The sequence below is a fragment of the Microtus pennsylvanicus genome, chromosome 12 (genome assembly GCF_037038515.1).
Source record: "Microtus pennsylvanicus isolate mMicPen1 chromosome 12, mMicPen1.hap1, whole genome shotgun sequence".
Classification (NCBI taxonomy): Eukaryota; Metazoa; Chordata; class Mammalia; order Rodentia; family Cricetidae; genus Microtus; species Microtus pennsylvanicus.
In genome coordinates, this window is record NC_134590.1 from 64,827,654 (window position 1) to 64,899,742 (window position 72,089).

At 46.2% G+C, this 72,089-nt stretch overlaps 1 long non-coding RNA gene across 1 annotated transcript; it reads right to left on the minus strand.

The window, feature by feature from the left end:
* Window positions 1-31,290: 31,290 nt before the first annotated feature.
* On the minus strand, window positions 31,291-40,432 carry LOC142832631 (uncharacterized). The gene is made up of 4 exons (XR_012907246.1): window positions 40,329-40,432; window positions 38,942-39,122; window positions 33,625-33,801; window positions 31,291-32,384 (listed from the first exon to the last, which is right to left on the minus strand). It is a non-coding gene; the product is annotated as an uncharacterized LOC142832631 (long non-coding RNA).
* Window positions 40,433-72,089: the final 31,657 nt, after the last annotated feature.

A 72,089-nucleotide genomic window follows, 5' to 3' on the forward strand; every position in this document is an offset into this window, starting at 1 on the left:
GATGGTGGAACAGAGAGCTAACTTGCATTGGGCCTGTGATCTGCACAGTCTTGAAGCCAGTCCTGCCTGGACAGAGGTAAGGAAAAGTTTTTAGGCCAGGCAGTGGCGGCACACACCTTTAATCCCAGCACTAGGTAGGTAGTTCTCTGTGTGTTTGAGGCCAGCCTGGTCTACAGAGTGAGTTCTAGGACAGCCAGGGCAACACAGAAAGACCTGTCTCAAAAAAAAAAAAACAAACAAAACAAAAAGAAAGAAGGAAGGAAGGGAGGGAGGAAGGAAGGAAGGAAGGAAGGAAGGAAGGAAGGAAGGAAGGAAGGAAGGAAGAGAAACTGCTGTTCAGGCTTCCAGGAGCCGTGGAGAGTTTTTGACCTAGGTCCGCTTAGATCTGATTTGCGTGAGCCTTACTTGTCAGCACTAAGTCACATGGAATGGTCTGTGCCTCTCCGCACGGGTGTCCTGCTTCAATTCTCTTTCATTGACTTCCTGTTCAAGAGCCTTTAGCCGCTCCTACTCTGTAGCAGACTCAACCCAAACTCTCCAACCAGACAGACCCTCAGGATCTTCAAAATCTTCGTTCACGATGTAAATTGATGTCAGCACAGGCCACCGACTGAAGCCCAGAGAGATGATGAACTAACCTAAGAACAGCTAACATACAGAATGCACCCTGGCCGTGGAACTCCTCTCTACTGAGGTTGGCCCACCCAGCCCTGGAGGAAGAGGCGTTTCACTGTGTGCAGGGTGTCTCCCAACCTACCTTTGAGTCATCCACAGTAGGTCAATGTGTGCCTGTGATGGTATGTTCTTCCTGGGGCACGGATCTGCCAGGTGTATCACAATATAGACTCACTGAATATCCTCTGGCTCCTCCTCCCTCTAGGCATCCACCAGCCCCAGAGCGCGCACTGACTCCTCCACAAATTATTTCACATAGTAACCCCTATTTTTGTAGTCTCAGCCTAGGTCTAGATTCACACTGTGGCAATTCTTGTGGGAGAGGAGTGGGGGATTCTGCCTTAATTTCAGCCAGATAGTTGAAATAACAGCCCTAGTTGTTGCCACGGACCAGGAAGGACTCCTGAAGCAGATAAGCCATACCTCCTTTGTGGACATGGAGACTCATAATTGTCTGGAACTTCAGTTCAAATCTAGGGGACCTGATGCCCTTGTCTGACCTTGGTGGGTACCATGCATTCATGTGGTACACATGCATGCAGGCAAACACTTATACACAAAAAATAAATAAAAATAAAGATCTTTCCGTAGTATCTGCTTGCAGTTCCTGAAGATTAGCATAGGCACCCCAATTCCATCAACGGTGGTTATTACCAGAGCAGGTCTGGTGGTGGTTCTCTCCTCCCTTGGACTCTCATCCCCACCAAAGCCAATGGTGGAAGGGTCTCCATGAAGCCAGTGGTCTCTCTCCAAACAGGTCTGGAACAGGGCCTGACATCAAAGAAGTGGAACAACACTCATTTGTGGAGCAAATGAGGTGCTTGGATTCTCAAAGACCTTTCTCTGGAGGCTGCTGCTGCCATCGGAGAGGTGGGGGGGAGCTGTCATGGGGTCAGCACATTTGCGATCAGAGAGCAATCAGTCACAAGCTGACTGATACAAAGAGGGTTCAAGAAGGGATTAGGGAGCCTAAGAAGTGGGGTGTCTTAGCTACTGTTGTATTGCTGTGAAGAGACAGGATGACCAAGGCAACTCTTACAAAAGAGAGAATCTAACTGGGGGCTGCCTTACAGTTTCAGAGGTTTATCCATTATCATCACAGTGGGGAGCAAGGCAAGCATGGTGCTGGAGAGATAGCTGAAAGCAACATCCTGATCTGAAGACAAGAGCGGAAGAGAGAGAAAGAGAGGGGGGAGGGAGGCGGGAGGGAGGGAGAGAGGGGACTGATCTTGACATGGGCTTTACACACTATAAACAGAGACTTTCTTGTCCTGCAGCCACTTTTAAAATAATCACTAATAGCTTAATATTAATTACAAACGGTTTGACTTATTGCTAACTAGCTTTAACAACTTAAATTAACCCATTTCTATTAATCTGTTTTTTTGTTTGTTTGGTTGGTTTGGTTTGGTTTTGTTTTTCGAGACAGGGTTACTCTGTAGCTTTGGAGCCTGTCCTGGAACTAGCTCTATAGACCAGACTAGCCTCAAACTCACAGAGATCCGCCTGCCTCTGCCTCCCAAAGTGCGCCATTATCACCCAGCTAATCTGTTTTTTTTTCCCATGTGGCTCCGTGGTGTTACCTGTTCTCTATTACATCTTTTTGTTGCTCCTGCGACTTGCTGGTATCTGCCCCTGACTCCACCCTTCTTCTACCTGTATCTATCTGGTATCTACCTGGTTCTATCTTGCCTTGCTATCAACCAAAGCAACTTCTTTATTAATCAATGGTAGTGAAATATATTCATAGCAAACAGAAGGGCTATCCCACAGCAAGAAACCTCAAAGCCCACCATAGTGACACACTTTCTCCAACAAGGCCACAGCCACCAACTCTTCTAATCCTTCTCAAGTAGTGCTACTCCCTGATGGCTAAGCATTCAAATACATGAGCCTGTGGGGCCATTGTTATTCAAACCACTGCAGAGTGCCTCTCAAAAGTTTTAAGAAAATATTGAGAGAAGTCTTGAGTAATCCCCAGGGTAACTTTTGGGAAGCCCTTCTGTGTTACTGAAGGAGACTTAAATGCACAGCAGACCCCTAAAAGGGTTTTGGCCCCTTTAAGTGTGAGTGTGCCTAAGACTGCAGAGGATGATGGAAGGAACTGGGCTGAAGTGTGTGTGTGTGTGTGTGTGTGTGTGTGTGTGTGTGTGTGTGTGTGTTCATCCTGTCCTACTATGAAGGACACTCTACTTTGGGGTGTTAAGGAAGATTCTGAATTGGAGACATAGCTCTATGGCCAAGTGGGTGCCTAGATACCACAGGCAAAGCTATAGGTAGAACCTATATTCCATCCCAGGGCCAACTATAACACACAAACAAACAAACAATCAAAAACCACTTTTTGTTTTGTTTTGCTTTGGTGAAACAGGGTCTCATTGTGTATCTTTGGCTTTCCTGGATTCCCTCTGTAGACCGTGCTGTCTTTGAGCTCACAGGGATCCGCCTGACTCTCTGCTTCTCCAGCGCTGGGATTAAAGGCCTGCGCCACCACACCTAGCTCACTTTTGTTTATAAATATCAGAAACGTCCCTGTGTTACCCTGGGCAAAAGCGGGTCTTCCTGGAAGGCCACCGTTAGAAGTGGCATAACAATTGCAAAAATTCCAGCTGAGCATGGTGGCATATGCCTGCAATCCCAGCACCTGTGGGGTGAAGAGTTCATAGGGATTTGAGACCCAACTGGACAAGAGGGACTAGGAGACAGACAGATCCCTGACAGGCAGACAGAGAGGAAGGGGGTTACAGACAGTTAACAGGAAGTCCCGGTTCTTCCTCATCTTCCTGACCTGAGACAATGGTCTGGTGGGATATTTCTCTGGCCAGCAGGGCCCCCACTTCCCGCTGTCCCTCCCAGGGTGACTAAATAGACTCAGGACTGTCCTTAAAAATGTCCTGAGGCTGAGAGCCTGCCAGCTCCCTTTTCTTTAAGCTGAACAATCCAAAATTAGGGAAGGGGCTCTTTCCCCGGCCGCCGAAAACACTTAAAACCCCTAGGGAAAAGATGGGTTGTGAATTCTGAGTCCCTTCTTCGCTCTACAGGGAATCTTTGTGTGTCTTGTTCTCTGTGTGCATAGCTACACTTCTTAGACGTGAATAAAGCTCCTACCCATTGCTGCCTGCTGTGTCTGAGAATTTTCCTGTGTCTTAGTTCTTTAACCAAAGAAGAAAATAAATGGCACAGCTACGGGAGACCTGTCTCAAAACAAAAACACCAACCTAAAACCCAGCTAAGCAAAAATGGTAATCGGGGTTGAAGAGACAGCTCAGCAGTTAGACACACTTTGTGCTCGCTTTCTTTCTTTCTTTCTTTCTTTCTTTCTTTCTTTCTTTCTTTCTTTCTTTCTTTCTTTTTTCTTGATATTTATTGAGCTCTACATTTTTCTCTGCTCCCCTCTCTACCTCTTCCCTCCCTGTTTCAACCCTCCCCCAAGGTCCCCATGCTCCCAATTTACTCAGGAGATCCTGTCTTTTTCTGCTTTCTACTTCCCATGTAGATTAGATCTGTGTAAGTCTCTCTTAGTATCCGCATTGTTATCTAAATTCTTTGGGATTGTGGTTTGTAGGCTGGCTTTCTTTGCTTATTGTTTAAAAACCACCTATGAGTGAGTACATGTGATAACTGTCTTTCTGTGTCTGGGTTACCTCATTCAAAATAATGCTTTCTAGCTCCATCCATTTGCCTACAAAATTCAAGCTGTTGTTATTTTTTTCTGCTGTGTAGTACTCCATTGTGTAAATGTACCACATGTTCCTTATCCATTTTTCGATTGAGGGGCATTTAGGTTGTTTCCAGGTTTTGGCTATGACAAACAAAGCTGCTATGAACATAGTTGAGCACATGTCCTTATGGCACGATTGAGCATCCTTTGGATATATACCCCAAAGTGGTATTCCTGGGTCTTGAGGAAGGTTGTTTCCTGATTTTCTGAGAAATTGCCACACCGACATCCAAAGGGGTTGTACCAGCTTGCATTCCCACCAGCAATGCAGAAGTGTTCCCTTTTCCCCACAACCTCTCCAGCATAAGTTGTCATCAGTGTTTTTGATTTTGGCCATTCTTACAGGTGTAAGATGGAATCTCAGAGTTGTTTTGATTTGCATTTCTCTGATGACTAAGGATGTTGAACATTTCCTTAAGTGTCTTTCAGCCATTTTAGATTCCTCTGTTGAGAGTTCTCTGCTTAGGTCTGTACTCCATTTTTTATTGGATTATGTCACCTTGTGCTCTTACAAGGAACCTGGGTGGGGTTCCCAGCACCCACATGGCCGCTCACAACTGCCTGTAACTTGAGCTCCAGGAGATCTGATGCCCTCTTCTGGTCTCTGTGTGCATCTGCAGTCTTGTGGTACACATACATATTCACACACACACACACACAATTAAGTAAATAAAATATAAAAAAGGTAATAATTTCAAAATAAAAAAGAGAGCTCAAGTTAAGAGCCTGCTCTGCTCTTCCAGGGAACCCAACTTGCAACTTCGGTTGCCAGCTGTGAACCACCTGTAACTCCTGATGGGGGGGGGTGTTCTGCTGTCTCCGACCCTACGGTTCCCAGCACACACCTGCACTTTTCCATACACAGACACATAATTAAAAGTAAAGTATGTCAGCCAGGTGGTGGTGGCACACCTCTTTAATCCCAGCACTAGGGGAGTAGAGGCAGGTGGATCTCTGTTAGCTCGAGGCCAGCCTAGTTTACAGAATGAGTTCTAGGATAGCTGGGGCTACATATAGAAACCCTGTCTTAAAAACAAACAAAAACAAAAACCCAAAAAGGTAAGTCTTTAGGAAAAGAGAGAGAATGGTCTCTCAGATTTATTGTTTTAGTTCGCCCAAAATTGTTTTCTGGGGCCTTACTTGGTTGTGCAACTCATGGAGGTTCTGGATTCAATTCCCAACACACACACACACACACACACACACACACACACACACACACACACACACACGTGAGCACTGCTGGATGAAAAAGAAAGTTTTAGGACTAGTGCTTAGCTCAGTGGTGGGGTGCTAGGGAGTATTTCTGAGTCCCCGAGCTTCATCCCTTCCTCTGGGGTTGGCTTGGGTTCCCCGGTTTCCAGTCCTTCTCATCAGCCTATTACTCCGAGCTCTGCACTGAAGTAGATCCTTGCTGCAATGTGGGCTCTCAGCCTGTTGTGCTTGACTGGGGCAGGTGCTTCAGAGGACGCTGAGACAGATTACTGGGCACCAAGGCATAGAAGAGCTATCAATGCCCTGGAAGATGGGGGGATAACAGCATGTCAGAGACTCCAAGGAGAGTTCAGACCCCAGCACCAGAGATAGACAGTCAGAATCAGCCTATGTGTTTTGTGTACGGGGAAGGTTCACAGCAAGAGCCTGCAGCTGGGCTCTCCCATTCTTAGGCAGGAGGCAGGATGCGAATTCACTTCCTAAGTGATATGTGGCGGCACTTAGCTCTGGGCTCACAATGACATAGTATTCTAACATTTATCTTTTCTCCTCCTTCTCTCTCTCCTTTTGATGGTCTAACAATATAGTTCTGGCGGTCTTAGAACTCACTCTGTATACCAGACTGGCTTCTAACTCACAGTGGTCCACCTGCTTCTGCCTCCAGAGTGTTGGGATTAAAGATACTCTACCGCACCTGGCTCAAACATCGCCTCCTTACACAGACCTCATACTAGGCCTTAGTATTCAGGCATCTGTACTGGCCTGCCCTTGGGGTCCTGACAGGAGTGTTAGTATTCAGGCATCTGTACTGGCCTGCCCTTGGGGTCCTGACAGGGTACATCTTCAGCTGCAGCCACTAAGAGCACCTCTTGTGCACATTCAGTATGTTCCCTTTTAAAAGGTGGACCTTGCCCACTTCCCATATTGCCCACGCCTCTCCCTCTCTCTCTTCTGCTACTCTTGTCCCCAGGGAACAATCTCGGTCCCCCTACCCCTTCTCTGACCCTTTCTCTGACCGTTTTTCCTCCTCTTCCAATAAACCTCCCATGTGAGAGCCTTGTTACATGGCGTGACTTCGCGGCATTTTTAAATAAATTACAACATTGGTTCCCTGATCTGGAAAGGCTCTCCCTGCGCTTCCTCCTGCCCGGCATGATTGATTGGTGAGCCCCCTCTTCTCCACCTCTGGCCATTTCCACGGGTGAGGACTCGTCAAATCCTGGTACCAGGAAACCACGGCTCTTTCCTGCTCAGAGCCCTTGGCCCCTACTCTGTGTTTGATGAATCCCTGAGAAGCCTGTACCTTCTTCAAATTGGCCCTCTGAATTTCTGGAACTCTAGGAATTACAGACCCTTGGGTCTCACCTATCTGCCTCACTCATGGAAATTTTGACATCATCTATACCTCCAATGTTTGCACTCAGTGCCCGACATTAGGGCTTCTAAACTCGTCTGCCTTTGCAGTCAGATCTGGCCCAAATACCCCTTAGGTACTGCTTTCTCATCCGCTGTCTACCACCTGCAACAAACCTGCTTTCTCGTTCGCTGACGCTTTATAACAGTTAGGTCTCTGGCAGGATTATCGGCCTCTGACCATTCATTTTCCCTGGATGTGAGGCTCCCTTTCCTGAGCACAGTTCTTTCCTTGACTTCTGGCTTTTCTCCAAGTCCTGGTATCAGGTGACTGTGTCTCTGTCGGGCTCAGAGCCCTGGGCCCCTGTTCTTGTGTGATGACGAACTGAAACAGCTTGTGCCCACTCAGTCTGATCCTCCCTTGGACACCAGTGCGTTCAGCCCTTTGGATCTTTCTCTACCTCACTCGCTGTGCCCACTCAATCTTCCTCTGCCTTATCCCTGGGAGCTGTGTCATGCACCTCACTCCCAGTGGGATGTCTTTTGGAGACCCACTGAACATTCCTTTAAATCAAATCTGGCCTCAGTATTCCTTGGGCCAGACAGGAAAGAATTCTCCACTTTCTTTTTCATTGCTCCAAAACCTGCTTTCTACTGGGTGGGAGAGGCCATGGAAGTGTATGCTTTCCTTCCTGACCCCTCTCCTCACCTCGTTCTCCTGCCTTTAACAACCACACCCTACTTCATCATTTTTTTTATCTGTATCTTCAACGATACATTAAAAAAAATCTGTGGTTAAACAACTAATCAACTATTGTTATAGGACTACCAACTGTTAGCCACAGAGCTAGAGGTACAAGACCACACATGTTCAGGAGGTGAGAACCAACAGCACCCCAGAGGTAGCCACCTCCCCCAGATTCAGAAAAGAGACTCACAGAACAGATTCTAATGTGACACAGAGTTAGAAACACAGTTTATAGTGATTATGAAAAGCATTCACCGCAGCTAAGAAAGGACAATTGCATTAACAAGATTCTCAAGGATTCTTATGATTAAGAAACCAGTGCCGGGGGGGCGGGGGTAGGATGTTTCTCATTTTTCTCATGAACACATGCGCATATGCACACACACACACACACTCTATATATAGTCCAAGCTCTCCTCAAATTCACTATGGAGACCAGGCTGGGTTCAAGCTACAGATGTTCCTGCTTCTGCTTCCAGGGTGCTGTGACCTCAAGAGTTTAAAGCTAGCCTTGGGTCCACAGGGAGTTTGAGGTCAAAGATTCTTAGGCCTTGTGGGAAGGCTGTGGCTTTAGGCTCCAGCAGTTTTAGGGCCCACCTGGGGAAGGCAATAAAAGTCAGCCTTAGGCTACTCTCACCAATTACTGCTTAGATGTGAGCTGGGCAGAAACCCAGCCAACAGCTGCCTTTTCCTCCCCCAGGACTGGGCCTGGGAAACCCAGGCCTCTCTGACTTGCAGGGGCTATTGAGCCTGGTTGGAGGGAGAGCTTCCTGTGTGTTGATCAGTGGCCTCCCTGAGTTGACAGGGCCTCTGAATGGATGCTCCCTGAGCTGTGGGTAAACAGGTCCTAGAACTCAGCTCTTTGGCCCCAGGATAGGAATAGCTGGCATTTCTTGGCCCTGTAGGAGTTCCAAAGTGCTGTCTGCCTTTATCATGTTGATTATTATGATCTTGGGTAAAAAGCCAAGAAGAAGCAGTGACTGTAGTGGCTGGCCACCAGCTCTGAAACTCAACCCGGGGGACGCTAAGCTGAGCTTAGTGAGGTCACTACTTGTACCTCTGTTATGTTTGTTTTTCAGTTTATTATTAAGGTACTTTGTTATGACACACACAGAGGCAGAGAAGAGAGTCCGTGGGAGCACGCAGGCCTTGTGTGGAGGTCAGAATATAACTTTCAGCAGTCGGTTCTCTCCTCCTGCCGTGGCCTCTGGGGCTCAGCACAGGTCGTGGGGCTTGCTGAGCAAGAGCGAGTATATTTTGAATCATCTCACCTGCCCTTTCTTGGCTTTTAAAAATTGTCTCTTGGGGTATGGTGGCGTTCACTGTAGTCCCAGCACTTGGGAGGTAGCAGCGCGAGGAGCAGGAGCTGGGAAACCCTCAGCTACAGAGTGAGCTCATGACCAGATCAGACTGTACGAGACACAAAACAAAACAAAAAACATATCTCAAAAAGTTAAAAGTGAAATCAGTTTAGGTGATTGGTTCAGAGTAAGTATATCCTCTTGGGTTGTGATTTTAAGCACAGACAGATCTCTCTCTCTCTCTCTCTCTCTCTCTCTCTCTCTCTCTCTCTCTCTCTCTCTCTCTTTCTGAGATGGGATTTTGATAGAGACAAGGCTGGCTTCGAACTCTTGATCTTCTTACCATCAGAATCAGGCCTGTGTCTACCACCGATGGCTACTGTAGCAGCTTCCTTTCTCACACACATGTCTGGAATACTCTATGGAGTGCAGCAGCTTCCTTTCTCAGTGCTGAAACTCTGTTAGAGGAAGGCCCTGTCTACTTCTCTCGCTCACCACCACCAGAGGAGGAGAGATCTTTATCCGCCACCCCCAGGTTCCAGGTGTCACTCAGCACCTCAAGGCATACTGAGTAATTGCTGACAAGGCTCCAGAAGGAGCTAGTCTGGACAGGACTCTTCTTGTGTCTCCCAAACTTATGGAATGACATCACAGGTGAGGCTTGGCCAGTAGGAGGAAATCATGTTGGTGAGGACAGACAGACGCTTGAGGGCATGAACAAAGGCAGGATGCAAACAGACCACAGATACGTGCAGGCCAGAGTGGAGAAAGGCTAGGGCTGAGGGCACGGAACTAATGATGGTAACCCCGGTCAGTTTCATAAGCACAAGTCCCCCTTCAGCGCCAGCCACGCTGAATAGGAAGGTGTTGCATGCATTACATTTCCCTTGCTGTGAACAAACACTATCACCAAGGCTATTTAGAAATGACAAATTTATTTGGGGTTATGATTCCAGAAGGTTAGAGTCCATGATGGAGGAGCAGGAAACAGAGGGCTCACATCATGAACCACGGAGAGAGAGTGAAGGCTGAGATGCTTCCTCCAGTAAGGCCCCATCTCCTAGGCTTTCCCAAACAGTGCCACCAACTGGAGACCAAGTGTTCAAATGCCAGACCCTATGGGGGATGTCTTACTTAGGGTTCCTATTGCTGTGATGAAGCACCATGACCAAAGCAACTTGGGAGGAGAGGGTTTATTTGGCTTAGGATTCCACATCACAGTTCGCCATCAAAGGAAGTCAGGACAGGAAACTTGAAGCTGATGCAGAAGCCATGGTGGAGTGCGTCTCATTGGCTTGCTCCCCCTGACTTGGTCAAACTGCTTCCTTATAGAAACCAGGACCACCAGTTCAGGGATAGCATCCCACACAATGGTCCCTCCCTCATGGGTCACTAATTTAAAAGATGCCCTACAGGCTTACCTACAGCCTGATCTTATGGAGGCATTTTCTCTATTAAGGGTCCCTCCTTGCAGATGACTCTAGCTTGTGTCAAGCTGACATAAAGTTGGCCAACACAGGTATTCCCATTCAAACCACCACGTGTGTGCTCATCCCCCCCTTGCAGTCAGGACTGTGAGGCCCACTGAGACCATGGAGAGACACATGATAGTGCCATGGTCTTAATTCAGGGCTCACGCCACAGGGCTGCCTCACAGTGAATAAGTAGGTGACATTTGTGGGATAAAGGAAGAAGGAACGCTGTTTGGTAACATATTGTAAAAATCGTACATGATGAGCAATTTACATCTGTGCCCAGTGTTCAGAAACCCCTACCCCAAGACACCAATCACAAAGCGGTACTTAGCAAAAGAGAAACCCAGCTGACCTCCTTTGAACCACGTGATCCATGTTCACATGACCAGTAATAAACCTTACACAGACAGAGAAGCTCTTGATCTAATGCACTAAGAAGGGCATTCCATCGCTTCTCTGATGTTCTTCCCAGAAGTGCAAGACTTCGGTCTAAACACGAGGGGAAAAACACTATCAATCAAGAAATTTTCAGTCCCAGCATGAAAGAGAAAAAAAAATTGGAAGGTATGTGATTGGCCCCAACTGGTTGATGGTGTCTCTGGTTTCTGAAGTCATGAGATACAAAATATAGAGATGTTGGGCACCGGAGTCCCTGCCAAAGGAGAAAAAACCCTATCTGCAGGTAGAGTCACATGGCCACCAATGAGAGAGAAACTGGGAGAATCCCAGAGACAGTGGAGAGATGCCTGATTCCATTTTTCCCTTGGTGCTGGGAGTTGAACCTAGAACCTCACTAGTGCTAGGCCAACACTGCACGACTGAACTAATACAGTTTGGCCCTTCCATTTAAATTCCTCGATTTCTTTTTTTTATTAATTATTACCATCACTACTCTTTTTGAAATAGGGTCTCTGACTGGCCTTGAACCTGGCTTTCTCCTGCCTCCACCTACCAGGGGTTGGGATTACAGGAGTGGGCCCCCAAGTCTGGCTCTTTCACTTGCTGAAGTTTACTGTCCTTGCCACAGGGTTAGACTCCCTGTTAGCTAGCCCTGCGGCTGCACCGTGGCTGCCAGGCTCCAATGAATGCTACACCAAAACTTGCTTCCAACCACTTTCTTTTTCAAAATTAAGGTAGCAGAGGATTTTCTGTGGCTCTAACCCACAGACAGTGAATATAATGGTCTGTCTGTCTCCCTCATGGGAGGACTGCCAGATGACCATCTTAGATCATGTCCTCTCTGGCCCTGCCTACTGAGAAAACTGAGAGACAAAGTGGTGAGTTACTTACACAGGTAGTTTTTATAGGTATATCTGAGATTAATGTCTACTATTGTGTTTTATGTGGTGATGGTAACAGTAAAAAAAAAATCATTTTTTCCTTTCCCTTGGTGTCTCTCCCATGAGTTGGGAGTTACTGCCAGGCAAAGGCTTCTCTGGGGCACAGTGCCTGGCGTAGGTATGGCCGTGAGATGAGCAAGACGAGCTAACGGGCTTAGAGCTCTCCTGGCCTTCTGACTGTCATGTGGGGCAGATCTGGTTCAGAATGCTTCCAGCGTGTTCGTTCACCCAAATCTTTTGTGAGTTTTCAAAGCAGACCTAATTTACTTATTTGAAAAAGGTTCAAAAGAAAATGCCCTCCTTGCCTGCCCTCCCCCCACGCCACTTCTTTTCTTCCCCATTGCTGGGGACAGAAGCTAAGCGTCTGAGACACGCGGGACACAAGCATGCGCTCTACCCCAGAGCCGCACATCCCAGCCCACTGACCTCTCTGGCAGATTTCAGATTAACCTTCTCCTCTATCTCGGTCATCTGTTCAGGGCTGAGAGGAGAGGTGAAGCCTCCCCTCTCAGGAGTGTCAGAGACCAGTTCCTGCGGTGGGGAAAGAGACCCAGAATGTGAGCCAGACAACCCTGTGGTTTCTTCTCTGGTTGACTGTTAAATTCTCAAGCAACTCGATTCATTTCTCCAAGCCATGGTTTCCCTATCTGTGAAATAAGGATGACTATCCGCCTGTTTTCCTTGTGTGTGTGTGTGTGTGTGTGTGTGTGTGTGTGTGTGTGTGTGTGTGTGCATGTGTATACTGCTATACTGAACTTTTACACTAGTGCCTGGGATCCGAATTCAAGTCCTGAATTCAAGCTTTCATATCGACTGCTTTTCTCACTGAGCCACCTCCCCAGCCCCATTTGTTTTATTTATTTATTTATTTATTTATTTATTTATTTATTTATTCGATACAAGTTCTTCTGTAGCTAAGTTTTGCCTTGACCCCTGACCCTCCTATTACAGGCGTGTGCCACCATGCACTAGAGTTATTTGTTGGTGAGTCAGGATCTCAAATGCGTGGCCCAGGCTGTTGTAGGGCCCCAGATCCTCCTGCCTCAACTTCCTGAGTGCTATAGCCTCGCATTGACACTTCCTGCCAGCCCACACTCAGCTCAAGGTTGTTCCAAATAGCTGTAAAAGGCATTGGCAACAGCGTGGAAGCAGGAAGTTTGTAGAAGAGGTGCCAGGGATTACTCACGGAGCCTGTCCTGGTGTCTGAAGGGGCAGTACCAGTGCAGGGAGTCTTTTTTCCATCCCATCATCCAGCTCCCAAATAATGACAAGGAGACTTATTATTAATTATGAAAGCTCAGCCTTAGCTTAGGCTTGTTCCACTAACTCTTATAACTTAAATTAACTCATTTATTTTAATCTGCGTTCTGTCTCGTGGTTCCTTACCTCATCTCTCTATTCTACTGCCTATGCTGTTCCTCCTGTCTGGCTGGCCACTCTGCCTCTTTCTTCCCAGAGTTCTCTTTCTGCCTGGAAACCAGCCTATACCTCCCGCCTAGCTATTGGCTATTCAGTTTTTTACTACGCCAATCACAGCAGTACATTTTCGCATAGTGCACAAATAATCCACAACAAATGAGAATGAGGGGTTGTGGTGGAACACACTTTTAGTCCGAGCTCTTGGGAGGCAGAGGCAAGTGCAACTCTGTGGGTTTGAGGTCAGCATCTGCAGAGGTAGCTCCAGGTCAGCCAGGACTCCTGGAGGAGGGTTGGTGGTGGAAGAAAGTAGAAGCTTTCCCAGTTTGGCCTCTTATCCTTATCACTGATTCTCGATTTCCTCGGATGGAAACAGATCCTATGGTCTTTGGGGGTCACATGGTATCTCTGTGATTACTTCACAGTGGGCACTGAAGGACGTACAAAAATTGCAAAGAGGGAGACTCTTCAGATAGAGTGCCCTCCATATACAAGGGCTTGGAGTTAAAGTCACTGTGACATAGGTGAGAGGCATGGGTCTCATGTGTTTGATTTCATGGGAACAATAATGTTTCTTGTTGGGTGGGGTGATCATTTCCATAATCCCATCATTTGAGAAGTGGAGAAGGGAGGGTCAGAAGTTCAAGGTCATTTTTGGCTACTTAGTGAGTCTGAGGCTAGCCTGGGCTGTGTGAGACCTTGTCTAAAACAAAGAAAGCCAGATAGGACTAGGCATGTGACCTTGCTTACCTCGAGCAAGACCCTGGGTTCTGTCTCTTGTGCTGTAGTGTTAGCACTTGGAAGATAGAAACAGGAAGACTGAAAGTTCAAGGCCATCATCAGCTACAAAAGGAGACTTGAGATAAATGAGACCCTGACTTTAAGGAAAAGAAATGCCCCAGAGTGGTAGCCCACACCTTTAATCTCAGCACTGGGGAGGCAAAGGCAGGTGAGTCTAGTCTGCTCCATATTGTGGGTTCCAGGCCAGCAGGGAGTGTGAAACCCAGTCTCAATCAATCAATCAATCAATCAATGCATTCCCTTGCTTGGTGAGAACTGCACAAGACAATGCAGGTGCGTTCTCAGTACCTCCAAGGCATGGGAGGTGCACCATCCTGGTGCACACTAAAGTCACTAACAGCTCATATTCTTCTTGTGTTATTTTATTTTGGAGATAAAGTGGAGTCTCTAAGAAGAGATGCTATATCCCAGAGTCACATGGTCATCAGCAGTTGGGTAGGATTTGACCCACAGCATTTTCTTTGGTAGAGTGATAATTCAAGGTAAGTGCACTACTGCTGAGCTACACTGTCAGTCCTGAGCCACACCTTGTCACTGGAGCCCAAGGCTGAAGCCCTGTGCTGTAGACACCTCTCTGTGGAGCTTCTCTTCTGGCTGCCTCCCTGACTCAGCAGCTGTGGGTGGCCTTATTCCTGTGCGTGGGCAGCAGAGCCAGAGAACAGCCTCTCAATTCCTTGGAGACCAAATATGGCCAGTCCTAACTCTTCAGGGCAAGATCCCCAGGCTGGACCTGCTGCTGCCTGTTCACTGGGCTGCGGGGCCCTAATCACCTCTCAGCCTCCTGGCTGTGTTCCAGAAGACCCTGAGAGAGACTCCATTCGGATCACCTCGCCTAAGGATATTGTTCAACAAGTTGCTCAAATGAGCCTGAGACCAGTCTTTCCTCCACGCTGCGGTGATTCTCAACCCCAAGTCTTTCTGATGTTCACCATTTGCTTGGACAGCCTTTTCCTATTCATCCTCCACTTCCCTGCATGATCCTTCCTGACTACATTACCAGGAGGAGGTCACTCCCTCCCTCTCTCCCTCCCTCCCTCCCTCCCTCTCTTCCTCCCTCCCTCCCTCCAGCTTTCCCTTCCTTCTTCCCTCTCTTCCTCCTCTTCATTCATACACCCCTCCACTCATTCGTCAGTCCACTTGATTGATTGATCCACTATCCAGCCACCCATCCAGCCACCCACTCAGTGAGCCACTTACGCTAGGAACTTTATATATTCTTCCAGATTACAGAGCCCTGAGGATTGAAGACCAAAGGATGATTTTCCAACCAACACCCACACATTTAACAGCCTTAGTGTGTTCCTCACAAATTAACTAAGTTATTTAGTTTTTGTTTTCTTAAGTTTTGTGTGTGTGTGTGTGTGTGTGTATGAGAGAGAGAGAGCATGTGTGTATGTGAGTGTGTGTGTGTACACTCACATGCTCATGCCAGAGTGTGAGTGTGGAGGTTAGATGACAGCTTGTAGGAGCCATTTCTCTCCTTCCACTGTGCGGATCCTGAGGATTGAATGTACGTTGTTAGGCTTGGTGACAAGTGCCTTCATCTGCGGAACCCCCTTGGCCATCCTATCTTCGGGTTTGAAAGAGTCTCAGGTAGCCCAGGCTGGCCTTGAAATTGCTATGTAGTTGGAGCTAGCCTTGAGCTCCCAATCCTTCTTTTTTTTTTTCTTTTATTTTTTCTTTCTGAGTGCTGGGAATAATTGTGGCCAGGTTCTTCCACACCTTCTTCTCATAGATGTATGCGTTAAATCCAGTCTGATTTATGGGGAGAGTAAGAGGCTGGGCTTTGGGAGGTATTGGACGAAGAGGGCTCCACCTACTGAATGGGATTAGCGCATGAATAAAAGATGCCTCAGGTACAATTGCCACGCTCTGGAGGCTGCGCTAGGAGGATGGAGAGAGTCGAGTAAAACCCTATCACTCTCCAAAAATAAAATTTGAAAGAGGCCAAGGGAGCTTGATACTGCCTTCCCCATGCAAGGACATATAGAAATCACTGTCTGTGTGGACTGGGACCATGCCACATACTAAATCTGCTGGCCCCTTCATCTTGAACTGCTCAGTCTCCAAAACTGATTGGATTCCTTCTAAGTCTCTTAGTCTAAGGTGTTTTGTTACAATAGGCAGAACAGACCAAAAGAGTGCACTGAGTTCTGCCAGGTCTTTATCATGATGCCCATTTCAGATCCCTTTGCACAGCCGCAAATGTTACTCTTAAGGAGGGGGTGTCAAAGGGACACAGCCAGAGAACATTGAAGGTAACTTTTTTTTAAATTGTTTTGTTTTGTTTGCTTGCTTTCGACAGAGTCTCACTATGTAGCCGGAAATTTACTATGTAGCCTGGGCTGGTCTGGAACTCACACATCCACCTGCCTTTGCCTCCTGAGTTCTGGGATTAAAAGCACGTGCCACCACTCCCGACCTTAAAGCTGAATTCTTAACTGCTGCATGGAACTTCTCAAGTACCAGTGGGAGGGTTCATGATTTTGAGGACCAGGCTGCAGGCAGGAGCAGGGACCCAAACTCCTTCAGGATTTAGCTTGCAGGTGGTCCCGTTAACAGCCAGCCCTCTTCGTTTTCTGTTCTTCCGCTACTCTGGGATCCCGCTAGATCCTCTCCCTGCTTCCTTCCACCCGGCTCAGGTTTTGAGGGTGCCTGTCTTAGTTCAAAGCCCGTGAAGTTCTTAGTGTCCCTGTGGTGGTAGCAAGCGTGGGAGATTTTCTCCGTGGTTCATACCGGAATGTCACTGCAGCCCAAGGTTAAAAGCCGTAGTAGCGGGCAGCCCCCTTGTGCAGCCTGTCTGCTTGAAGGAACTGAGCATGCGCTCAGTGTTAGCCTGCGAGCTCCACTTCTGCAGCCTTTGGGAGTCACTTCGCCTCTGGCGCGCGGCCTTAGTCCCTGTGAAAAGCAGGGATGATGCTAAAGCCTGTTGGAGGAATTTCCGAGAATGCCTACAAAGCAGAACTTGTAAAACGCTTTACACTGTTCCTGGAACCCAGCGGGTACCCTGGCAACGAGGCGTTTATCACACCAAGTGCCTAAGTTCTCAGCAGCTCTGAACAGTTATCCCATGCCGAGCGCAGTGCCAGGCAGCATTTCTCTATCATGCCCGTGTGCCAGCGTTCTGTAACCTGGTGTTCCTGCACAGAGTCTGTGTTCATGGCCTCAGTTTTGGTACACTTTCTGGGGTCTCTAAGAGAGGGCAAGGGACTCATATGGGGTCCCACAGTTAAGGGTAGGTCAGACCACAGTGACCCTCTTGGCAACTCCACATGGGTCTTGATAAATCTCCATAGTTAAGATTAAGGCAGGACCTACCGGGTATGCTGGCACGTGCCTTAAATTCCAGCACTCAGGAGGCAGAGGCAGGAAGATATCTGAGTTAGAGACCAGCCTGGTCTACAGAGCAAGTTCCAGGACAGCTAGGATCACACAGTGAAACTTTATCTCGAAAAACAAAACAAAAAAGATTAAGGCAGGGCCTGATGTGCACAGGTCTAGTCCTATGGTTTGAAAGAGCTGAACGCCATCAGCAATCAATGATGGTGAGCTTGCCTGTCACGAACAGGGCCTTCGGTTCAATCCCTATCACCAATAAAAGGAAACTTTTTTGGGGACAGTGATACACACCAGCCAACCTTGCATTTGGGGAGTGGAGGCTGGAGGAACAGGAGTTCAAGGTCATCCTGACCACAGAGCAAAGTAGAGGTCAGCCTGAGCTACATGAGCTACAGATGCCACCCCTGTTCCAGATAAAACAAAGCAATCTACAAATAAAAAAATAATTGGGTCTGGAGGTCCCAGGCAGGTCATCAAATGACTCTGATGCCCCCCTTCTTGCTTTCCCCTGGGGCCGTCTTTTCCCTACCCAAACTTTAATGCATAGGGCTCCCTATTTTTTTTTTTTTGTATCAGTTGAGCTTTCTGCCAAAGAAAACTCATCAGTGCCCAAAAGCCAGCTAGCTGGGAGGAGGCTGCCTTGGAATGTCGGAGGGGGGTCACGGAGCTGCCTGAGAGCAGCCAGCAGAGAACTCTGCGAGAAATTGAACAGCTACCTTTTTTGGGGAAGTCAGAGCTCCATGTGTGGGAAAGGATCCAGAGCAGGCCAGTCTCGAGGCTCAGGCCTCAGTTTCCCAACATCTCCACCTCGTCAGCCTTCTCAGGGCAGGATCTTCGGTGGAGCTGGCTGCTGGGAACATAGAGGAAGAGAGCCCTCCATCTCTGCTGGCAGAAGGCAGCCACTTTTAAAGTTTATCCTATTCCTGAGGCAGGGGCCTGGGGCCTAGCAGCCATGATCAACATTCTTGAGGCTGGATGGATTTCAAAGTTCAAAAAATTTCTTTTGGGTTTTAAAAAGTTACGGTTGGGGGTGGGGAGACGTGGTGGCACAGGCCTGTAATTCCAGTGTTTGGGAATTTGAATTGTTTGGGATACATAGCAAGAGCCTGTTTCAAACAACAAAACAGGGCCGGCAAGATGACTCTGTGGGTGTTTGTCACCAAGCCTGTTGATCCACATTTGATCCCCAGGCCCACAGGCTGGAGCAGGACAACTGACTCCTCTGACTGACACACATGCACACACACAAAACAATAATGATAATAATAATATTGTTGTTGTTGTTTTGTTTGAGATTGGATCTCAAAACATTGGCCAGGCTAATTTTCCTGTTGGGTTCTGCCTCAGCCTCCAGAGTAGCTAGTCTGTGTGTGTCACCATGCTCTATGAGAGTATGGCTCCCAAATGGCCTCAGCTTATTCATGCCAGGCTTTGCTTCAGAGGACCTTCCTTGAGTGTGCAGGAAAGCCTTTGGGGGCTATTTTTTAAAGATGATGAGTGTGCAAGGACCTGGTCCGCCCCCGCCCGCCCTGTTGTGAGCATGAGAAGCTGAGGATTAGTGCAGGGAGTAGGGATGTAGTAGAAGGTGTGGGTGGGTAGGAAAACAGGGCTGGGCCAGTCTTCATTCAAGCTTTGTCCCCCCACACCAGGGTCCGAGTCTGGGAGAAAGGCAGGGCCTGGGGAGAAGAGGTTCCTGGGCCAGACCTCAGTGGCTCATCCGTCAGTTCGGCCAGGAAGGAGTTAAGTTGAATCTGGGCCCTGGCCAGACTTCTGCAACACAGGCCTAGCACAAGGCCTGCCTGTCTGGGGCCTGTTTACCAGCTGTGCTTGCATCACCAGCTCCAGCGTGCAATGCAAACATTCACATTGTTGGGTCATGAGAAACACACGACTGTGGTGACATCATGCCCAGCCAGGAGCTCTTACCATCCTCCCTCCTCAAGCTGAAGCTGCTCCATTAGTGGTTTTAACAGGAATTCTGCCTTCTTATAAAAACCGATTGGGGAAACTTAGCCAGTGGGGGCTATGGGGATTGGAGTGTGTTCGAGTGCGTGTGTGTTTTAAGGGCTAAAAATAGCCCATCTAGGACTCCTTTTGGGGTATTTGTGAGTATTAATGCAACATTGTTTATATTAAATCTGTGTCACACCGGACATTTCGTCTGAATTTGGCTTGGAGATGGGATGAGAGGAATCACTTGGGTCTGTTTATTCCCTCTGGGTTTTTTTTTTCCTTTGGGAGGAAAATACATAGTCCAAGTAAAAGGGCCCTGGTCCACAGTTTAGACAAACCTTTGCTTAGCTGGAGAGGAATGGGAGGCTCAGAGCGGGAAGGACCTCCCTGAGGGCACATGAATTCCCGTACCCCTCAGAGGTGTTTGCATCAAGACCCTCAGCCCCCACTTCAGCTGGAGGAGTTAGTTTTCAGGGTGTTAAAGAGAGAGAGGCTTCTGCTTACAATTTGGCTGTACAATTATTATTATTTTCTTTTTTAAGCACAGCAGATTAAGGAAAATACATATTTTTTTGAGGCATGGTTTCATGTTGCTCAGGCTGACCTTAAATTCCTTCTGTACCTGAGGATGACCTTGCACTTCTGATCTGCCTACATTCTCTCTCTTGAATCTTCTTGAGTGCGGGATTACAGGCGTGTGACATCATGTCTGCTTTATGCAAACTGAGAATCAAACCCAGGACTCCATGTATGCTAGGTAAGCAATCTACCAACTCAGCTACACTTTCTCCTCTATCAGTTTGTTTATTTATTTTTAATTATGTATATATTTGCAGTGCTGGGATGGGACCCAGGGACTCCCAAGCATGCAGTGTACAATTGAACTACCACAGCGGCAATGAATTGAGGTAGACCAGATGGCCGTGAAGCAGAGAAGAGCAAATAGGACTGAAAATGATCTCAGCCAGGCTGGACATGAAGTTGCCTTTTCTTCTCTGACCCTAGACTTGCTTAAGGCTTTGAGCTATCTGTCCCTCTCTTGGTCATCCGAGGCCTCCTTCTGTGACCCTTTCCTAAAAACCCACTCATGGTTTTCTAAAGTGCTCACGAAAGAACCGTATCCCACTCAGGGGTGCTGGATTTTGCCAATGAAAATAAGAACTGAGGGACTGGGGCGCCGGCTCAGTGGTGAAGAGCAAGCACTGCTCCCGCAGAGGACTTTCATCTGATGCCCAGCACCCATGTCGGCAGCTCACAGCTCCAAGAGATCCGATGAGGGCACCTGTACGCATGTGTGCATGCTCTCAGACATGCATATACACATAATTAAAAGTAGAAGAAATACTTTTAAAGAAATATTTTTAAAAATGCAGCATTGAATATGATGTCATAGCTCCTATGGCTCATGGAATATTAGGTGAACACCTGTCTGGCTACTACTTCTTCTTCCTGTTGATCACTTTCAGTGTGGGGCATTCTCACCCATCTCCCTGTTGGCCTTTCTCCTTTCTGTCTTGCTCCTGTGCCCCAGGTGTTGACTCACGACAGGCTTAAGCTAATCTGGACAAGTCTGTCTCCTTGGTCTTCCCATACTCCTCTCATCAAAGAGGATCAAATGACTTTAAAATAATTCCCTTAAAGTTCTTTGACGTCTCTTCTTTCAGACAGTGGCAGAAACTCATCTCCGGCTTTGTATGTAGGCTGGACTCAGTGACTCATTTCAAACAGGGACTTCCAAGGCTGGTTCATAAACGCCATTGTTGCTTCTGTCTCACTCTCTTACTCACTCCAGGGGAAGCCTGTCAACTGGTTGCTAGCTGCCATGTTGTAAGGACACTACGTGAGGCCCACAGAGGGAGGGACCAAGTCCTCCCACCAACAACCAGCCTTGACTTGTCTGGTGTGGGCCACCGTAGACATGGCTTTTGAGCAACTAAGTCATGGACCAACAATTGTGGAATATTTGTTTACACTGTAAAGATGTGTCTCCGCCTAAGGTGCCCTCTGATTGGTTTGATAAAGAGCTAAATGGCCAATAGCGAGAGATAGGTGGGACTTCTGGGCAGAGGGAAGAAACTCAAGATGAATCTAGGCTCTCAGGAGAAGCCAGGAGACACAGAACAAGACATTCAGAAATGGAGAAGGGGTAAAAAAAAGTCACGTGGTATAATGTAAATTAATAGAAACAAATTAAATTATAAGCTATTTGGAGGCAAGCCTAAGCTAAATTCCAAGCTTTCATAATAATAATAAGTCTGTGCTGTTATTTGGGAGCTGGCTGACAGGACAGAAAGACTCTCTACAGCCAACATTCTGACTTTACCAAGAGCTGGTGACCTGTAATTTGTTTCTATCACTACTTCCTCCCTCCCTCTCTTCTCTTTCCCTTTCTTCTTCTTAACTTTCCCCCTCCTTCTTCCTCCCTTTTCCCTTCCCTTCCTCCTTCCTTCCTGTCTCCTCCTTCTTTTTCTTTTTTGAGATATGATCATACTATATAGCCCAGGTTTGCCTGGAATGTGCTATGTAGCCCAGGCTAATCTTAAATTTATGATCCTCCTAAATTAATTTTATGAGCTTCCCAAATGCTGGGATCATGGCTATGTGCTGGATTTGGGTACATTAGTCTACTAATTATACTTCTTTTTTTAAAGTTTTATATTTTAACAGGGTTGCTGTGTTGCCCAGGCTGGTAATAACTTGTTAGTGTGCTTAACCATCTTCTTTCCATCCTTCCTTTTCCCTTCCTTCTCCCTCCCTCCCTCCCTCCCTCCCTCCCTCCCTCCCTCCCTCCCTCCCTCCCTCCCTTCCTTCTTTCCTCCTTCTTTTGTCCTCCTTCCTCCCTCTTTTTCCCTTTCTTCCTCCCTTCCTCCTTTCCTTCCTTCCTTCCTTCCTTGTTTTGAGATAGGGTCTCAAATCTGTTCAGGGTTGAATCTCAGACGTCTTTGAACTCATAGCAAACCTCCTTTTCCCTTGGTTTCTCCAGTGTTGGGATTATAGGTATTAGCCACCAGTCTCAAACCTATTTACTGTCTGCCTCCTGAACACTACAGGATTACAGACCTTTGATGCCATGCCCACCTTTACTCCCATATCTTTAGAGCTAATTACACTCCACCCTCTATCAGTCCCAACAATTAGGAACAGCCCTTACACCCTCAAACCCAACAAAAAGATCTAGTGTGGCCTGTCCTGAACTATTTACCCTGCACTGCCTCCCCATGGAACCCTCAACAGGGCTGTGGCCTGTACTTTATGAGGCTCTTTTTGTTTTATTATTGGCACTGGTACTTCCCTCTGGGCCTTTCATGCCATGTCAGGCCTATAATTCCTACTGGAATTATAAGAGTAAACATGATTTTATCTATCTATCTATCTATCTTTCTTTCTTTCTCTCTCTCTCCCTCCCTCTCTCCCTCCCTCCCTCCCTCCCTCCCTCCCTCCCTCCCTCCCTCCTTCCTTCCTTTTAGAGGCAGGGTTTCTCTGTGGTAGCCCAGGCTGTCCTGGAACTCACTTTGTAGATCAGGCTGTTCTCGAACTCACAGAGCTCCACCTGCCTCTGCCTCCTAAACCTGGGATTAAAGGTGTGTGCCACCACCCATCTTAAACTTGACTTTCAATGGCTTTTGACCTCTCTCTTTTGTCACCCAGTCACCTTTCTAAGTTAATATCTGGGCGCAAATCAACTCATAGATGGTATGATACCCAGTTAATTCATCCCTGGATATCTGACCCGCAAGGCTTGAGAAAACTGAGTCACTGTTGTTTCCAGCAGTCGGAGTTTGTGATGCTGGGTCTTCAACCAGGAGGGGCCGAGTCTAGAGACAGCAGAAAGAGGACGCAGGGTCTATGATGATAACAAACGCCCTACCACTGTGCTACATTCCTAGCCCTAGAAGATATGTATTAAAAAACTTCTATTCCATGGAAAATTCCACCCATAGGACAATTGTTTATGGCTGCTAACGCTGGCTTCCAATGCACACAGACTTCTCAGCTTCTTGAATCCCTGAAAGTTTTCACAAGTGGAATCGTGTTCCAGATGATGTCAAGTGTGGGGACTTGAGGGTACCCCCCAAAGCACAGTTATTCTATCTATATTTTACAGGATGAAACCTAAGACGGGGCTGCTTAGCGTGGTGTATGAACTGGAGCGAGGGTGGGTAGGGACAAGGGCTGGGAACGCTGAGCCTTCCTTGTCTCTGGGTAGTGAGATTGCTTCACAGTTCCCTCATCGAGCCCAAACATTTCCTTTCACCTCCAGTCGGTTCCTGAGGCTTGACTGCTGGACGCTCCTCCCGCTCAGGACCTGTCCAGGATTTCCTGTGTGTGGGAGAGACAGGATGAGCAGATAAGCCCTCCAGGCCCCTTTCCCAAGTGTATGAAACTTTCTCCCTGGTGAGTTGGCAGAAGCCTTGGCCATGAGCTTCCGCCATGGACATGTGTTTTATGTGTTTCTGAACAGCCATCGGAAGGGAAGGCCGAGGCTAGAAATGTAGCCACTTCCTAGAGTGCTTGTTTAGCAGTCACAAGACTCCCAGGTTCTGTCCCCAGTGTCTGCAATCTCAACACTTAGGAGGCAGAGGCATGAGACACAGAGTCTGGATCTCTGGCACCCACACAAAACAAGCCAAGCACAGAGTTTTGCCAAAACCCCAGTGCTGGGCAGACAGACAGATCCTCTAATCTTGTTAGCTAGCTAGTCTGGGCTAAGAAAGCCGTATCTTAAAAGACAAAGGACTGGAGAGCTGGCTCAGTGATTAAGAGCAAGTACCAACACCTATGTCAGGTTTGGCCATGTGTGTGGTGGTTTGAAAGAAAATGGTCCCTAAAGGAAGTGGCACTTATGAGGAAGTGCGGCCTTGTTGGAGTAGGTGTGGTCTTGTTGGAGGAAGTGTTGTGGATGTAGGCTTTGAGGTCTCCTATATGCTCAAGTCACACTAGTAAGATAGTCTATTTCCTGTTGCCTGCAAGCCAAGGTAGAGAACACTCGGCTACTCCTCTGGCACCATGTCTGCCTGCACAGCACCATCTCCCACTGTGATGGTAATGGACTGAACCTCTGAAAGCCACCCTAATTAAATATTTTTCTTTATAAGAGTTGCCTTGGTCATGGTGTCTCTTCACAGCAATAGAAACCCTACCTAAGACAAGAGGTAATCCAGCTTCTGGGGATCTGATACTGTCTTCTGGCTTCCATGAGCACCTGCACTTGTGTGCATATACCCACACATGAATACACACTACACATGTAAGTAAATAAATCCTTAAAGCAATAAACAAAGCAGAGGGCTGGTGAGACGCTCCAAGCCTCATGACCCAAGTTTGATTCCCAGAACCCACACGGTGGAAAGAAAACTGGTGCCCACAAATTGTACTCAGACAGGCTCCAGGCACTCACTGACCGCCACGAGTGTGCAACCGCATGCACAGGCACACACGCACAAAGTCAGGATCACATTTGACTACACAATGAGTTCAAGACTAACCTACGCTACACACCACACTCTCTCAAGAAAGAGTGAGGTTGTTGAGCTGTACTTGGGGGTGTGCACCTGTGAGTCTAGTACTCAGGAATCTATGTGAACAAGAGGGGACCCCAAGGCTTCCTTGTAAGAAAGTGGGATCCATATAAGAAGTTGAGCAAACATTATGAGGGCCATTGCTTCAGGGCCATTGTGTTCACCCGCTCTAGGGAGCTGTCAGAGGCATAAGCTGGTCAGGGAAGCTGGAACATTTATACAGGTTCTCATCCTTCATCCCAACACTTCCCAGTTGCAGGGCAGTCACACTGTGGGGCAGTCACGCTGTGACCGGTGTCCCCTGCGGCCAGACTCTGGTAGATATAGGTCATAGGAAAAGGAGGAGGCAGGCCCAGGGAACTTGTCTCCTGTTCCGGGAAGGGGTTGCAGAGGTCATACACAGTATATAGCAAGGGTTTTTTATTTTTTTTTTCCCTGCCAGGATTCCATCACCTTTTTCTTCTATGCCTGCATGTCAGTATTCTTCCTTCAAACACAGGTTACACCTCCCTTGCCTCAGGACCGATTCCAGACGTCAAAATGAAATGAAAGTTGAAAGGCCGCGTGATGCTTCCTGGCTCTGCTCGTTAATATAGATGGCTGCTCTTCCGGTTCTACATCCGTCTTGATGTATCTTTGACAGAGCTCTGGAAGAAGACAGCGTCACACAGATTTGCTACGCAAACCGTCACAGCTTGCTGGCGTTAGCTCCGAGAGAGAGATATGGAAGCAATGACTGACGTATCTCTGCACTTTGCCTTTGTGACCCAGGCTGGGGAACATTGCTGTCAAAGCAGGTCTCAGAGCTGCCTGGAGGGCATCCGTAAGGAAGAGTGTCGGCCAGCACGTAATCCTGGTGGAAAGGTGATAAGTTTGCCTGGGGGATGGGTAGCCATTAGTACCACCAATAAAAGAAATCAGACTGTGACCAAGGGGGGCCCAGACTAGAGACAGTAGAAAGTGTGTGTGTGTGTGTGTGTGTGTGTGTGTGTGTGTGTGTGTGTGTGATAAATAAATGTGGGGTGCTTCGTCCCCAAGCCTGGAGCCTTCTGTCCCAGAGGTCAGGCCTCCAGCACTCATGTGACTCAGGAAGGGCATTTTCTCCCCAGCCTCAGATCAGCTGGCCTGAATACAGTAAGTTTTAACCATGGCTTCTGGTGGGCTTGTCAGTGCGGGAGGCTCTTCTCGTGGGCTTGCCTAGGAACCTTGCCTCCAAGGACTGTTAAACAAACCTGCTGGGCCAGCTGCTGGCCTGAGCTGGGGAGGGACAGCTTCTCCCTGACTTCCCTCCCCCAGTGAAGTGGCCTCCCGGGAAATGGGGCTGGCCCAGCTGCATCCGTGGGAAGATCTAGCCCCCACACCTCGCCCCGGCTGCCCTCACTGAGGCCACAGGAAATGAGGCTCTAGCAGGCACGAGCTGTGATCCAGAGGACAATGACAAAGGCGGAAGGCTGTTTGTCCCAGCTAACTTGTTCCCTTGGGTGGTTTCCAGCTGCTAGAAACACAAAACTGAAGAGTCAGTGGGAAAACATATCTTTAAGAAAAAAAGTAAATAAACATCTTTGGGTGTTAGCCAAATGCTGGGCTCTGAAGATTTTGTTTGCTTGCTCTCTCTCTTTCTCTCTCTCTCCTCTCTCTTGTCTCTCTCCTCTCTTTCTCTCCTCACCCCCACCTTGTGTGTGTGTGTGTGTGTGTGTGTGTGTGTGCATGCGCACGCGTGCATGTGCGCACACAGATAAGACTCTGTCAAAGGTCTCCGGTTTGGAGGGCCAGTGTCTGGCTCAAGAGGGAGCCCCCGTGGCTTCTCACTTTACCTTTCCTGACACTCTTAATCCTGTCGCTGGCTCTGGTCACTGTTCTCAGAACTATGACCGCCACTCACCACGGAGAAGCCCCTTTTGGGGGGCAGGGTCTTGAACTAAAGTTTAGGGGGCCTGGAACTCTCTAGGTGGCCTTCAGCGTGGGCTCCTCCTCTTGCTTCTGCCTGAGAGCCGGCCTCACAGGATTGCATCACGACATCTGGCCAGAGAGCTGCTTAAGCCCAAATCAAGTCACCGCTCTCAGGGCTCTGCAAGCAGTCCTATCTTTAATTTTTGGTTGCAGCTCAAGTGCTACCTCCTGCAAGGGGCTTTCATGACCACTCCATATGAAATAGCATCTCACAATCTCACTTTCCTTCAGAGCTCAGAAGCCCTGCGGTGTCTGGGATGATCTGGTTTGTTTGCACATGCCTGGCACATAGATGCTTCTTAGTAAATATTGACTGAACTGTGCAATGGTGGCATTCAGACCTAAGTGACTCAGAACAGCTAGGCGTGGTGGTATATGCTTGTAATCCCCACAACTCAGAAGGCTGAGGTAGGAGGATTACGAGATTGAGGCTGATTTGAACTACATTTTGAGACTGTCTCAAGATAAAGCAAGAGCCAGATAGTGCACATGTGTAATACTAACACTTGAGAAGTAGAGGCAGGAGGATTCTGAGTTAGAGGCCAGCCTGTACTACTTAGAGTTCAAGACTAGCTTGAGCTTCAGAGCTAGAATCTATCTCAAAATAAAAAATAAAAAAACAATCTTAAAACAAATAAGCACAACCCTCCATCACTACCACCACTACCAACAACAAAAACCACAACCAAAACCAAAACAAAATTGTCTCAGAAAGCCCAGACTTCACTGTAAGTCACTGGACAGAAGCCAAAAACTGAGTATTAGGTCAGTGTTAAGTTGGGAGCTTAGCCCCCAGCCCCTGGCATCCGTCCCAGGCAACCTGGCTTGGGAGTTGCATTGCTGTGGACTCCAAATCCCAGTATGTCAGGTCCTGACCGTTCCCTGGGGGGAGGGGGGGTCAGGACCAGGAGGGGTCAGGACCACTCCCACCAGGTATTTAAGTGGGCTCCCAGAGGAGACATGGTTCTAGGTTTGCATGGGCTCCCTACTGCCCTGTCTCCCCGCCATGCGCTTGGCCACCCAAGAGTGTCTTACTTAATAAAACGATGGGCATTTTGATTCGGTTTGATTTGACCTAATTGGACTTTTTTGTGCTGGCGGAGCTGCCCTTTTCTTATCTTTTATTAGCAGTCAGCAGTTCAGCCAGTCAGAACTTCATTTACTCGCTCACCGGTGATAGCAGACCCCAGAAGACAGATACTACCAGCTTCATGGAGGAGACAGACCTGTGCACAGTGGTGTGTTAATGTGAATGTCTTTGAGAATGGAAGAGAATTCTATAGTCAGAAGACTATAGAATTTAGGGTCTGGCCTGGCAGTGGAGGCGCACCCCTTTAATCCCAGCAGAGACAGAGGCAGGCATAGCTCTGAGTTTGAGGCTAGGCTGGTCTGCAGGGTGAGTTCTAGGACAGCCAGGGTACACGGAGAAATCCTGTCTCCAAAACCAAAACAACAAAAGAAACAAATAAACAAAAAACCAAAAAAGGAATTTCAGGTCTGATCTTGAGTGGAGCACAGGGAGGCACCCCGTATCTGCTGCAGGAACGGAGGGGCAGGTGTGTGGAATAGCTACAGGTAAAGGAGTTATTGAGGGGGTTGTGTGGAGGCCTCGAATGCCGTGCTAAGCAGTCGGGGCTTGCTTTCCCAGGCCAGAGTGATGAGTCTTGATCCTTGGGAGCCTGTGTAGATACACGGGCACTGTGCACTTCTAACTATCCCTCTGTTCTAGCTCAGTAGACTAGTTCTGGATGTTTCTGGAAAACACAGCGACCTGCAGTTCTTGGAAGAGCCTAAATGTAACTTGAAAAAAATATATATTTTGTTGTTATTACTGTTGTTGTTATGAGTTTAGCCTTTCATGGCTGAGCTGTCTCTCCAGCCCGAAGCTGGGTGTTTACACACTTGCTATGTGATTTCTTCCCCTGTTCGTCTGGGGGTGGTGAAGGCTCCGAGAGGTGATGACGTTTTACCCAAGGTCTGGAGGGAGCACAGAGGGCACTGAGAGGCAGCTGCTTGGTTCCTCCGTGCTTTGCCTCCACGCAGCTCCTCTGGGCTAGCTCCTCTCCCTGTTTTTCTTTGCCCTTGGTGAAGTAGTTGGGCTGTAGTGGAGCCTTGCCTGCTCAGCTCTCCCTGCCCCCCACTCCCCAGCCTTAAAGGTCAGGTACGTCCCAGCCTCCCTCAGCTATGGCCATTTATGGCTCTGTTGTTCCAAAATGTGGCCAAATTTATAAACTCCCCTTTCCTGGAGACACAAAACAGTTTGTTCAGGGCACGGTGTGGGGGTGGTGCTAGGAGCTTTGGCTAGACCTAGACGTCAGTCTTAGGCCTGGGGTCCACTGAGCTCTGGGCCCTCCCTGGGCCTCAGTTTCCCCACTCATAAGAGCAAAAGGACTAGACAAGATCATTAGCTTAAGTCTTTCTAATTTAGACATACCCAGTTTACTGCTTAAAATGCCATTTGCCTAAACCCACAGGCCTAATCTTTGTAAAGAGGCTGGGGTGGGCGGTGGGATGGCTCAGTACTTCATGGTGTTTCTGCTCTAACTTGGCGACCCTGAGGCCATGTGCAGGTGGAAAAAGAACCAACTCAGAGTTGTCTTCTGAAGTCTACCAGCTGTTGGACTCCGACCCACAGTTTACCCTTTGTTCTGGGCTGTAAGAAATGGAACCTGGGATCTCCGCATAGTTAAACAAGAGCTCTAATTCTGGCTTACACCACCAGAACCTACATGTCTTTGAGACAGGGTCTTTTTATGTAGCCCAAGACCCTATCTTTAAAAACATAATTATCAGGTGTCAAAACCATGGGGAGGAACTGTTACGACAGGCCTTGGAACATCTATTCATTATGTATTCAGGTTCATGTGAAGCATTTTCATTTATACTTTGTTTTTTGTTTTTCATTTTCTGTTTCTCCATATTAGCCTCATCTTTTCATAGACATTGCTTTGAGGTGTAATTTGCGTGTGATAACCACACTAGGATGCAGAGGCCAATAGCATCTAACATGTTAGAAAAGCTGTGTGGCCACTGCAGCCCTCTCCTCCCAAGTCTGAGGGTTACAGACGCGAACCGCCACCCCCAGCCTGAGCTGCTTTTACAGGAGGAAAAGAAGTGTCCTTTCCCTGAGCCACTCTTACCACAGAACTGAAGCTGCTTTTGAAGCCTAGAGCCCTGTGAGCTCAGCACTGCGACTGTTGAGTGGGAGCCCCAGGAAAACCAAGGGCAACCTGTGAACCAGAGTGACCGCACTGGGGAGCCCACTGACTGTTGGTGCCCAGGGCCTGGGTTTCTCAGACAGCAAAAACCTTGACTAAAGGAGGCCCGATCCACAGGGCATTGTAAATCTCCCAGAGACCATGAGAAGTGGGGCGGGTAGAACATTTGTCTAGCATCTAGAAGACCCCTAGATTCCCTCCCCAGCATTGAAGAGGGGTGAAAATGAGAGGTAGAATTACTTCTCCTTTCTACGCCTGAGAGAATCAAGGCTGGGACAGTGAACTTGCTTGTCCAGTGTCACGGAGCTAGGTAAGGGCAAAGCTGGCTTTAGCCTTCATGGCGGTGGTTTGCAGGGTTCCTGGAGATTGAACACAACGATTCTTGTTAAACAGCATACCACTGAGCTACATTTTACTCTGAACCTAGTGTTTGGGTAGTGCTTGGGTTTGGGAGGTAAACATTTTCCAAGGACTTGGTCCATAGCCCGGGCACAATTGGGAGGTGGTGGCACCTTTAACGAGTGGGGCTAGTGGGAGGTCTTTGAGCCATTGGGGAAGTGGTTGTGGGCCCTGGTCCATTCTTTACTCTCCCCCTCTTGCTTCTTGGCCATAAGGTTGGTTGATTTTTTTTTAAAGATTTTTTAAAAATGTATACAGTGTTCTGTCTGCATGTATGCCTTACTCGTCAGAAGAGGACATCAGATGGCTGTGTGTCACCATGTCATTGCTGGGAATTGAACTCAGGATCTCTGGAAGAGCAGCCAGTGCTCTTCACCTCTGAACCATCTCTCCAGTTCCTGAGGTTGGTTGGTTTTATTATAGCACTGGTTGCTGCCACGATGAGCTGCTGAGACCAGTGCAATGGGGCTTGGTTACTGTTTACTTTTTTGATCTTTTTCGTTTGTTTGGTTTTTGTTGTTTTTCGGGACAGGATTTCTCTGTAGCTTTGGAGCCTGTCCTAGAATTCGCTTTGTAGACCAGGCTGGCCTCAAACTCACAGAGATCTGCCTGCCTCTGCCTTCCAAGTGCCTGAATTAAAGGTGTGCACCACCACCATCTAGCCTGAGTTTACCTCTTAGTGCTATAAAAAAAATGCCTGACAGTGGTGGCACATGCCTTTAATCCCAGCACTTATGAGGCAGAAGCAGGAGAATCTATCTCTGTGAGTTTGAGGCAAGCCTAGTCTACAGAGCTAGTTTTAGGACAGCCAAGGCTACACAGAGGAAACCTTGTCTTGAAAAAAATAAAAAAAATGACCAAAAGCAATTCAGGAATGGAAGGGTTTATTTGCCTTGTACACACCGATCAGTCATCGAGGGAGGCCAAGGCAGAGACTCAAACAGGAGAGGAACCTGCAGGCAGGAGCTGATGCAGAGGCCATGAAAGGGTGCTGCTTATTGGCCTGCTCAAAAAACCTGTTTGTTTGTTTTTTTTACAACCCAGGATTACCTGCCTAGGGATGGAACCAGCACAGTTGGCTGAGCCCTCCTCCTACATTAAACAATTAAGGAAACCACCCCATAGACTCGCCTGCAGACCAAGCTGATGGAGGCAGCAGCAACACAAGTTCCTCTTGCAAGATGGTTCTAGCTAGTTTGTATCAGTTGACAAAACCTCAGGAGCACAGTTGCTCCTCCTGTTGCCATAATAAAACCCCCTACAAAGCAATTTAAGGGAGGAGGGGGACACAGAGGAGGCGACAGCTTGAAGCAGCTACTTATGTTGCAGTCTTGATTGAGAAGCAGAAGGGGAGGAATGGCTCAGCTCACTTTCTCTGGTTTACACGGTCCAGGACCCGGGGAGCGGTCTCACCAGCCTCAAAATAAGATGATCCCCACGGACCTTCCCAGAGCCTAGGCCTAATCTAGATAACAACTTACAGGTATATCTGGAGTTGCCAGAGTCCTGGAGACCCTAGTGAGTTGGCACAGTCATCCGAGGTATCTTTACTAGTGATGGAAGCCGACTTATACCTGGTATCCAATACCATTGCTTGTCGACAGGGCTGGGACAGACCAAGATCAGGTCTGGGGTCCCCAGCTGGAAACTTAGTAGGCCCCGAACAAGTGATCCAGCAGCTGTTTCCAGTCATCAGAGCACTGGGATGGACAAGAGGACATTCCTTTTTCCTAAGGGTGTTCAGAGGGGCGAAGGAACTTGCTTCAGGTCACACAGCCTGTGAGCGGCTGAGACAGGATACAGGTGTCCTGAGAATCAAGTGCAGACCTTCACCTGTGTTCTGCGGCTCCGCTCGGGTCTCCTGGCGGCTCCCTTAAGCCTCAAAGAGGAACAACACAAAGGCTTTGCTCTCCCTCTGCTGCTTGCCATTGATGATTTCTTGGGATTTTTGTCTGCAACAGCTGAAATCAGACATGTGGAAAAGGTGTGAGTGGCCCAGCAGCATGCCCTGTCTACCTCCCTCCCTTGCCTCAGTCATGGACACGAATCCAGACCCTTTCCCAGGTCATCCAGCTCCCGGGGCCTGGCCCACCTCAGGGTCAGCCTAGGTTCTCTGCACTTCTATCACGTGACCCCGATGACAGCCTCTTTTTAAGTGACACTTTCCTAAGCCACAAACAGGAGCTTACTTATGTCCTGAGTCACCTAGTTCGTTAATCTGGGTGAATAGGCTTTTCATAGGCCTGTTGGCCTGAAAAGGGATCCTCCCTTAGCTTTTCCAGACATGTACAAATCCAGTGGGCGGGAAATACGGTTCAGAGAAAAGTTAAACTTTTTTTCATGGCGTGAAAATTTCTAGGAAAGAAAATACGTCAATTTTGTGATCTAATTGTTTCTCAAAAACAACAGCAACTAGTAACCCCCAAACCAAGCTCTTTTCTATGGCGGCTTGATTTGTGCAGGCTGCTCAGGGCCTAGGCCAAGCTGTAGGAGGCCATGGAGGGCAGTTAAGAGGACAGGGAGTTCCCCAGTGGCCTTCCATCTCTTGCCACCCTGCTCTCTAAGAAGCTGTGAAGAACCCATCAGAAAGCCCCTGGGAGAGCTGAGGTATGTGAGTCAGAACTGTGTGAGTATTCTGGCTGTGAAGGGTAAGCATCCTGGCTGTCGAGAGTCGAGGAATACCACAAAGTCACACACCACACACACAAAGACTCACACAAGAGATTTAGTGGAAAAGGACTCACGAGGGTGGCTGCCTCTGCTCGGGCAAGAAGCACCAGGGAACTGAGTGGGAGGCAGGCTTAACATAGGGTCTCTGGGGGGCAGAGCTTTCCAGGGTGAGCATTGGTGGGATTTAAGGTTCTGGGTTTGGGGTGAGGGATTGGTGGGGTTTTGACTTCAGAGTTTGGTAGCTTTCTTTCTTTCTTTCTTTCTTTCTTTCTTTCTTTCTTTCTTTCTTTCTTTCTCTTTTTCTTTTTTTGTTTTTTGACACAGGGTTTCTCTGTAGCTTTGGAGCCTATCCTAGAACTAACTCTTGTAGACCAGGCTGGCCTTGAACTCACAGAGATCTACCTGCCTCTGCCTCCCGAGTGCTGGGATTTAAAGGCACATGCCACTACCGCCCGGTGTTTGGTAGGTTTTCAAAACCTCAAAGTGAGCTCAGACTTTTTACCCCACACTTTGGACTTGAGTTTTACTTACAAGTCACCTCAGGGAAGTTAGCAGGCCCTCCATCTACAGGGTCTAGTTCCAGGATTCCCGCAAGGAACATGGATAACGGAGTCTGTGGGTGCTGAAGTCCCGTATATACAGCAATACAGTCACATCACTTACACACATTCTCCTGGATACCGGGATCACTGCTGAATAACAGAGTACCTAATACAGTGCAGGTGAGATGCAAATGGTTGTCAAATGGTATTATTTAGAGAAAATGACAAAAGCAAAGTTTGTACAGGTTCAGCACAAGTATAGTGTTCCCCCCAAACATACATTTATTTATTTATTCGTTTATTTATTTATGCAGTGTTGAGGACAAAACTCAGGAATGGAAACCCAGGGCTTCAGGCATCACCACTGAGCCACTCTCCACTCCCCCAAGTACTCCACCCACAAATTATATAAATATATATATACTTAATTTATTTATTATGTATACAGTGGTCTGCCTGCACGTATCCCTGCAGGCCAGAAGAGGGCATCAGATCTCATTACAGATGGTTGTGAGCCACCATGTGGGTGCTGTGATTGAATTCAGCATCTCTGGAAGAGCAGCCAGCTCTTAACCTCTGAGCCATCTCTCCAGCCCCAAAAGATATATTTTCATGAAACTAATGTGATACCTACTGTGTCAACTGAACACTTAAGTTTTTTTGCTTTCTTTTGCTTTTTTTTTTAAAATTTTCTGTGGACTGGCATTGATTAATCCCAGCACTAGGAGGCAGAGGCAAGTGGATTTCTGTGAGTTTGCGGCCAGCCTGGTCTCATAAACAGTGAATTCTAGGGAAGTCAGGGATACATAGTGAGACTGTTTCAAAACAACAACAGAAGTGTGTGTGTGTGTGTGTGTGTGTGTGTGTGTGTGTGTTCCATGTGGGTGCAGGTAACCCCAAAGGCCAGAAAAGGGCATCAGAACCACTGGACTGAAGTTACAGGCACCTGATGTGGGTTCTTCAGATCAAATTCAGTTCTCTTATCTGCTCTGCCATCTCGTCAACCTCCTCCAAATACTTTTCTTTTTAATTTAGTTGAGATTTGTTTTGTTTTGTTTTGTTTTAAGACAAGGTCTTATTATGTAGCCCTGGCTGTCCTGGAACTCACTATGTAGACCGAGCTGGCCCTGTACTCACAGAGCCCAGGCTGCCTCAGCTGTTCCGTGCTAGGATTAAAGATATGCACCACCACAAGCTGCTATGCCCTACTCCTTCAAATACTTTTGTCCTGAGGTTGCTTCAGCCCATGGATATGGACGGTTCTCCAGATTTCCTAAATTTTTTTTGAGCTCTGAAACTGTTTGTTGGGGGAAATTCTGTCCACAGTGGAGGATTAGTTGATTGTATACATTCTGAGGAAAGAGACTTTGGTTGCTGGAGACAAGCTGGGAGGTAACAATTGTGGAAAGTACATTCCAAATAGAGTTGCTGTGTGCCTCCTTCCGGGAATGGGCACAGAAAAACAAGTTTCAACATCAGCACGTAGTTTAAAGCTGTCTCCTGCCACTCATTTGTGGGATCAGCCTGTATTGTGTGCAGATAGTTACTAACAGTGGTGAGGGGTGTGGTGTTTGTGTGTGTGTGAGTGTGTGTGTGAGTGTGTGTGTGAGTGTGTGAGTGTGTGTGTGAATGTGTGTGTGAGTGTGTGTGAGTATGAGTGTGTGTGCGTGTGAGTGTGTGAGTGTGTGAGTGTATGTGTGAGTGTGTGTGAGTGTGTGAGTGTGTGAGTGTATGTGTGAGTGTGTGTGAGTGTGTGTGCATGTGAGTGTGTGAGTGTATGTGTGAGTGTGTGTGAGTGTGTGTGTGAGTGTGTGTGTGTGCGTGTGTGAGTGTGTGTGCGAGTGTATGAGTGTGTGTGCGTGTGTGTGAGTGTGCGTGTGTGTGTGAGTGTGTGTGAGTGTGTGTGTGTGAGTGCGTGTATGTGTGTGAGTGTGTGTGAGTGTGTGTGTGTGAGTGTGTGAGTGTGTGAGTGTGTGTTGCTGTTGTTGTTCCTTTCATCTGGGCTTTTACATACAGAACGTCTAACAATGGGAGGATGAGATTTAAAGAATAATTAGACGTTTTTGCAGAGAAGTCTTGGGACTACCAGGTTACTAGAAATAATTTAGTAGCACTTAGCTGGTCCAAGCAGACGGCAAGGGCCACACCTAATCTTGAGTGGTCTCTTCAATTTTCTGGGCTCAAATGACAATTTTTAAAATTTTTTCCAACCTTCTCTCTCTCTCTCTCTCTCTCTCTCTCTCTCTCTCTCTCTCTCTCTCTCTCTCTCTTTCTCTCTCTCTCTCTGCAGACATACACACACACACACACACCTCATCTCTGTTAGTAATTTTTGGTACTGGGTATAGAACATCACGTATTGCTAAGCCAAGGAGTCTACCACTAATGACACCCCAGGCCTGAGAGGTTTCTAGTATGTTTTAGAAAAGTCGCACACACATAAGCAAGATGAGCACCCTTCCTGCCATGGATGTCTGTGGGGTTTTCTTATTTTGTTGTTGTTATTTGTGTTTTTGGGACAGGGTCTCACCACGTACCCTGGCTGGCCAGGAACTCACCACACAGATCAGGCTGGTCTCAACACATAGAGACCACAGAAATGGGCCTTTCTCTTTCCCAAGTGCTGGGATTAGAGGTGTGTGGAGCCATACCAGGCCTGGGGGATTGCTGAGATGCTGAACTTTCAATCTAAAACCGAGGGGGTTGCAGGCTGCAGGCAAACAGGGCTGAACAGCCACCCTATATAAAGCATTTACTGTGCTGCCTGACACTGCTCCAAACATTTTTTAAATACTAACTCTTTGTGAGGTTGGTACTATTATTATCTTCAGTTTATAGCTCCTTAGGGAAATCTGGAGCTCACAGGGGTTAAGTGGTTTTCCAGGGACACACACAGCTGGCCAGATGCAGAGCTGAGGGAAACTCCTAAAGCCTGGCTCTGGGTCTGGGGTGGTAAAAGCTGTGACATGTCATCTTGCTTCAGTGAATCCCAGAACCAAAAGACCAAGGCTGACTTGATGCCCAGGAGAGCCAGCTCTGGATTGCTGTGATGTCAGGAGACCCTGGCATTTCTGGGCAAGGCTGTCCCAGTGAGAAGTGGACTATGGAGTAGCACTTTCTTTGTTTTTCTAAATTAAAAACTTTTAAAAAAGAAGTAGGACTTGTTGGCCCATTTGACAAGGACCTCGCTCTATGAAACATAAACTCTAGCCCCACAGTTTACGTCTTCTGTGTTTAGCTGGAAATTCCTCATGGAGTACAGAATTCTTGAAACCCTACCCCATAGCCCGAGGCGTCCAGAAATACAGTGTGTGTGGACTTTCAGGCTTTAGCAACAAATAAGCATCTCATTTGCTCATGCTGCAAATATGTTTGACTCATGTGGCTTTCTAGGTGACAGCCTAGGCCAGGGTCAACCTATCAGTTGCTATTGTCATTTAGGGCTGGATCATTCTGTCGCGAGGTTTGTGGCCTGCTCCGCAGCCCTCCTGTCCTCTGCTAGCTGACGCCTGAGCCCCTCTCCAGGGGTTCCAAACATCTCCACGCACCAGATGTTCCCTGTGGGGAAAAACCAACCCTGGTTAAGATCTGCTGACCTAGACTGAAAAAACAGATCTCTCATCTCCTTCCCAGGGGAGAAGCCAAAAGGAAGTACATTAAAAAAGGTGGGGTAGATGTGGGTTATGTGATTAGAGATTTGATCCCCAGCACCGGGCTATAAAAAGGTCAGGGAATGATATACACGTGATTAAAATAAACCGAGGAGCACGTGCCTTTAACCGCACCCAGTACTCAGGAGGCAGAGGCAGGCAGACCTCTGTGAGTTCAAGGCCAGCCTGGTCTACACAGCAAGTTCAAGGACAACCAGGGCTAGATAGAAAGACCCTGTCTCAAAAAAGAAAAATAAAAATAAGTGAATAAATAAAATGATAGGCTGGGTGGAACTGGCCTGGCTAAGGTGGTCAGGAATGTGACTATGGACGGACACGGGGAACGAGGAGGAAGGGCCTCAGAGGTCAGAGGACAGGCTAGATGTGGATGTAGTTAATTGTGTGTATATTGTGTTGAGCATGTGGTATGGGTGTGTACACACACATGTCCAGGTGTGTGTTAAGGCAGGAGGATGGCACTGGATGTCTTCCTCAGTCACTTTCCCATATTTTTTAAAGATTTATTTGTCTATGTATTTTGTGCATACGAGTGTTCTACTTGCGTAAACGCCTGTACCACAGAAGAGGGCTGAATCCCACTACAAGTCAGTCACTATGTGGTTGCTGGGAATTGAACTCACGACCTCTGGAAAAGCAGTTGAGTGCTCTTAATCACTGAGCCATCTCTCCAGCCCCCCCCCCCCCATGCTGCTACTGCTCTGTGTCAGTCCTGTTGTGTCTGGAAGACACTGCTTCCTTGGGGTCATCCATCACTCTGGCTCTCAGAATTTTTCTGTCTCCTCTTCCACATAGCTCCCTGAGCCTCGAGGGAAGGGCTTTGTTGCAGACGTCCCATTTAGGACTGGGTGATGCAAAGTCTCTCACTCTCTGCACATTGACTGGTTTCAAGTCTCTGTGCTGATTACTATCTACGTCAAGAAGAAGCCTCTCTCTTGAAGACTGAAGGAGTTTCTTGTGTCGTGAGGAGGCGCTGGTCTAAGGGTGCAGCCGTGTGTCGTGAGGAGGAGCTGGCCTAAGGGTACAGCGGTGTGCTGTAAGGAGTCACTTCCTCTCCATGCTTTAGCAGAACAGTGGTAGGAGGTTTCCCCTAGGCCCCTGACCTACTGACTCCCAGGTTCTCGGTCACTGGAGCAGTGTCTGGTGTGGGTTCCATGTCATGGAGAGGGCCTTAAAGCCAAGCAAAAAGTAGTTGGTAACCCCTAAAACACTTGTTAGGAGTGTAAAAGAGGATTATTCTACAGCAACCCACATACAAGATAAAACATACAATATTTGGGGCTGGGTCACCTCACTCAGGATGAGATTTTCTAGTTCCATCCGTTTACTTGCAGTTTTCATAATTTCGTTTTTCTTAACAGCTGAGTGATATTCAATCATGTAATGTACAACATTTTCATTATGTATTCATTATGCATCCATCTGTTGATGGACATCTAGGCAGTTTCCAGTTTCTGGCAATTATGAAGAGAGCAGCAATGAACTTGGATGAGCAAGTGTCTCTCTAGTAGCATGTTGAGTCCTTTGGGTTCCCCCTGATTGTCTTGAAACAGAGTTTCTCACTAAACCCCAAAGCTTTTCTATTAGGCTAGGCTGGCTAGCCAACGGGTTTCAGAGATTCTGCCTGCATACACTCACCCATCTCCGTCCCCAGCTGGGGTGACAGGTCTGTTCCTGGCTTCTTATGTGGGAGAAGGCTTTCTGAACTCAGGTTCTATGTTCGCCTGGCAGGTACTTGGTCAGCTGCGCCATCTCCCCAGGCCTGTGATTTTTCTCTTAAATACGAGCATGGACCACATGCAGAGTGCTGGGCCAGGCCCTGAGGAATGTGAGATGAGACAATGAATTCTTTGTAGGTTAATCAAGGAAGCTGCACGAGAGGTGATGTTGGAGCACACACTGGAGAATCCATTATGTGGAGGGCAGATTGTGGGGGGAAATTGCCTCCACCACCCCCATGTGGGTGACTGTGTAAGCTGCCCCGTGTTGATGCCTAGGCCTGGAGTTGGGCTGGAGCCCAATAAGTTTTAACCAATGTTGGGCTGATTCTGATGCAGTAGGAGGAACCCCAGTCTGAGAATGGTGCCCAGCAGCTTTTATGAGACTCCTCTAGGGGGTGTGGGTGTCTCCACAGATATCAGTCCAGTTGGGAAGGAGAGAGAGATAGACACACACGCACACACACACACACACACACACACACACACACACACACAGAGAGACAGACAGACAGAGACAGACAGAGAGACAGAGAATATGAATGTCTCCACAGATCTCAGTCCAGTTGGGAAGGAGAGAGAGAGCCAGTGAGAGAGATAGACACACACACATACACACACACACACACACACACACACACACAGAGAGAGAGAGAGAGAGAGAGAGAGAGAGAGAGAGAATATGAATGTCTCCACAGATCTCAGTCCAGTTGGGAAGGAGAGAGAGTGAGAGAGAGAAAGAGACAGAGAGACAGAGAGAGAGAGAGAGAGAGAGAGAGAGAGAGAGAGAGAGAGAGAGAGAGAGAGAATATGAATGTCTCCACAGATCTCAGTTTGCCTGGGAAGTGCTCAGTGAGAGTAAAGCACTATGGACCTTGCCTCTGTGTCTCCCCACACTGCTGTCACACAGGGAAGGACAGATGTAGAGGGTCCAAGACCTATCTGGACACGGAATTTAGGTTAGGGACCCTCAGCCCAGTGTGCTTCCCCTTCCCTCACCACCAGACTCGGGGTATTTTAACCCCTGAGAAGGCCTCGAATATGCCGTCCACAGAACCAGCAGCTACCAGACAGCCCAGCAAGTAAAGGTGCTTGCTGCCAAGGCTGAAAACCTGGTGATGCAAGGAGAGGGGAGATGGTCCTTCAGTCTTCACACATGGACTGTGGGCCGTGCTGCACGTGTACTTGTGTGTGTGCGCATGCACACACACATTCTCTCGCTCACAAATAAAACAAATGTTTTCTTTTTTTAAAGAAAAAAAAAGGAAAGGAAAGGAAAAGAAGAAGGAAAATCAGTTCTGACTCACCCAGCAGAGCCATTTGAAGGCAGGCCGCTCGCCAGGGTGACTGAGGAGACTATGCGCACGCAGAACACCACACACAGGCCGTGAACACACATGTCCTCTAACCTATTTTTCTTCCAGAGTGACGTGGAAATGAAGGGGGGAAAATCCACAAAAATGTGCAGAGCATAGGAAATATGCTGGCTGGCAACTGTTAGGGGTGTGGCCAGGGCCTCCTGCCAGACAAGGCAGCACGAGGCAGAAGCCAGAGAGGAGAGGAGCTGACTGCTGGGCTTGGGACCAGAAACTGAAGTCTCAGAAATCGACCCGGTCCCCACCAGTGGACCCCGTCAGACCTGGCTGTCTTCACAGGTAAGTGTGGAACTGAGTAAACTTTAACCACTGAAGTGTGGAATTGTATTAGTGACAATTAGTTGTGGCGCACACCTGTGACCCAGCACGCAGAAGACTGAAAATAGGAGGATAGTGAGGTTAGCCAGGGCGACAAAGTGAGACTCAGAACAAAAGGGTCTGTGGAGATGGCTCAGTTGATAAACCACTAGCCATACAAGTATGAAGACCGAGTTTGATTCCCTAGAGCTGGAGTCCCAGTGCTGGGGAGGCGAGGACGAGCAGGTCCCTGGGGCTCACTGGCCAGCCAGCCTAGCTGACATTGTATGTTCCAGACTACAATGGAGAGACACTGCCTCTTAAAAAAAATGGTACCCAAAGAATGCTACCGGAGTTGTTCTCTGGTCTCCACACGTGCACCTGCACACACACAAACACGCACACATAAAACACATCCTCATAAACTGTGAGTGCTGGAGCAGGCAACAGCTGAGCACGCACGTGAAGACAGCGGAGGGGCGGTGCTGGCACGTGGGTGTGTAAGGAGATGAAGACAGCGGAGGGGCAGTGCTGGCACGTGGGTGTGTAAGGAGATGAAGACAGCGGAGGAGCTGGTGCTGGCACGTGGGTGTGTGAGCAGATGAAGACAGCGGAGGGGCGGGTGCTGGCACGTGGGTGTGTAAGGAGATGAAGACAGCGGAGGGGCGGGTGCTGGCACGTGGGTGTGAGCACGTGAAGACAGCAGAGGGGCGGGTGCTGGCACGTGGGTGTGTAAGGAGATGAAGACAGCAGAGGGGCGGGTGCTGGCACGTGGGTGTGTAAGGAGATGAAGACAGCGGAGGAGCGGGTCCTGGCACGTGGATGTGTGAGCAGATGAAGACAGCGGAGGGGCGGTGCTGGCACGTGGGTGTGTAAGGAGATGAAGACAGCGGAGGGGCGGGTGCTGGCTCGTGGGTGTGTAAGGAGATGAAGACAGCGGAGGGGCGGTCCTGGCTCGTGGGTGTGTAAGGAGATGAAGACAGCGGAGGGGCGGGTGCTGGCACATGGGGGTGTAAGGAGATGAAGACAGCGGAGGGGCGGGTGCTGGCACATGGGTGTGTAAGGAGATGAAGACAGCAGAGGAGCGGGTGCTGGCACATGGGGGTGTAAGGAGATGAAGACAGCGGAGGGGCGGTCCTGGCTCGTGGGTGTGTAAGGAGATGAAGACAGCGGAGGGGCGGGTCCTGGCACGTGGGTGTGTAAGGAGATGAAGACAGCGGAGGGGCGGTGCTGGCACGTGGGTGTGAGCACGTGAAGACAGCGGAGGGGCCGTGCTGGCACATGGGTGTGTAAGGAGATGAAGACAGCGGAGGGGCGGTGCTGGCACGTGGGTGTGTAAGGAGATGAAGACAGCAGAGGGGCCGTGCTGGCACATGGGTGTGTAAGGAGATGAAGACAGCAGAGGAGCTGGTGCTGGCACGTGGGTGTGTAAGGAGATGAAGACAGCAGAGGGGCCGTGCTGGCACGTGGGTGTGTAAGGAGATGAAGACAGCAGAGGGGCCGTGCTGGCACGTGGGTGTGTAAGGAGATGAAGACAGCGGAGGGGCCGTGCTGGCACGTGGGTGTGTAAGGAGATGAAGACAGCGGAGGGGCGGTGCTGGCACGTGGGTGTGTAAGGAGATGAAGACAGCAGAGGGGCCGTGCTGGCACGTGGGTGTGTAAGGAGATGAAGACAGCGGAGGGGCCGTGCTGGCACGTGGGTGTGTAAGGAGATGAAGACAGCGGAGGGGCCGTGCTGGCACGTGGGTGTGTAAGGAGATGAAGACAGCGGAGGAGCGGGTGCTGGCACGTGGGTGTGTAAGGAGATGAAGACAGCGGAGGGGCGGTGCTGGCACGTGGGTGTGTAAGGAGATGAAGACAGCAGAGGAGCGGGTGCTGGCACGTGGGTGTGTGAGCAGACAGAAAACCCAGATGTAAGAAGGCGAGCCAGGACTAAGCAGGGAACGAGGCAGACAGGGGTGTAAGGTGTAAATGGACAGGGGTGTAAGATGTAAGCAGACAGAGGTGTAATGTGTAAGCGACCAGGGCATACGTGTAAGTGGACGGGGTGCAGCGTGTAAGTGGACGGGGTGCGGCGTGTAAGTGGACGGGGTGCAACGTATAAGTGGGCGGGGTGCAACGTGTAAGTGGACGGGGTGCAGCGTGTAAGTGGACGGGGTGCGGCGTGTAAGTGGACGGGGTGCGGCGTGTAAGTGGACGGGGTGCAGCGTGTAAGTGGACGGGGTGCAGCGTGTAAGTGGACGGGGTGCGGCGTGTAAGTGGACGGGGTGTGGCGTGTAAGTGGGCGGGGTGCGGCGTGTAAGTGGGCGGGGTGTAGCGTGTAAGTGGACGGGGTGCGGCGTGTAAGTGGGCGGGGTGTGGCGTGTAAGTGGACGGGGTGCGGCGTGTAAGTGGACGGGGTGTGGCGTGTAAGTGGACGGGGTGCAACGTGTAAGTGGACGGGGTGCGGCGTGTAAGTGGACGGGGTGTAGCGTGTAAGTGGACGGGGTGCAGCGTGTAAGTGGACGGGGTGCGGCGTGTAAGTGGACGGGGTGCGGCGTGTAAGTGGACGGGGTGCGGCGTGTAAGTGGACGGGGTGCGGCGTGTAAGTGGACGGGGTGCGGCGTGTAAGTGGACGGGGTGTGACGTGTAAGTGGACGGGGTGTGACGTGTAAGTGGACGGGGTGTAGCGTGTAAGTGGACGGGGTGTGGCGTGTAAGCAGATGCTGCACCAGGTGAGATCACGTGTCATGGTGTCTGTAAATAGGCAGTCACACTAGCACAGCGGTTCTCAACCTTCCTAATGCTGTGACTTTTTAATACAGTTTTTCATGTTGTGCTAACCCCCGACCATGAAAATATTTTCATTGCTACTTCATAATTATAATTTTGCTAGTGTTATGAATTTAATGTAAATATCTGATATGCAGGATATCTGATATGTGGCCCCACATGGGTTGAGGCCCACAGGTTGAGAACCACTGCATTAGTGGGTCAGCATTGGGGGCACAGTGCTTGGCAGGTGCATGTGGCATAAGGGTAGAAACCGGCTGTAGCTTATCAGGATTCTCACCTACTATATGGTAAAATAGCAGCATCGAAGACCGCATCCAGAGTGCTCTCCACACTCAGATCACATTACTTTGGTTGTTTTGATTTGAGGGTTTCAAGTAGTCCAGGCTAGCCTCAACCGTTCTCCTAAGTTGATGATGACCCAGTGATTCTCCTAGTTCCGGGCTTATAGGCATGCACCACCACGTTAGTATGATATATATATATATATATATATATATATATATATATATATATATATATATATATATATATATATATATATATGCAGTGCTGGGGCTCAAACCCAGGGCCTTTTGCATTCTAGGCAAGCACTCTACCAATTGAGCTACAGCCTAGTCCCTTTGTTGTGACATAGGGTCTCACTGGCTAGCACGGCACTCATAGAGATGGCCTGCCTTCACCTCCTGAGTCCCGGGACTGAAAGAGGACATCACCATACCCTGCCTTGACACAGATTTCAAAGTATCCAAAATGCTTAAGGAGTAATTATGACTTAACATAAAAGCGGTAAAATATCAGCAAAGAAACAGGAATTATTAAAAAGAATAAAGTAGAATATATAGACTTGAGAGGTATGTTAATCAAAAGCCTTGGTCAGGGCTGGGGAGATGACTCAGCAATTAAATACACCGACTGCTCTTCTAGAGGACCAGGGTTCAACTCCCAGCGCCCACACAATGGCTCACAACCCTCTGCAAACCCAGTGCCAGGGGACCTGTTACCCTCTTCTGGCTTTTATGGGCACTGCATATATGAGGGAAACATACATGCAGGTAAAAACATCTGTCCATACACACAAAATAAAGCAAAAGAAAGGAAAAGCCTTCAGAAGTAGATAGAGGGTTAAGCAGCGCCAAACAACCAAAAGACTTCAATAGGTGTTTGTAGAACACTCCACCCAGCAGGAACAGAATATATTCTCTTCAAATGCCCAATAAACACCCACCAAAGGCCAGAAGCCATGTCCTGAGTCATAAAACAAACTACAGTCATTTTTTTCTTTTGAGTTTTCAAGACAGGGTTTCTCTGTGTAGTTTTGGAGCTTGTCCTGGAACTCACTCTGTAGATCAGGCTGGGCTCAAACTCACAGAGATCCATCTGCCTCTGCCTCCTAAGTGCTGTGATTAAAGGAGTGTACCACCCTCCAGCTAACAAAATTTTAAAAAAATGATAAAAATTGATAAAAATATTTTTATGAGGGAGGCAGAAGCAAGAGAATCTCTGTGAGTTCTAGGTCAGTCTGATCTATACAGTGAGTTCCAGGACATCCAGGGCTGCATAGAGAGACCCTGTCTTAAAATACATATTTTTATCAAATTTGTCCACTCTCTTCTGGGTACAAAAGAGGATGGATTTCTTCTCCTGATACCCAATATAAAGACAGATCAGAAAGAAAGCTATACACCAATATCTCCCATAAATTGAAGCACACAAATCCTCAAAATTTTGGCTTGTTGATTTGGCTTAGTGGGTAAAGGTTCTTGCTGTCATGTCTGGTGACCTGAGTTTGACCTCCAGAATCCACATGGTGGAAAGGGAAAAAGGATTCAGTTAAATTTAATTCCGGGTTAATAGGAATCTGCCGCTGCTGATATAATAAGCCAATTAAACCGAATTAATAAATCCAGGTTTATTCTGAGCCAAGCATTTCTGGATGGCCCCAGGGGAAATTGAGACCACACAGGGTGGGGGACATGGGACCCACTAGGTGGGGACTTTGGAGACCATGAGGGGAACCCAAGAGGTGGGGAATTTTAATACCCTTGGGGGTGGAGCCATCGATGTCAGGCTTTCTCAGGGGTGGAGCCCAGACTGAGACAACTCCAGGGGAGGAGGCTTGGAGTGGAGCCTCCACCTGAACATTCCAGACTCTTTGGGTTCAAGTCTACTTCCTGAGGGCATGGGATGATGTGGGGAGGGGGAACACTGGGAGTTGGTGGGCTCATCTTTAGCAGGACGTATGGGTGGAGAAGCATTCAGTTAACTGCCATCCTAAAGACTTCAGGCCTCTGTTTCTTGAGGGAGATGAGAAAGTAGGTTGTTAGGAGAAAAGATAGTTGTTATTACGGCCCTATGAATGGAGCTAGCCATGGAAAGGGTGATTAATTGCCAGAAAGACTGGGATGGAGAAGTGCCCTGGTTGTACAGGAGAGGTGAGGGTGAACGAGTGAGATGAGAGCGGATATGCCCTTTAAATCCAGATTTTAGTTGCTGGGTAGGTGCCCATTTGAGCCTGGAGAGGTGGTACCAATGGTGACGTTCCAGGAGCTGGTGCAGGTGTTGGTGTTATCTGTAAGTTGGTCTTGGCCCAGGCAGGAGGAGTGAACCTATACAATGTGCTCAAAAATGGATGGGATCAAAATGGGCTCCAGAGTGTTGTAATCTGCTGGTCTGTCACCTGGGTACTGTTAGGTTTTCCTTGAGACGAGGCTCTCCACCAACACAAATAATTCCAATTAGACAAAATTAGACCAAATAAAAGATACCCATGTTTAATGCAGTGTTCCTGGGTGGCACCAGGAAAGCATGGCAAGGGGAAGAGAGAGAGGGGGACGGGAACCTCACAAAACCCAGAGACCATGTGTACATTCTCTGGGAGGCAGTTTAAGTAGCCCGCGGGAGTGGTCTTGACCTTCCCTGGGGAGGGGTTACTCGTAGGCTTTCTTGTAGGTGGAGTTTGGACTAAGGCAACTCCCAGGGGAGGGGGCTTGAAATGGAGTTTCTGCCAAGCATTCCAAAGATGGATGTCAGGGGGCTGGGATGAGGCCCCTGACTAAATATTCCAGACTCTTTGTATAAAGGGGTATTAGGGAAATGGGGTGATGCTTTTGCCCAAACAGGTACCCTGTCCCTTTAAGAGATAAACTCTGCCCACTCCTAATCTCCCCTTTCTGCCAAGGCAAGTGGATCTCCTGCCTCCTCTCCAGCCCTGTCTCTCTCTGTTTGTCCCTCTTCTGAAAAGGTAACTACAGCCTCTTTACCTTCTGCCCTTCCCCCTTCTTTCTTCTCTCCCCCCCCTTTCCTCTGTGATTATTTTGGTTCTGGGTGGCTGGGAAAAACAAGCAGCCTCTTCCTACAGATTGTCACCAAAGTGGGTAACTACATCCATGTAAAACCTGAGAGGGCTTGCAAAGGAATTCTAGACAAAAAAAAAAAATACAGAGTTTAACACAACATTTTGCTGTTTGCTGGTGGTGTGTTGCAGCTTCTTTAAGAGAGATTTTCCTGACTCAGCAGAAGCAGGAGGAAAAAAGCTGTGCAGCCATTTTGAAATGCAGGTTTTCTGGGACCTACCCCCAGTGCAAACTCCGGCTATGGAGCATTTCAATGGCATCTGTGGCCCCGGGTGTTTGTGTACCCACTTGGAGTACGGAAGAAAGTGGCTGAGACCATGCCTGTGGCTCAGCGCTCCTGCCTGGGTAGGCGGTGGGATCAGATCTACTAGGCATGGCCTACAAGCAGGAGAGCATGGCAGATTCCCCCACCGTACACAGAAATGTTTCTAGGCCACACAATTCGCTGCATGCCAGATTTAGCTATTACTCAGATAAAAAGGGCTTATGTGCTGCACGCTCATTCTCAGAGTTAAAGTGCTGAGCTTGGCTCCGACCAGACCTGGCTGTAATGATATGTCCACCATTTTGAAAGTGGAGAGAGGCAGAGACAGCATCCAGAGCAGCTGCAACCAAGCTGCTTATCATTTTAAAAGCTCTTCTAGACAGCAAAGAATAACAGATATGTAATAAAGATAAATCCAGATGAGTCATAGTGTTGGATAAGTGTATGTAGGCTTGGAAGAGAGAAGAAAAAGAGTATAGAGAGTCATAAAATAAAGTTAATGCCTATAAAAAGGGGAAAGTCTTTAAAGAAACAGAGTACACAGTCAGGTGGTGGTGACGCATGCTTTAATCCCAGCATTTGGCAGGCAGAGGCAGGCGGATCTCTGTGAGTTCAAGACCAGCCTGATCTACAAGAGCTAGTTTCAGGACAGGCTCCAAGGCTACAGAAAAACCCTGTCTCGAAAAACTAACAAACAAACAAAAAAGAAAGAAAAAGAAAGAAAGAAAAAGAGTACAGACAGTTATAGATTAAAAGGAATAAAGAAAAATAAGCCATGTCAAGATGGACTATACACAGAGAGTCTGGATTCTGTATATTATTGTGTTTTCTTTGAATTTTTTGACTGCGAAGGAGCTAAGTACAGAGAGATATTTCATTGTATGAGCTTCTAAGCTAAACCAGCATGTATATTATAAAGGTATCTTGACTTCAGAATTTGTGTCTAAGGATATGTTGCTTTGGAAAAGAGTTTTGTTTTTTTTTTTTTTTGTTTTTTTGTCTCCACAGAGGATGAGAGCATGTGGATTCATTCCAGGCTAATATGGTTTGATTGATCGAAACTCCCTGAAAGGTTGCTGTGAACACCCCCACAAAGAAAATAAACAGCAAGAAGCAGTTTAGAGAAAAATAACTATATCCATATTCCCAAATATTGTCTACAAATGTTTGTTTACATTTAAAGGGGGATATGGTATAAATATGAATAATTTGCATTGGTATGGATCTTGTTTTATTGATACAATAATAAATTTAAGGTCAATTTTGTTATATGTTTATTTCTGCTCTTGATTAAGGTATTGTGTTTGTGTAGCTCATTTAAAAATGTAATGTAAGCTGGGCGGTGGTGGCGCATGCCTTTAATCCCAGCACTCAGGAGGCAGAGGCAGGCAGATCTCTGTGAGTTCGAGGCCAGCCTGGTCTATAGCTAGAGCTAGTTCCAGGACAGGAACCAAAAACCTACGGAGAAACCCTGTCTCGAAAAATCAAATAAATAAATAAATAATAAAAATGTAATGTACAATTAAAAATATAGGTTAATAGATAATCATCTATAATAGTCAAGCTTGTAGTCATTTTAGTTAGATTTTCTAGATATATAGAGATAAATTTCAGTTATATAGGTATTCTTTAAATCTTTCAGAGACCTTGAGAATATAGCATTTAAAATATTTAAGAACTTAAGACCTTTCACAACAGTAAGACACATCTGCTCCTGGTAGCACAAGCTACTTCAAAAGGAAGATGGGAATGGAAGAGGCTCCTTATGGAGTTGGTTAGCCATTTGGGCAAGAAACTGCTCTTGCCTGGACTGTTGGTAAACTGAACATGCAGGACCCACAGAGTAATGACTGGCTGAACTTGACTAAAGGGAGACAGTCCTTCAGGGTTCCTGCTTCATAAAAGACTCTACTAGACGTTCTGCAGGATACAAAAGAAAGTGACTGGAAAACTGCCAATATAGGCAGAACTGTCTTTGAAATTTCCTGCTTCATGGAAAAGTCTCCTGGATACTATAGGCCTGTAGGCTGAAGATGGATGCCCCATTGGTACAGAAAAATTTTGGGTGACTGTCCAGGCAGTGAGATGTCTCTGTCAATTCTAGAATTTTGCAAGTTGCTTACAATGTACTTCCAGTTTACTTTGGTAATATTATATCCTTCTGGAGTCTTTGATGGAGTTGAAGAATTTATAGTTATTGTTTTCCTTAGTTATGATAAAAGATAAAATAGATATAAATATTGTAACTGTAATTCTTGCTTGATAACTGTTTTGTTACATGTAATACATTATATATATATATATATATATATAGTATATATATGTTACTATGTTAAAATTAAAACCTTCCTTTTTATTTAAACAGAAAAGGGGAGGTGATGTGGGAGTCCCCTCTGTGTGTTGTGATTACCATTAATGAATAAAGAAACTGCCTTGGCCTGTTGATAGGGCAGAACTTAGGAAGACAGGGAGGACTGGACTGAATGTTGGGAGAAAGAAGGGCAGAGAGAGATGCCATGGAGCCGCCGGAGACAGACACTGGGAATTTTACCCGGTAAGCCACTGCCACATTGCAATACACAGATTAATGTAAGAGTTAGCCAATAAGAAGCTAAAGCTAATGGGCCAAGCAGTGTTTTAATGAATATGGTTTCTGTGTGGTTATTTTGGTTCTGGACAGCAGGGATGAACAAGTGGCCTCCTCCTGAATTCCTCTTTCCCTCTCCCCCCTTCTCTCTCTCCCCATCTCCCCTCCCCTCCATAGCCCCTCACTCTTATAAGTAAAGTCTATACCCAAGCTCTGTGTTCATGGCATATCTGCTTGTCTCTTACCAGCCTTGGTCTCCCACCTGCCAGGGGACCTTTCAGGGTAGTGCCACCAAAAATCTTTCATTGATTCTGTGACTCAGATCAGAGACTGATAGTTTTTACCTGACCAGATTTCTTGATACAACAGAACTTCTCCCAGGAGCCACTGAAGCTACATCTGGAACCTGTTAGATTCTTTTAAGTTGCCCTCCAACCTTCACAAATGTGTTGTGGTACACAGGTGTGTGTGCCCCCCCCATTAAATAAATGTAAAAAATATTAAAATACCTTAAAATTTTGCCAAATTAAATACAACAAAGTATAAAAAGACCAACTACATTATTTCAGGTATATAAGTTACTTATTTGAAAGTCAACTAATACACTCACTATTTCTCTCAGAGTTGCTATGGCTGTGATGACACACCATGACCAAAGCAATGTGAGGAGGGAAGGGTTTATTCAGCTTTGGCTTCCACATCACTGCTAATCATCAAAGGAAGTCAGGTCAGGGTCTCCAGCAGGGCAGGGACCTGGAGGCAGGAGCCAATAGAGAGCCCATGAAGGCACACTGCTTACTGGCTTGCTACCCATGTGCTCAGCCTGCTTTCTTTATATATTTTTTTATTTTTGGTTTTTCAATACAGGGTTTTTATGTGTAGCCCTGGTTGTCCTGGATCTTACTCATTAGATCAGGCTGGCTTTAAACTCACAGAGATCCACCTGTCTCTGCATCAGAGTGCTGAGATTAAAGGCATGTACCCCTACACACACACACACACTTGCTTTCTTACAGAACCCAGGACAAACAACCCAGGAATGGAACCATTGACAATGGACTGGGCACTACCCCATCAATCACTATTTAAGAAAATGCCCTACAGGCTTGGCTACAGACTGTTTTTATGGAGGCATTTTCTTAATTGAAGTTCCTTCTTCTCAGATGACTTTAGCTTGTGTCAAGTTGTTATAAAACTAACCAGCACACTATTGTGTTTAAAAATGAGCCAAAGTCAGGTGTGGTGGCACATGCCTTTAATCTCAGCACTCAGAAGGTTGAGTCAGGTGTGCTTTTATGAGTTTAAGAGTTCAAGGCTAGCCAGGTGATGGTGGCACACGCCTTTAATCCCAGCACTCGGGAGGCAGAGGCAGGTGGATCTCTGTGAGTTCGAGACCAGCCTGGTCTACAGAGCTAGTACCAGGACAGGTTCCAAAGCCACAGAGAAACCCTGTCTCGAAAAACCAAAAAAAAATAAAAATAAAAAAAAGAGTTCAAGGCTAGCCTTATTTATATGGAGAGTTTCAGGCTAGCCAAAGATACAAAGTGAGACCCTACCTTAGAGAGAGGTAGGGGGAAGGAGAGAGCAATCAGAACTTTCTTGTCTTGAAGCCACTCAGTCCCAAATACCCAGAATCCACTTCTCAAATTACCACACAGAGGGTTAATATTGCTTATAAATAAATGCTTGACCAATAGCTCAGGCTTGTTATTAACTAGCTTTTACATTTTCCCCATTTTACTTTTTAAAAATCTCACATGCTTGTGGGGTCTATCAGCATATCAAGGTCCATGCTGGCCTAGAGACCCCTCAGCCACTACTCACAAATACTTGCTCTATTCTGCAAAGCCTCCTACCCTGCCCCTGGTTCCCTTTTTTTTAGGTAACAATTCTCTTATACCCTGAAGATATGTTTCCCTGTCACTTCTCTCTGCCTTCCCAAGGGACAGTGTGGTGTGCTGGTTTGAATAAAAATGGCTCTATAGGCTCATATGGAGAGGCACTAATAGGAAGTGCAGCCCTGCTGGAGGAAATGTGTCACTGGGGGCAGGCTTTGAGGTCTCAGAAGCTTAAGCCAGGCCCAGTGTGGCTTTCTCTTCCTGCTGCCTGCAGAACCTGATGGAGATCTCCCAGCCACCTTGCCAGCACCATGTCTGCCTTCCTGCCACCATGCTTCCTGCCATGATGATAATGGACTGAGCCTTTGAAACTGAAAGCCTCTCAATGTTTTCCTTTATAAGAGGTGCTAGGGTCATGGTGTCTCTTCACAGCAATAGAAACTCTAACTGAGGCAGACAGCCTTGACAGTTTGGAATAAAATTTTTCCTTTTCAACTACGGAACATCTATTTTGATTCTTTACTGTACCCCTCACGTTCACCAATAAATAATCTGCCTGAAAGTAAAGTGAAGAGTTTTGGACTGATTTCACTAGCAAAGGAGGTCTCAAGACAGCCTAAAGTAGTATATTGAGGGTAAAAAAAAAAGAGAGAGCCTAATACTGTTGTGGAATAATCTTTTTGTATACTGTGAAGATATGTCTTTGCCAAGGTGCCTTCTAATAAAAAGCTAAATGGCCAATAGCTAGGCAGGAGATATAGGTGGGATTTCTGGGGAGAGAAAGAAAGAGGAGAAGAAATCTAGGTCCTCAGAGACACCAGGAGACATGGAAAAAGCAGGATGGGCAGTCCCTGATAAAATGTAGATTAATAGAAATGGGTTAATTTAAGTTATGAGAGCTAGTTAAAATCAAGCCTAAGTTAAGGCGAAGCTTTCGTAATTAATACTAAGTCTCAGTGTTTTTATTTGGGAGTTGGCTGCAGGACAGAGAGAGACTTGTTACATATCACTGACTGTGGTTAATGATCCCTCTTATGTGGATCTACACTGAAAAAGACAAAGTGGGGCAAAAAGAAACAAAATGTGTATTTGGATGAGAAAAAGAGCACCAGGAAATTTAATGTTGTGATGGAGGAGGGTCATCTGTCTATCTGTTACTTTCATTGGTTAATAAAGAAACTGGCTTGGCCCTTTAATAGGACAGAAAATTAGGTAGGCAGAGAAGACAGAACAGAATGCTGGGAGGAGGAAGCCGAGTCAGGGAGATGCCATGCCTCTCCTCTCCAAGATGGACACAGGTTAAGATCCTTCCCGGTAAGGCACCATCTCGTGGTGCTACACAGATTATTAGAAATGGGTTAATCAAGATGTGAGAGTTAGCCAGTAAGAGGATGAAACTAATGGGCCAAGCAATGTTTAAAAGAATACAGTTTCTGTGTAATTATTTCGGGTAAAGCTAGCTGGTGGCCAGGAGCTGGGCGGTGGGAAGCGGCCCGCCACTCCTACTACAATGTTGAAGCCTTGGTTTGAGCTAGAAGAGATAAGGAGAAATGGAATAAAGGAGTGGTGCACCCAGGGAAAGACCCCAACCAGCTAATTCTGTAGTTTGTGAAAAGGCCTAAGGAAGTACAACGTTCCTACAGGTCAACAAGAAAATCTTATGCTAATGCAGTCCATGGAAGGACAGGGCCAGGTTCTAACCCAAGCACAAAGCAGAACTTGGCAACTTTGGTCCCATGGTTCTGGTGTTAGAGTCATGAATGATACAGCAGTAAAGAGGTTGTGGAATCTTCCTCCTTGGTTAAGCAAAGTCACTAAGGCCAGTCGTGTGGCAGGAGATTACGTATGTAGAGATCCAGAGAGGCCATTGCATGAGCTGTAAAAATGAAGCCTGGATTGCGTTAAAGACCCCCAAGACGTTGATGATGCCAGAGCCATGGGATGTCAGCATAGGAAAGCCAGCCCTTCTTGGGTAGTAACTTGTTTTCAACAAGCAGGAGTAGTTGAGCTGAAGAGTCACCTAAGCATTTTAATATCAGAAGAGATGTTGACTTTTTAAAGTGTTGAAATTGTGAGAGACTTTGGGGACTTCTAACTTGGACTAAATGCATCTTGTGTTTTGATATGGCCATGAGACTATGGGGTCCAAAGAATGAATGTGGTGGTTTGAAGAAGAATGGCACCCACAGGTTTGGGTATTTGAACATTTGACTACCAACTGGTGGTACTCTTTGGGTGGTGTAGCTTTGCTAGAGAAAGTCTATCATTTGTGGTGGGCTTTGAGGTTGTCTAGCCTTTTCCTTCTTCAGTTTTTTCTTTAGTTTGTGTTTGTGGTAGTATATGGGAGCTTTTGCTCATGGCATTTTATCAAAGTAACAGAAAAAGAACGGACACACTTTGTATTTAGTTTCTGCAGTTCTTGGTAAATTCTGGATCTTAGTCTCCTGTCTAAAGTATAGCTGGTAAAGATTTCCTCTCATTCTATGGACTGTTTGCTCTGCTGATAGCTTCTTTGGCTGTGCAAAAATTATATTTTCATGTAGTCCCAACTGTTGATTTCTGAGGCCAGTTCTTGTGCTGTGGGAACAAATTAATACAGTCATTATGGAAGTTAGTTTGGAAGAATCGCTCAAAAAAAAAAAAAAAAAAGAGAATGACCACATGACCTAGCTATATCACACTGGGTATTTACCCATTTGACAGAGTGTGGTGGTTTGAGAGAAAATAGCCCCCAAGAGGAGAGGCATTATTAGGAGGTGTGGCCTTGTTGGAGTAGGTGTGGTCTTGTTGGAGGAAGTGTGTCATTGTGAAGGTGGGCTTCAAGGTCTTATATACGCTCAAGCCATGCCCAGTGAGACAGTTTACTTCCTGTTGCCTATAGATCAAAGATGTAGAATTCTCCATTCCTTCTCCAGCACCATGTCTGCCTGCATGCCACTATGTCCCACAATGATAATAATAGACTAAACCTCTGAACTGTAAGTCACACAATTAAATGTTTTCCTTTATAAGAGTTGCTGTGGTTACAAGGTCTCTTCACAGCAATAGAAACCCTAAGATGCACGGCAAGACAGTATGGAGGATTTTCCATCCTGTATTCTTACCAAGGTCATTTCAGGTTTAACCAGAATTTGATCTCCTTAATAGAGAATCCTATGGAAAATTACCTAACTCTATTCTAAGACCACAAGGTCAAAATACTTAGCTTCTGTTAAACTGGCTGCTAGCGCAGAATCACCTTCAGCTAACTGCTTATTTTAGCTTCTGTTGAATTGCTTGCTTACGTGGGTGGTCCCCCCCCCCCCCCGTCCCAGCAGCTGAGTTCTGCCTTCAGAATCACTGTGCTCTGAACACCTGGTGCTAAACGTAGGCACAAACACCTGAGTGCAGTCCAAGCTGGGTGGAATAGACTTTGAATAGGTTATATAAACTGTTTGAGTGGTCTCTATGGTGGGTTTCCCATAATATTTTGGAGGATCTAAGTGAGAACTCCAGAGATTGGACCCAACACTTAGAAACCTTGGAACCCCCAAGATCGGGAAGAAGTACATTAGCTGGAGGGGACTCTCAGAGTATATCCTAAGGTTCCAGGACCCCACGAAAATCCTCTCAAACTGATCTCTGCTGAGCATTCCAGAGGCACCTGTAGACAGAGTTTTACTGCCCCTGTAGTTTCCAAATAACCAACACAGAGACTAAACATGAATTATAAATGCTCAGCCAATAGTTCAGGCTTGTTACTAGCTAACTCTTACATTTACATTTAACCCATATTTCTTATCTAGATTTTGCCACATGGCTTGGTACCGTTTCTTGGTACCAGTATAGAATGCCCATATAACTTCTCTCTGTGTCTGCTGGTGACTCTGTAGTATAAATTCTAATAGGTCTCAACAATAAAAACCACGAGCCAGATATAGGGGTAAATGCTGGAAGATCAGAGAGACAAAGGAGCAAGCTACAGCTAACTCTTACCTAGCCAACTTCTCAGCTGAAATGGGCTGAGCCACTGCTTCACCCTGCCTTATCACTTCTTTTCTCTGCCCAGCCATATCATTTCCTGTTTCCTAGGTGATGGGATTAAAGGATTAAAGGTATATGCTACTACTCCCTGGCCTCTATGGTCAACTAGTGGCTAGTTCTGCACTCTGATCTCCAGACAAGCTTTATTTGTTAGAGCACAAACAAAATATCACCACATTTCCCTTTTTTTGTCTAAAATAAAAAGAAGTTTATAACTAATATAAAAAACTATATATAATAAGTACAATAACTATGTACAATATATAAAGGCAATAACTACCCAATGTCTAGTACATTTACATTTGATAAATTCATCAAATATACTTCATTCTCTATCCTATATTGATAAGTACAAAGGGTGGTTGTTCCTCATTCTCCTTCTATCCTAATTTGCATTACCAAAACTATCTTTTTATGTCTCTCAACTTTTTTTTAGTAAATTCCTTTTCTGAATCTGGTAGTAACAAAAACTATAACTATAAAGTCTTCAACTCCATCAGAGACCCAAGAAGGAAATAATATTACCTGAGAAAGCAGGAAGTGCAAGCAAGCAACTTACAAAAAATGTGAGAAATGACAGAAAAGCTGACTGCCTGGACAGTCAGCCAATGTTCCTCTACAACATTTAGGCATCCATCTTCAGCCTACAGGCCTAGCATATCTGACTCACATTTCTGTGAAGCAGATATTTTGAAGGACTGTCCTACCTTGTCTTGGAAAGTTCAGCAAACCTTCCTTTTGTGTCCCACTTGTCCAATTAGGACAGCACACTGTCAGAAGTCAAAGTAAGGTCATTTTCTTGCCCAGTAGCTTATTTTTGCCACAAGAAAGTAAACTCCATGTGGAGTTTCTTTAATGCCCATTATCTTCTTTGAAGTAGATTGGTGCTGCCAGGAGCAGATGTGTCTCATTGTCATAAAAAGAATGTATGTTATTAAAATATCTTAAATGTCATAATCTATAGATCTTTATAGAGTTTGAAGTTGATATGTCTATATAAAATATATCTGTTTGCCTTGAAAACATACCTAGTATGACTACAATTTTTTTTAATGGGTGACTAATCACTAACCTGCATTTTCTTATTATCCTAAATAGTTGGTAATAATAACTTTCAAGAACTATAAATTTGCATTTCATTGTTAAATGAGCTGTATACATTGAACAAATGTAGAAATGTATGTAGAATATGTTCTAACAAAAGTAACCTTAAATTTGTATCAACATAAAAATCCATATCAATATAAACTATTTAAAACTAGTAAATTTTTTTTATTTAAAAGTAGATTCCATAATCTACCTTTTTTTAAAATTTAACTTTATTTCGTGTGCATTAGTGTGATGGTGTCAGATTCCCTGGGACTGGAGTTACAGACAATTGTGAGCTGCCATGTGGGTGCTGGGAATTGAACCTGGATCCTCTGAAAGAGGAGCCAGTGTTCTTAACCTCTGAGCCATCTCTCCAGCCCCCATAATCTACTTTTTATCCTATTTCAATATCTCCCCTTTTATCTCTTCAAAATAAGAACTCTGGATCTACACTCCTTTGTTCAGCATTTTTCCTGACCATTACCAATAACAACTTGTAGCCAACCCCCCTAAACAATGACAAATATACATAACCGAACGGATGATAAAAAACCACCACCCTACCTTTTGGAAATGTGGGTGTTGTGTTCTCAAAATTACTTCCTTCTCTCTGGGAGCAACAGCGTCTTTAGGGATCCTGAAAAGAAAAATTTGGGTTAATTGTCAAATCCTGGGAAAGGTAGCTGTATTATCTGTTGTCTAGTCTCTGCATAATAGAAAAGTGCAGAGACTCAAACCTCAAATCATGTACAGGAAGCTAGATGAAGCCTTTTTCTGGAATTAATTAGTAGTATATGTGACCATTAATATCATGACAAAAGTTTTAAAAATATATACATATATAAATATTAATAATAATATTTGAGATATCTATACCTTAAGAAAAACTTTAAAGAAGCAAAATAAAACTAAAGGATTATGGAAATTAAATAGTCCCTCAAGTTTTGTTTTTTCTTCTGGCCCATATCAGGTGGCTCTTCTGACATAAGGCAGAGATTTTGGATTTTATTTTAATAAGTATTGTTGGGATTTGAAAAGGAGAGAGCCACCCTCTAACTCCAAAGCCAGCTTTAATTTTTAATTGGACCAGGACTGTTGTCCATTTGTATTTTATGCCTGTAGAGAACTATGAAACAAACATTTGGAAAATTTATGAAATTTTATCTTGTTGGGAATGTGATATAACAATACGCCAATTTACTCTTTTTCTTGGCCTTTTTTTTGGATGATTTGTCCTGTTTGTTCAGATGTCTTATTTTCCAGTGATCTTCAGGTTTCTTACCTGGATGCCTTCATTCTTCTGAAAAGACAAAAATAAAACCCTTTCCCAACCATAATTTTGGGGAGGTTCTCTTACAGCAAGTTATATCTGGTCAAATGAAAAGCATTTGTTAGTTTTATAGGTTAGTTTAGATTGAGTGGTCATGCCGGGCAGTGGTGGCACACAGTTTTAATTCCAGCACTTGGGAGGGAGAGGCAGGCAGATACATGTCCTGATTTCCATTCTCAGGTCCACACATCTTTATAGTATACTGGTTGAGTTAATTTCATACTTTTTTTTCTATTATTCAATATCTCTCTGCAACTGTTCCTTTTTCATTAGAATTTAAAAAATTCAAAGTTAATAAGGAATTATGCAATCTATTTCTGGGGGTCTTTATTACCCCTCTCTGTTTATTTAGCATATTCTTTAGAGTTCAGTTTGATCTTTCTATGACTGCTTGCTCTGTAGGATTGTGTGGTATGTATGTAATATGTTTTATATTGTAATAAGCAAAAAACTGTTTCATTTTACTAGACACATTTGCTGGAGCATTTTCAGTTTTAATTTGTACAGGTATACCCATGATGGCCATAACTTCTAGCAAATGTGTGATTATCAAACCAACCTTTTTAGAACTCAAAGTGGTTGCCCATTGAAATCCTGAATAGTTATCATTGGTGTTGGGTACATATTTTAATTTTCCAAATTCTACAAAATGAAACACATTCATCTTTCAGATTTTATTCCTTTGAGTACCCTTTGGATTACTTCTTGTACTTTGTGGAGTTTGGTTGTATGTAACATGAGGGTCTGCTTGTTGGGGTTTTTGTTCTGCCCAGTTCCCACAGCCTGTACATCCCAAAGAAATCACACAGAATTCTACATTAATCATAAACTGATTGGCCCATTAGCTCAGGCTTCATATTAGCTCCTATTACTTATATTAACCCATTATTCTCATCTATGTTAGACACATGGCTCAGTACCTTTCTCAGCCAGCAGGTCACATCCTGCTTCTTAGGTATCTGGGGAGGATTGTGGAAAGAGCTTCCTTCTTCCCAGAATACTCCTGTTCTCATCACCCCATCTCTACTTCCTGTCTGGTTTTCCCGCCTATACTTCCTGCATGGCTATTGGCCAATCAGCACTTATTTAAAATATAATCGACAGAATATAGAATTGTCCCACACTAGTTGTATAAAGAACAAGTTGGACATTTCTTTATATTGTCCTTCGCCTGTTGCCAAGTGATGGAAAAATCTTTTTTTAAACCTTTACTATTGACATGATGGGTTTTATGAAATTCTGAGGGCTCCAGCACATTTCCTATCAATAGTTGATCAATTTATTCGTTAGCTTGTGCTAGATGGTCTGGCAGACCCATATGTGATTGGATGTGTGTTATATATATGGGATGATTCCTATTCCTGATTATTTCTTGTGACTGAATAAATAATAAAGTCAATTCTGTATCACCTGGTATAAATTCAGCAGTCTCAGTGTGCTAAACAACTCTTTATGCATATTGTGAATCAGTAACTGTGTTGAGAGGTTCAGCAAAATCCATTAATACCACGAGGATTCTAAGATAATATAATTTTCACTTTTGGACAGAATCATCAGGGCTTTGAGTCAATCTAACTAAATTTTCTGGTTTGTAACCTGCTTTTCCTGATTTGTTTGCATCAGTATAGAATGCAGGGCTCCAGATATTGGTGTTCCCCATACAGTGTGAGGAAGGATCCAGTCAGTTCTCTTTATTAATTAAATTCTCTTGCCTTTAAGATACGGTTGTTAATCTCTCCAAAAAAATTACTGCAAACTCTTTGCCAAGGTTTATTTTCTGCCCATAATTTGTCAATTTCATCATTAATAAAAGGTGCTACAATTTCTGCTGAGTTTATTCCTGCTAATTGACAAAGTCTCAATTTTCCTTTTAGAATCAACTCAAAGACCTTTTTAATTTTTAACTCTGTTTATGTAGTAAAAAGATTAATTCTAAGATAATATCTTCATTCTGCATTGATATTCCTGTAGAAGATTGCATAGAGGGTAAAATAACCAGAATGCAATCTGATGGAGGAGGGTCATCTGTCTATGTGTTACTCTCATTGGCTAATAAAAAAACTGCCTTGGCTTTTTGATAGGGCAGGATTTAGATAGGTGGAGTAGACAGAACAGAATGCTGTCTGGTGCTGCACAGATTATTAGAAATGGGTTAATCAAGATGTGTGAATTAGTCAATAAGAGGCTGGAACTAGTGGGCCAGGCAGTGTTTAGATGAATACAGTTTGTGTGTTGTTATTTCTGGGGCTAAGCTAGCCATGCGGGAGCCAGGTGGGATGAAAAGCAGGTCCGCCCACAGCTCCATCACTATAGCAATCAAACTCTAGATCCAAATAATTCACATGTGCATTTTGTAATTTCTTTTTCACCAAAGCCAATTCTCTTTCAGCTTCAACTGATAATTTTCTTGAACTATTTAAATCCTAGTTACCATGCACATGGGGTTGTGATGAAGAAGCACATGTGGTGGGTGCTGCCTGAGGCAGAGCCAGTCAGTCTAGGGTGGGTACATCTGGTGGTATTTAGATCCCAGGTGTTTCTGGAGTTTGGATGGCAGCTGAAACTGTTGTAGAAAGGCCGAACAGGACACTCTCAAAGTCGATTGGAGGCTTGGGGAAAAAAGGAAAGAAAACCTAGTTGGCAGGGCAGTGACTCTGGTGTAGGGCCCATGGGTCTACCCCTGCTCCTGGGGTTCATCTTGAGGACAGTTTCTGGCCAGCCAGCTAAAACATCCTGTTTGTTCCTGTACTCCCTCTGCCCCCCTTCTGGTTAGCTATAGGCCATTGTTCACTCCATCTATATCTACACAATGTAAAGTAATATTCCATAGGCACTCCAAAGCTGCCACCCAGAAGAAAATAAAAAAGGCAAATTGAAAGTCATCTGGTTTGAACACTTTCTAAGGTAACCTCAGTGTGTAAGAGGTGCCATATGGTTAGTGTAATGGTTTAGATAAAATGCCGTGGTTCCCCTGAGGGATGCAGCGGCAGAAACACTGCAGGTCCCCGTGTAGTGGCAGTGGGCAGCAGACCATGAGACCATGCCACAGGTCCCTGAGTGGTGGCAGGTCCCAAGGTCCAGGGCAGACCACTAAGGCAGCCAAGTCCCAGGCAGGAAGCCTCATGGTGGGTGAGAGACAAACACCGATAGGCATGCCATGCAGAGTGAAGTTGGATATTTATTTAGTGGGTTATGGAGGGGAAGGGGAAAAGGGAAAAGACAAGAGAGAGAGACAGAGACAGAGACAGAGAGAGACAGAGAAGAAACAGAGGGGGAAGGGAAGATGTGGGGAGAAGGGAGAGAAAGAAGCTGCCTCTTTGAGATAGAGATTGAAAATGAAGGGACTCAGGCTGGAAGCTGAAGATCAGCTTGCCTCAGTGGATGGGGTGGCGGGGGAGTGGACATGGTTTGTCTCTTAAAGGGACAGGACAGACCATTACAGTTAGTACACAAGAGGGGCGATTGGCTGTGAGTATAGGTCCTGTGTTAGGGATCCCTGTAATACATCACTGGACTCCTCTGGTGTGTTCAGGTGTATTAGTGTGTGGTGACCACCCCTGTTTGTCTTTACTATGTGTCTCTCAGTATGACTGTGTCTCCCTGTGTCTCTCTGTGCTTCTGCCCATTCTGATGGTTGGAGAAACAGATCTAAAATGGAAGGGGGAGTGAGCCATCCTGAGAGTACAGTTGTGGCCCACACTTCCTTTTTCCAGGTGGCCATGATTCCCCACAGCTCATGGGCCATGCTGGGCTCGGCTTTCTCTGTTGTAGTACCCTCTCCCTGCCTGCCTAAGACCTGTGCCCACTTGTTGGGGACATGAATTATTTGCCTTAGCCAGATCACCTAGAGAAATGCAAAATCTTCTACCTATTCTCAGCCCTAGGAAATTGATGCCCCTACCTCTTCCTGCTCTGGAGTACTTGTGTCCAGTTGTTTAATCTCTTGACTCCCTCTCGAGGTCCCGGTCCTGGTCCTGTTCCCTGTGGAGGTGTGGAGGGCCTCAGAGTGTGAGAAGGGAGGAGAAAGATATCCCCAAGTCACAGGCTCTCTGTTTCTTCCCTGGCTTGCCCTTTGGAAACTTTTTCTATGCACACCAGCTGATTTGGGGTGATTGCCAGCAGCTCCTGGCCACTGTGTTCATAGCCAAGGAGCAGGATTGAATCCCTTTGGGAAGTAGGAAGTTGACTCAGGGACTGAACAGAGGATACTTCCTCATGCCGAGGCCCAGACTGAACCGACCTTCCTGTCTAGCCAACCCAATTAGGATCCTAATACCTAAGAAAGTAAGAGGTCGCTGGACATTTTTATTTCACCAAACATTATTGGGAGGTAAGTCAGGTCATGTAAGGACCTGGTGAACTGCTGGCTTTGTTTCTGGAGACATAGCAGGTATTTAGTTCCCCAATCCCAGATCCCCCCCCCCCAGCCACTAATATTGCCTTTGTCATGCAATTGGCACCAGGCATAAATTGAAATCTCCAGAAATGAGAGGGATTTGAAGAGATGAATAGGTCTCAACTTTTGGAAATTGCTCAGAAAGTCTACTATAGCTGAGATCCAGTTGAAGAAAGGCAGGGAAGGAAACTCTCCCATGCTGTGAATGCTGCCCTTAGGGAAACAGACAAGAGAGGAGAAGTGGTTCAGGGACTCACCAGCATTGTTCAGGGCCCCGAGTGCTGTGTGTTGGAAGTTAAGACAAAAATATCCACAAAGCACCCTGCTCCAGCATCTAGAAGGCACCCCCATAACTTCCGCCTCTGCTGAGGAATGTGGGCCAGCAACAGAAGGCATTTTAGAAAACTCCCAATCCCTGGAGTACGGAGTCTCAGCCAAGAAGGCTCATCTTAAGTCCCTTAGGCCACACGCTGGAGGAAGGGAAGTCAAAGCTTTTACACAACCGTAGTTCAGTCATCCTGTAAATCCTCCGGTGTTAGCATTAAAGCTGTGATGAAACTCCAAGACCAAATCAACTTGGGGAAAAAGCGTTTTTGTTTGTTTGTTTTTTGTTTTGACTAAGGAAGACAAGAGAGTAACTCAAACAGGACAGGCACCCAGAGGCAGCAGCTGCTACAAACGCCATGGAACAGTGCTGCTTACTGGCTTGTTCCCCAGGATTTGAACCAGGACCACCAGACCAGGGAACTGGGCCCTCCTCATCAGTTCCAGGACAGCCAAGGTTGTTACACAGAAAAACCCAGTCTCAAAACACACCTCAAAAAGAAAAGAAAAGGAAAGAAAAGAAAAGGTATCCTACAGACTTGCTACAGTCTAATCTTATGGAGGCAATTAAAGTTCCCTCCTCTCAGATGACTTATGTTTCTCCAAGATCTCAAATTAAAAACATAAATAACCTTTAAAAGTCCCACAATCTATACAAATTCAAACATATTAAAAATTCAGTCTCAGTCAGGTGTGGTAGCTTACACCTTTAATTCCAGCACTCAGGAGGTAGAGTCGGGAAGATGTCTGTGAGGCCAGCCTGGTCTACAAATTGAGTTCCAGGGCAGTCAGAGCTACAGAGAAACACTATCTCATAAAACAAGACAAAACAAGCAAGTCAGGGCAGGAACTCAAGTAGGGAAGGGACCTGGAGCAGGAGCTGATGCAGAGCCATGGAGGTGCTGCTTACTGCCTTGCTCCCATGGCTTGTTCAGCGGGCTTTCTTGCAGAACCTAGGACCACCAGCCCAGGGATGGGGCCACCTACAATGGAAGGGGCCCTCCCACATTGATCATTAATTAAGAACATACCCTACAGACTTTCTTACAGCCTGATCTTATGAAGGCATTTTCTCAATTGAGGGTCCCTTCTCTCCGAAGACTTTAGCTTGCACCAAGTTTACACAAAACCATCCAGCACACCCTGATCCCTTATCAAAAATAGGCAAACTAACTCAAATGCAGGAATTCCTGGAGGCAGCTGGGTGCTGCTGGCTAAGGATAATGGTTTTATTGTGATTGCCAAATCCTTCTGCGCTAGCACTGGGAGTATGCAGCCTTTGGACTGGATTGAGAGTGAGCAGAGGGCCCGCAAAGCCTTAGGGGTATCCACCCTGGCCCTGGCCCTCCCAGACATTACCAAGCCATTCCACTTGTATGTGGATGAGGCCAGAGGCATTTTCTAGGGGATCCTCATGCAAATTCTGGGACCCTGGGAAACACAGGTGGGACCCTGTAAAAGACAGGTAGCATATCTGTTCAAGAGACAACCTGGTTATAGCCAGACGGCTGGTACGTATAAGGGCCATAGCTGCTATCACCCTGCTGGTGAAAAAAGCTGACACATCAAATTTAGGACATGAACTGCTCTTGACAGCCTCACTCCATCTTGTGAATGGGCCTTCCCTCTTGTATGTCCCTTCCAGGGGAGGAACAATGTAGGTCTAGAGGAAGGACATGAAGGACATCAGACTGTGGAGAAGATTGTCTAGAAGAGGGCCTTCAGGGGTTACAATTTTTTGAGTGCCCTGCCAAGGGTGAGTCGTCCTGCCAAGGACAAGATTACCTGGCTTTTACTAACAGCTGGGCTAAATGTGCCTCCTCTGACTCACGGGCAAGTCCCACCCCCAGCCTTTGTATACTGCTCTGTGTTAACACCCAGGCGTGTCCCTCGAACAGAAAAGAGGGGAGCACGCATATCGACCTTGACTCAATGATAAAGGTCAAATGGGCCCTAATTCTAGTACCGATCCTAGTAGGGACAGGAATACTTGGTGTAGCTGCCATAGGCACCTCAGCCTTGATTGTTGGGAACGAAAACTTTAGGGACCTCATTTCCCAGACAGACTGAGAGCAAGGCCATTTGGAGATTCTATTTATGGGCTGGAGAGCCAGGTTGACTCCCTTGCCAAGGTAGTCCTGCAGAGCTGGAGGAGGCTGGGCCTACTTTTTATGAAACAGGGAGAACTTGGCATGGCCTTAGGAGAAATTTGCCAGCCTATCAGAGGTCATTAGGTAGAATCTTGCCACGGTCAGATCAAACTTCAAAGAAAGGGAAGAAAGGAGACGTAGGTCAGTTTCTGATAACCTGATCCCCATGGTTGTCCCTTACTGTCAGTGTTAGTCAGACAGTTCGATTCTTATTCTGATCAGGATAATGGTGGGACCCTGCATGGCCAACTATAACAAATAGGGAATACACTCAGGAAAGCTGCTGCTCCTAGAGCAAGACCAGTGAACAATCTGACTCATGTCCACAGAACTAGTGGGGAATATGACAGGACAAAACAGTGCAGAGGCTCCTCCATCTTGTCTTCTTGCTGAGTCAATTTCAGACTTAACTAGAATTTGATCTCTGTGATGGAGAATACAGTGGAAAATTACCCAACTCTGTTTTAGGAACCAGAGGATTCTGATAATGTGTCTGCTTGTGCAGAACCCCCTGTGACTAACCACCTGTCTTCGTCTCTGTGAAATTGCCCCTACCTCCATTCCATAGCTGCTGAGAGATGCCAGGATGTTCTAGGAGAGCCGCTTGTTTCTGGCTGCTCAGCCCCGAAATAACCACACAGAAACTGTATTAATCAAATCACTGCTTGGACTATTAGCTCTAGCTTCTTATTGGCTAATTCTTACATCTTAATCTAACCCATTTCTATTAATCTGTATTGCCACGTGGCTGTGGATTACTGGGTAAAGTTCTGTCATCTATCTCTGGCAGGGCTACATGGCTTCTCCTGACTCTGCCTTCTTTCTCTCAGCATTCAGTTTGGTTTTCTCCGCTTAGCTAAATTCTGCCTTGCTATAGGCTCAAAACAGTTTCTTTATTCATCAATGGTAATCACAGCACACAGAGGGGGACTCCCACATCACCTTTTTACTACACCAGGACATGGTTTCTGCCTTCATAAGCTCTGTACTCTGGATACTTAGTATTATACCTAGGTCCAAATACCTCATTGTAGTCCCAACTGGAATAAAGACTTTAAATTGGCTACAAACTGTCTCTGAATGGTTGTCTGTGGTGGGCTCCCTGTAACACCTAAATGCTGTGGCCCCCCAAATAGCAGGAAGCATCTAGAAAACATGGTGCCTATATTCCCAAGATGTAAGGTGGGTAGTTTTGTTCATTCAGTGTATTATGGATATTCGTCCTCATTTAGAGGGTTGTTTAGAAATTGTTGTTGGTCAGGGAGAAAGTTAAACAAAGGAGATTAGATTCAGGGATCTCATCCTGCAAAAAAAAAAAAAGGAGGATATAGGAATGATAGGATAAAAAGGTAGATTATTGAATCTACTTTAAAAAGCAACTGTTAATATCAAACATTTTACATCAGCATGGATTTTGTATAGCGATACAAATTTAAGGTTATTTTTGTTATAACATACTGTATAAATGTTTCTATTTTTGTTTAAGATAATTTTAAATATTAATACAAATTTAAGTTATTTTTGTTATACCATATATATGTTTCTACTCTTTTTAAGGTATTGTACCTATACAACTCATTTAGAAATGTAAAGTTCTAGTCCTTTAAAACTATTATTTTAAATCATTTAGAATAATTAAGAAATACAGGTCTGTAGTAATAGGAGCCATGGGGCTGCATTCCCAGCACCCTGGCCGCCTGCTAGCTTATGCCCCGAAATAATTACATGGACACTGTATTCTTTTAAACACTGCTTGGCCCATTAACTCTAGCCCTTACAGGCTAATTCTCATATCCCGATCAACCCATCTCTAATAATCTGTGTAGCATCAGTCTTACTGGGAAAGATTCTAGCCTACGTCCATCCTGGATCGGAGTTCATTGCGTCTGCCTCAGAGAGCAGAGCTATCGCGTCTGCCCGGGAGAGGGGAGCATGGCGTCTCTGAGCTCACTTCCTCTTCCTCCCAGCATTCTGTTCTGTTTACTCCACCCACCTATGTTCTAACCTATCAGGGCAAGCAGTTTCTTTATTTAATTAACCAATGACCTTCCTCCATCATTAGTCTGTAAGGTATGTTTTCAAGGTCACACAGAAATATATTTTAGATGGTCTTTAAACACTTCAAAGATCACCTGGGTGGTGGTGGTGCATGCCTTCAATCCCAGCACTTGGGAGACAGAGGTAGGCAGATCTCTGTGAGTTTGAGGCCAGCCTTGTCTACAGAGTAAATTTCAGGATAGCTAGGGCTCTTACACAGAGAAACCCTGTCTCAAAAAAAAAAAAAAAAAGCAAAACAAAAACTTCATACTTCAAAGACTTACAGAATATGGCATTTAAAATGTTTTTACAATCATAAGACTTTTCATGACAGTTAGATACATCTGCTCTTGGCAGCACCAATTTACTTCAACAAAGGATGATAGGTATCAAAGAACTTCCATAGAAGTTTGCTTTCAATATTGCAAAGCCAGCTACTGGGCACAAAACTTTCCTTGCCTTAACTGGTGACAGTATGCTGTCTGAATTGGATGAGCAAGAAACAAAAGATGATTGCCAAACTTTGCAATGATAAGGAAAGAAAGTCCTTCAAAGTTTCTGCTTCAAAAGAATATTGATCAAATATTCTAGACCTGTAAGTCAAAGATGGATGCCCCAATGTTACAGTGGAACCTTGAGGTGACTGTCCAGGCAGCCAGATGTCTCTGTTTTTTCTATAGTTTTGGAAGTTGTTGTGTTTTTCCTGCATTTCCTGTTTACTCAGGTAATATTTTATCTTTCTTAGGTCTCTGATGGAGTTGAAGACAAGATAGTTACAGTTATAGTTTTCCTTGTTACCAAATTCAGAAAAGAAACTTACGTAGGAGATGTAAAGTTTATAAGGTTGAAAAACATATAAGCTTAAATTGTTTGTCTAAGAAGATGTTTTTAGGATGGTGAAACTCATGTTTCACGCATGAGTCATGGAAGATGATATCATGCTATTTTTTTTCTAGCTGCAACTCTGTCATACCATATCTTTTAAAGTTTTTGTGGTGGATATGTGAGTTCAAGTTTGGTCTACTGAAGCACTACGACCCATTTTGACTTTCATTGGACATGGCTGGTTACCAATGTGGGGATTGGACACAACTGGTCACAGGATGTGAGAACTGGACATGACTAGTCACGGGATGTGGGAATTGGACATGACCAGTCACGGGATGTGAGAACTGGACATGACTAGTCACGGGATGTGGGAATTGGACATGACCAGTCACGGGATGTGGGAATTGGACATGACTAGTTATGGGATGTGGGAATTGGACATGACCAGTCACGGGATGTGGGAATTGGACATGACCAGTCACGGGATGTGGGAATTGGACATGACCAGTCACGGGATGTGGGAATTGGACATGACCAGTCACGGGATGTGGGAATTGGACATGACCAGTCACGGGATGTGGGAATTGGACATGACCAGTCACGGGATGTGGGAATTGGACATGACCAGTCACGGGATGTGGGAATTGGACATGACCAGTCACGGGATGTGGGAATTGGACATGACCAGTCACGGGATGTGGGAATTGGACATGACCAGTCACGGGATGTGGGAATTGGACATGACCAGTCACGGGATGTGGGAATTGGACATGACCAGTCACGGGATGTGGGAATTGGACATGACCAGTCACGGGATGTGGGAATTGGACATGACCAGTCACGGGATGTGGGAATTGGACATGACCAGTCACGGGATGTGGGAATTGGACACGGCTGGTTACTGATGTGGGGACTGGACATGACTGATCATGGAATGTGGGAATTATTGGACAAGGCTGGTCATGGGAACTGGACATGACTGTCATGGAATGTATTTTTCACACTAACTCGTTTGTTTGTTTGTTTGTTTGTTTGTTTGTTTGTTTGTTTGTTTGTTTTGGGGGGAGCAGTTTTGTATTCTGAACATTTCCCCTTTCTCAGATGTGATAGGGCTGGAGAGACAGCTCAGTGTGAAGAGCATTGGCTGCCTTCCCAGAGACCTGGGTTGGATTCCCAGCACCGTGATGACTCATAGCCATCAGGTAATGGAACTCCGGGATTTTGGAGTTCCATTCTCAACTAGCGCTGCAGACATGTGACAGCCAGACATACATATAGGCAAAATAACCTTATAATACAATAATAATATAAAATAAGATATCTCCCCTTTCTCCTCTGTTAAATGTTATTTGAAATGTATTGTTAGACATAAAATAAAGCATAGTTAATTTTTTGGAAGGAGTTCTTGTCTCAAAAATTAAGTGTTGAGCAATTGAATAAGACATTTACTATAGATCCCTGGTCTCCACACCCACATCACACCCACACTCAGCCACGTGCACGCATGTGCACACCCTCGATTACCTGTGTACACATGCACACATACAAGAGATAAATTCTGGTATGAGCCTTGTAAAAAAAATGAATACTTGTCTGGTGAAAATCACAACCTTTTGAGGAAAAAGTCAAAGAAATAAGTCCATGGGTAGACATTCAGTGTTCATGAACTAGAAGGCTCAAGGCAGTAGATCGTTCTCCATAACTTCCTTTTTCCAGCTAACAAAAGTCCCATCCATGCCTCTGTAAGCTGTCCTTCACTGTTGAAGGACAGCGTAACTTATTGTAACATTCAGGCACTGTAGCAATGGGAGGAATCGTGCTTACCGTGTAGCATGGCAGGAACTCTTGAGAGGCCAGTCAGAGACTGATGGGACAAACTGCGATCTGGGAGCCACAGCTATACAAAGAGACCCAGTGAAGAGACCGGGCTTTTTCTTGTGGACCACTATTTATTACTAGTTGTGAATGCCTGGCCAACCTTAGGCATGTTTCTGGTTAGCTCTTTTAACTTAAATTAACCTTTTTCTATCTACCTTTTGCCTCAGGGCTTATTTCCTTTTCCCTTCTCCTCCTCCTCTTCCTCTCCTCCTCCTCCTCCTCCTCCTCTTCTCCTCCTCCTCCTCCTCCTCTTCCTCTCCTCCTCCTCCTCCTCCTCCTTCCCCCCCCCTCCTTCTTCTTTGAGGCAGGGTTTCTCTGTGTAGCTTTGGAACCTGTCCTGGAACTTGCTCTGTAGACCAGACTGGTCTTGACTTTCAGAGATCTGCCAGGCTCTGCTTCCTGAGTGCTGGGATTTAAGGCGTGCAGAAGTCAACTTTATGAAATCAGTTCTCTCCTTCCATCTTCATGCAGGTTCTAGGAATTGATGGCCAGGCTGTCAGGTTTGCAGAGTAAATGCTTCCCCCACTCATTTCCCTCTCCGGCTCCTGGGTTACCAGTTTGTTTTTTAACAATGGAGCAAAATCAAGCACACAGTAGAGAGAGTTTTTTTTTTCAAGAAATGTTGCCAACCAAAACAAAAAGGAAGAAAGAATCAGACCCTAAACTTAAGAGTCCATAAAATTACCTTGAAAGGAATCATGGGCTTTTACATGCAAAGCAAAAGCATAAAACTTCTGAGGAAATGCAGGAGGACATCTTGGGAGGAAGGACAAGGTAATGAATGAGTTGCTAGGTGCAACACCAAAAGTATGGCCCATACAAGGAGACACTGTCAGGTTGGACTCACTAGAATTAAAAAAAAAATTCTGTATGCATGACTGGGCAAGGGAATGAAAAGAAAAAATTATGGCTGGGGGAAATTGTTCAGAAGTCACATATCTGACAGAGGTGTGGTTTCTTAAATATATAGTTTCCAGGGGCTGGGATGTGGTTCAGGGGGTAAGAGGGTGTCTCTGCCAGATGGAGCCTGAATTAGAGTCTTCAGCATGCAGGTATCACCAGCCGGGCCTGGTTGTGTGCCTACCTGTAACCCCAGCACTGGTGGGGAAAACAAGCGTTTCTTGGAGCTCCTTGCTGGCTGATGGCTTAGTGAAAAAGGCTTTAGGTTCAGGGAGGAACCCTATCTCAAGGGAAAAAGGGTGTGTGAGAAACCCGACATCCTCCTCTGACCTCCGCATGCACGCATAAGGGCAGCCCCCTCCAAGACAAACAAAATGAAAACCCGGAATTTTCAGAACTGTTGGTTTAAAGGGCTGGAGAGATGGCTGGGCAGCTAAGAGCACAAACTGCTTTGTCAGAAGACAGTGTTCAGTTCTCAGCCACACAGCAGGAGGTGTGCACCACCTGTCACTCCAGCTCCAGGGGACCTAATGTCCTGGCTGGCCTCTCTGAGCACCTGCATTCAGGCACACTCACCCCCATTCCCTGCACACAAATACACATTAGAAAACAAAACAAGCAAGAAAGCAAACAAAAAACAACTGAGTATTTAAAAACCAAACAGTAAAATAGAAAACAGGCAAAAGACGTTTGCAAGTATCTCACCCAAAGGGTACACACATAGGCATGGAGAGGGTTTCAAGGCCACCAGCTGCTAGAGAAAATCAAAAGACGACTACAATTTTGATAAATACTATGCGTAGACAAGAATATCTAACACAATAGTGAGAGCACTGGATGGTGTTGAGGATGTGGAGAAAGGGACTCCAGTATTGCTAGTGAGAATGTAAAATGGCCTGCCCTTCTGCAAAAATAGAGAAACCTTGTCTTTAAAACAACAACAACAACAACAAAAACCCTAAACATGGAGTTAGTTAAATTCAGCAGAAGGTCCTAGCAGCTTTATTTGTAACAGACCCCAGACTAGAAACCCTCCAATGTACATGCTACACCGTAGAGTACTACTCTATAGCTTCCTGAACCCCAAACAAAACCCCTAACCCTAGTTGGTAATTTGGACAAGCCTTAGAAAAGGTACTACTGCTGAGTGAAAGTGAAGGTCAGCTTCACAAGTGCACATGCTGCATGCATCTACTCATGTGACTTTTGGGGTTACGGAGGTGGAGGGAAAATCATTAGTGGCCAGAGCTTAGGAATGGAGGTAGGGTAGGTGTGGTTACAAAGAGTTCCACAGAAGGGCTTTGTGGTCTCCAGTTAAATACATGGCCTGTAAAACTGCATAGAGCTCTGGGTGGTGGTTGCACACGCCTTTAATCCCAACACTCGGGAGGTAGAGGCAAGCAGATCTCTGTGAGTTCGAGGTTAGCCTGTGTTGCAGGAGGAGCTGGCTGCTTGTCATCCAGGCTGCCTGGCTAGCTTATACCCGAAATAATCACACAGAAACTGTATTCATTTAAACACTGCCTGGCCCATTAGCTCTAACTTCTTATTGGCTAACTCTTACATATTAGTTTAACCCATCTCCATTAATGTGTATGTGGCTTACTGGTCCATCTCAGGCA